Genomic DNA, 72,089 nt, shown 5'->3' with positions numbered 1-72,089 from the left:
TCTGCTCTTGAAAACGTGTTAAGTAGACTTTGCTCAACAGGGGGCAGGCATCCTTTCTTCAGCTCCTGACTGGAGCCAGTGAGGGTGGCAAAGGGCACACTGGTTTTGGCAAGTAGGCAGGCGCTGGTGCTCTAGGGCTCCGGGGCAGGTGGTCTTGGTTTCCCTAAGTGATGTCCCCTCACCCAGCAGAGAGACCAGCAGGCTTTAGCCCCCATTCCTGGTCACAGGCAGACGTCTTGCAAAGCTGCCCCTTGCCATACAGCCCTTCTGGCTGCATGACAGATGACACATTTTTGGGGACTCAACATCCACTTCTTATGGTCCTTTTCCTGACACCAAATATAATTTAGGGTCTGGTTCCTTTAAGTTTTTTGTTGGGTTCTGCCTCTTTTGAAGTGGGCACTTCTCCTTTTAATTTTCCTTCATGAAAGAGGTCTGCCACAGCAAGCATGACTCATTTGCTGATTGTCCACAACACAATTCATGGGAGTGCCCAGAATTCATATTTGGGTGTCAGCCACAGAAATATGTGTATTAAAAGGTTAATCCTAGTCCCCCAGTCCTAGTCTTTATTTTCTTTTTTTTTAGCCCCTTCTCCCTTCTTGAGATGTGTCCAAGCGCCTTCCTTGTGATCTATCACTAAATACAAGAGCAGTTTTTAGGTCTCGGCTAGCGAAGGCTGCGCTTGCGCAGTCTCGCTCGCGAGATTTAATGACTTTGAGAAGTGGGGCTTGAACCCGCCCCTCTACTCCCCTCTTCTCCATTGGCTGGCCTCTTAAATGCTGGTCAGCCATTGGAGAAGAACTTTGTCTCTCCAAACAAGCCCTGTCTCTTTCTTTCTCTTTTTTGAAGCCTGCCACTTTTACACTGGTGGTGGATGTTTTTTTTTTTTTTTACAGGGACGTTTTCGTGTTTATTCGTGTCTCCGCTACCGAAGGCTGCGCTTGTTTAAATGATACAGCAGCATACCATAGAAACGCCCTATCATTTAAAACCCGTTGAAGTTCAGAAGTCAGTGATATCTTTAATCATCCATCTGTACTCTTTTTAAATAAAACGTATTTTATTCGAAAATACAGGTTTCAAAGAGCTTCATGTACATTCGCTCTTGGTGAACATAATGCATCCCGATATGAAATGGCAGTGCCGCCATCTTGCCTGTTGTCGTCGTTGCTGCCGCTGCTGCATTTGCTGCTGGTGTGCGCGCGCCTCACTGTCCGGAACTTGGCGTAGGACTGATCCCAAGGTCTGCTGGGCCCGCACTCTTCGATCAAACTGGGAGGACCATGCCAGGATCATGGAGGAGAAGGAGGCGGGGCAGTGCTAGGGCGCGTCACTCGAGCAACTGCAAAGCCCGGGGCAGTGTGGAGCCTCAACAGTGACATACACCACAATACCCCTATCCCCGTGCTGATTTCGTAGCGGCCCCAACTCAAAGAGCAACATGGAGGCCGTCAAAGTATTCAACAACGAGGTGAGCATCCGAGGAGCATTACTGTCCGCACAGATTTATATTCCTGCACAGGGACTGGGAGCTAGTATACAGTGGACTGGGCCTGTTGCCTGGAGTATGAATGAGAGCTCTTGGTATCTCGTAGAGCCCTCTTTTCGACCCCTGCCTCGTCTTGCACGGGCGGTTTTCACAATAGCGATCCGATCCGCACATCTGCGATGCAGACCGCATTATATTCCCCCGATCGGGTCCAACTTCCCCCGTAGCAGCCCCCCCTAAAAAAACATGCATATGGATTTAAACGCTACTCAAACCGCAGCGTGCTCTTCCACTTCTTGGGTGCCTGACCTTGCAGATGGGGTGCTCATTGTTAGATTTGTGACTGTGCTGCGCCAAATTCACAGTTTAATCAGTGTTCATACAGCGGTATGTAAGAGTGCACCACACGTTGTGACCCATCTATGGACAGTGTCTTTGGGTTATAGGTCTTACTGAAAGCCATTTTATATTTCCCTGCCCCCTTTTCACTGACTCAATCAGTACAACAACAAAGTTACACCCTGTGGTATTGACTATTCTACAACCTCCCCCCCACCCCGCTATGGCGCTGGCTCATTCTTTGCTTAGCCACGACGTTGAATCTCGTGTGAGGACTTATAGATAGATACGTGTCAGGCAAACTGTCATGTCTTAAGGGCCCAAACGAAAACAATATTTTTGGCTGCAGGACTTTTTTCAAGCAGATTCGTTTTGTCATTATTGGCCTATCTATATACATTATGTCTTTATAGATGATTTCTGTTCAAATGTAGAAAGTTTTGCTTCACTTTCCGTTCATGTCAAACGTTTAAGGTGAAGTGTCCTTGGTGCAAAAGGATTTTCAGTCGTTAACATAACTATTTATCAGTGTGTCCATCAGACATTTGTTTTGTTGATGTGCAGCTAGCACTTTTTGGTAGAGTGCCAGAGGCACGTGCCGGGATTAAATACTCCTATGAGCTTGATCTACATATGCCGAGTGTGGCTCTGTGTGTGTGTGAGAGGGTGTGTGTGTGTGTGTGTGTGGGAGAGTGTGTGTGTGTGTGTGTGGGAGAGTGTGTGTGTGTGTGGGAGAGTGTGTGTGTGTGTGGGAGAGTGTGTGGGTGTGTGGGAGAGTGTGAGTGTGTGTGTGTGGGAGAGTGTGTGTGACTTTTTTTGTAGGTGGCTCTATGCGTGGGTGGCTCTGTCTGTGTGTGGGTAACTCTGTGTGTGTGTAGGTGGCTCTGTGTAGGTGGCTCTATTTGTGTGTGGGTTGCTCTATGTGAATAGCTCTGTGTAGGTGGCTCTGTGTGGGTGGCTCTGTGTGGGTGGGTGGCTTTGTGTGTGTGGCTCTGTGTGTGGGTGCAAATGCAATAGGTATCGAATTTAAGAGAGATTAAGCTATTGACATTGTAAATAACAATGCCGTTTCTTTAAATGTTTTAAAAACAAAAACATAAACAAAAATAATGTCATGAGCAATGCCAATAGCTCTAACTTTAACAATGCCGAGACCATTGCACTGTAAATGCTTGTTTGAAATGTATAGGGAGTCTCTTTCTTTTCCTTCCAGTGTGTCCCCTCCCTGCTCTCAGGAATGCAGCAATACACAAATCTGTCAGGGAGGATTCCCCTCCTTCTCATCTCTTATCAGGCAGGTCTGGCCTTTCCAAAATGGAACCCAGGATCCTCCATTAATGCACCATTGCAAGCACACTCAGTAAGTGTAGATTCATAGCACACTTTCTGTTCAGCACTAATACCTCTATGCATTGTACCCTCACATTTACACAAGTATTCAGCACACACTCATTCTGCACACGCTGTTCAGCACTGACACTTTTCTATCTTTAATCTGAATGTGTCTTTTTAAAAAGCACGCACTGCCAGCACACACACTCACTATGTGCATGCTACACAACTCTTCACCCTTCATGTACTGTACTTCACACAAGAACACGTACACCCAGAACATGCTGTCCCTATGCAAGCTCTTGAATGGCACAGTAAGGGAAAATTACCCAAAGAAGCTGGCTACAATTCAGTTAATAGTAGTATGTTTCTTGCTACATTGTCTTTTTTATATTTCAGCCTTGACTCAAGGACGGAACCCTCTGTTCAACATGCAGCATAAACCTGTCATTTCATGTTTCCCCGGTTCCCCTAAAAAGAGAGCCACGAACATGCACAATTATTATTTGTGGCAAAATAAGACCTGGCAATTTCATACACTTCGGACTGTAAAGCAAGTTGAGCTGGGTCTCAAGTCTGCTGTCTCATCTTCTGACAGCACATTGGCACCTCCAGCCTTCACTCCATTCAAAAGTGCATCTCTTTCAAAAGCCACCCTCAGATCGAAAGAATGAGAAGAAATTTGCCTTTGCATCCAAGCCATTAAAGACTCCTTTGTAAATGGGAACGCTACTTTTAAAGGCTTGTTTGCTAATGCAGTTGTGAAGAAGATTCTTGGAAACGAAGGCATAACATCACAGTTCAAGATCCCCCTGAGAGCTTAAGCATCTGTCATTGTAGGTATCCAACAAGGATGCTATCCTTTCAAGGCAGATACCCTTTGTGCGAGCGTAATGAAAAAGAAAGCCAAAGGGCCTTCTGTGATTCCATGAAAGTATTTTTGTTTGGTAAAATAAAAAGTTGTCCCTTGAATAGATCTGGCGTTCACTTATCACACACAGTTTTTTATTTTATTTTACATTTCAGTACATTACTCTTGTATGATTTGAAAAGATCTATTCCTGTTCAGGGCACAATTACATGCTGTGTTCCAGATCGAGCCACTTTTTGAGCAAAGGTCATATCAATGGTTGCTCCTGGAAGTGCTCCCTGCCCTCCATTTACACACCACTACAATTCCTGCTGCTCCCTTAAAGTTAGAATGATAATGCTGCTCTAAAAGGCATTCCAGGTGTCAGATGGAAATGCATACTGGCAAAATACCATTTTGTACCAGTCGCAATACTGAATATCGGCCCCCAGAATCTCGTAGTACAAGAATATCAAGGGCCGAATATTGAGGGTCAGAAAGAATATCAAAAGATAAGTGCATATAGGAAAGCATATATTTACTGTTACCACATCCACATCAAGGTCACTTATAGTCATATATATATATATATATATATATATATATATATTCACTTAAAAAACCATAGGTTTCACACATGTTATAGTTAGCTGGACATTTCACTCGTAAAAAACCAATGGAATTCCCCCGTTATAGTTAGTGCAGGCAACTATAACTCATGCAACCGCAATCCTCTGCTGATGACGTCAGATATTACATCACTGTATTTAGACACTTATTTACCCATGTCTTCTTCCATTAATCTTTAGCTATACATATATTACAAATATTTATTTTTCATAAAGACACATATGTCATCAGTGATGTAATATCTGACGTCATCAGCAGAGGATTGCGGTCGCGTGAGTTATAGTTGCCTGCACTAACTATAACGGGGGAATTTCATTGGTTTTTTACGAGTGAAATGTCCAGCTAACTATAACATGTGTGAAACCTATGGTTTTTTAAGTGAATTTGCAAGGTTTTTTAAATGCTAATTCGTAACTATAACGTGTGTGAAACCTATGGTTTTTTCAGTGAATTTGTACGGTTTTTTAAATGCTAAGTTATGTATTTATTAATTATTTTTTTTCAGGTTTGCTAAGTTATGTATAGATTACATTTTTTTTTCTCAGGTTTTTCACCGTGCGCGCACCGTGCACGCGCTGTGGGCGCACGGTGCGCTACGCGCACCGAGCACCCACGGTTCGCAGTGCGTGCCGTGCGCGCACGGTGCGCGCTCATCGCGATTTAAAAAAAAAAATAATAATTGTTTTTTTCTCCCTTGGGGGTCCTTCTGTGACCCCCTGACAAAGGCTAGGGGGTCAGGAACTGTCCACTCTGCCCCCTTTTCACGTTCTCCACCTTTTTTTTTCACCCCCTCAGACTGCGAGAGACAAAATGGCTGCCGACACTTCCTGGTTTCGACCGATTCGAATGTTTACCGACATCTAGCAACCAATCAGAATTGCGCTCGCGCACGGCAGGGTGCGCGCACAGTGCGCGCACGGTGCACGCGTATAGATATTGATATGCTTTTAAATGCTATTTTCTCAGGAAATACTGAACAGATTTACACCAGACGTGCAAAAGGCACTTCCTTGACCTTATGGCTACCTCTCTGGCAAATTTCACGTAATTCTGTTCAGCCGTTCGGGCTGTAGCTGCGACTAAAGGTCCTATGGAAAAATGCATGGGGAAAACGCGTTTTGGGACACCCCCTTTTTCTCGGCCACCGCTTGAGGAATCACCCCGAGACTTTCAGGGTAGGAGCTGAACGGAGCGCCCCATTTGTTTTGAAAATTTCGCGAGGATTCGTCAACCGGCTCCAAAGTTATTCAAAATAGAATTTTGAGATTTCCTATGGAAACTAGGTTGTAACTATAACTATCTACTGGCGACCGCCAGTAGATAATATATATATATATATATATATATATTTATCAGAAAGACTACTTCCAACAGCCTTGAGGATCCTTCAACTGCCAAAGGAAAGAGTACACGAGCCTGGATTTAGTGCTGGTTTCTTTATTTGCCCAGAGCGACGGCCATAACGTTTCGGCTCCGTGGAGCCTTGATCACATGACAGCAAATAGTTCGTGAGGTAACAAATTTAAAGTAAAAAGGTAGGTCACATGGGGGGAATCACTAAACGTTTGCAGTCATAGACATAGACAAGAATGAAACACCGTTGGAAAAAAGAGAAGAAGTATCCAATCGCTAATTTACAAGTGATTATATCTCAACAAGTAAAATAATAAATAGCTATACAAGCAAGTAATGCTTTAAAATATCGGCTTGAATGCTTTAAAATTCGGAAAGGATAAGAGCAGTTGTCTTTTGTAAGACCTGGAAATAAGGATAACCCGTTGCTCATGATTACCAAAATACCAATCAGATGAATCACAAAAATACTAGTCAGACCATAATGCCATAAAACTGTATAATACATATAAATAAATATATAAATATATATTAAAATATATATTAAAAACATTTTTGGCATAAAAACATTACTGAATATGGTTAATTCAAGTTGTCCCATGAACCCCTCTTAATAAAAAAGTGAATAGTGTAGAAAAAGAAATATATGTAAATGAATAAACCAATGAAATAACTATATAAACAAGCGAAATAAGCATGTTATCTGACGTGCCTGATTTCTTATGTTAAGGGATACTGCATAACCACGGTAATTGGAAAAAAATTATATATGCAGCTCTCATCCAGATGTTACACAGGGATTGGGGTAATTAAAAGGGTGAATACCACTTAGGTGGAATCGGTGGCATAGAAGGTAAATTCATGGATACCGTGGACTCCCAGTTGAGAGAGCCAAACTAATTCATATAGAGTTCATACAGCTCGATGGGACCGGAGAGGGTTTCAATATTGTACCAGTGTGATTGAACTAACATGGTCAAACGGACAGCATAAGGGCAACAGTAGGTGCAGATTTGGATCTCAGGCTGGGGAACATTACATTCTATAATGGCAACCGGATGTGTAAATCTCATAAATTTTACATAGGATAAAGTGCATAATGTCAACAATAAATAGTAAAATACTAAATAAATAACCTAAAAAACATATTAAATAGGATTATGACAAATGACTAAAAATCCGTAAAAAATGGCTAAGAACACATCAGATAAAAAAGGTTTCCCATTAAAAACAGTAAAAAAGGTGTAAAATCAACCCAAGCATGTATGCATATCCTCCGTCATGTTTAGACCTGTGGGGACCTTGGTGTTCAGTTGTAGAATATATCTTGTTTCCAATTTGCGGAGGTTAGACTCTCGATCCCCACCCCTTCTACTGGGTTCAATACAATCAATAACATAATAGCTTAAGCCCCTATTGTCACTATTATGTGTTTCCCTGAAATGTCGTGCCACGGGGTAGGTATTGTCTTGATTGGTAATTGCACGCAAGTGTTGTAAAATGCGTTTGTGTACCGCTAGCTTCGTGCTGCCTATGTATTTCAGGTTGCATGGACAAGTGAGGACATATACAGCGAATTCAGTCTTGCAGGTCATCAATTTATTGATCCTGAGCTGTCTCATGCTAAAAGGATCAATGTAGGTTTTGGTATTGACTCCATGCGAACAGGCTTTGCAGGTTTTGCATTTGTAAAAACCACTGCTGAGCTGTAGCCAGGACGTTTTGTCAACTGTTTCAGGATTAGTGTTGACCAATGCTTGTCTCATGGTGGGGGCTCGGCTGTGTGTAATAGAAGCCTGACGCGGTAGTAAGGAGCCTAATACAGGGTCACTACGTACTATGGGCCAGTTTTTGTTAATGATTTTACGCAGATCAGTCTGTTGTTTGCTGTAGCCCATGATGATCCTAAAATTGTGACATGAATTCTTATTGACCTCCTCAGGATTGGAGGGCACCAATGTGTTGCTAGATACTCCGCTGATGGGTCTTAGCAGATCTTCACGATTCAGAGCATTGGATCGGACTATGGCACTTTCAATGGTACTCGCCGAGTAACCCCTCGCCCTGAACCTAAGTTTACTGAGCTCTTGAGCTATCTGGAGATCCTTTTCATTGCTACAGATTCTCCTCAGCTGTACCATCTCCCCATAAGGTATACTATTTATGAGGTGGGGTGGATGTGCGCTTGTGGCATGAAGGGTTGTATTGCCTGCTGTTGGTTTACGGTGTAGCCTAGTTTCTAGTTTGCCCGCATGGGTGTATACCTCGGTGTCTAGAAAAGTGACCTGTGTTTGGCTACATGTGGCAGTGAAATGAAGGTTGAGGTTGTTCACATTTATACTCTCAACAAACCCAAGTGCCTCCTCCAGTGTCCCTTTCCAAATAACAAAAAGGTCATCAATAAATCTTAGCCATAAGACAACATTATCTGCGAGGCACTGTGCATAGTCATCGCGAAGGGTAGTTTCCTCCCAGTACCCCATGTGGAGGCAGGCGTAGCTAGGGGAAAAACTAGCCCCCATTGCTACGCCCCTCAATTGTCGATACAGCAAGCCGTTAAACATAAAATTGTTGTTAAGGAGGCAGAGTTCTAGCATCTCAGTTAACATAGCATTGTGGCTCTCAAATTGAGTGGGTTTATGTGAGAGAAAATACTTAGTGGCCTGTATGCCATCATCATGGCTAATGCTGGTATAAAGAGATGTTACGTCTAAAGCCAACATCCAATAGCCATCCCTCCATTGGACTCCATTGATCTTCTGCAAAAAATCCCCAGTGTCCTGTACGTATGAATCCAATGATCTAACAAAGTAGATCATATATATATATATATATATTTATATATATATATATATATATATATATACATACGTACATATGGGCCTGATTCACAAAAGTAATCTGAGACAAAATCCTAACTTTGAGACTTTTTGTATTCACAAATGGCATTTAGGAATAGTAAAGGTAGGAATCCTGACTTTCACTACTCATAAAAAGTTAGGATTCCTAACTTTACTACTCCTAAATGCCCTTTGTGAATACCGAAAGTCCTAAAATTACAATTTTGTCTCATATTACTTTGGTGAATCGGACCCAATGTACCTATCAGTGGAGTAAGATACAGAAAATCTAGACTTACTTACCTGTCAATTATTTGCGATATTTTGTCCTCAGCATTGTGTCCCATCAATATTCTGATGTCAATATTCAGGGTACACACCTTTGTACCGACTGGGAAGAATGTGCTTGGGCCAATGTCATGTAAAATGAAATGTTATTTTTTTATCATACTGGGGATTGACCTTGTTCTGAGCACTCAGTCTCTTGCATAGTAAATATAGGCAACTAAAGCACAGGACATAAAAGATATGCCCGGAAACAAATATTCAGGTTGTGTGGGAAATCATGGATTGGAACTCATATGGCTTCCTATGTCCTGTATACTGCCATTTAAAAGTGTAAATAACTTAGGTCCTGCTTGAAACTCAGGCAGCTCTCTCTGCCCTATATAGTGGCTTTCAAAAGTGTTAATAGTGAGGTCCTGCTTGACAGACAAGCTTAACTTGCCTGTGCCTTCCTTTTTTCTTCTTTTTTTAAATTTGTGTTCACTTATACCTCAAGGACAGCTGGGTGTTTGCTTCAAAAACAGGCTGGCACTTCCATAAATCAATCTATCTATCTATCTATCTATCTATCTATCTATCTATCTATCTATCTATCTATCTATCTATCTATCTATCTATCTATCTATCTATCTATCTATCTATCTATCTATCTATCTATCTATCTATCTATCTATCTATCCCCATCCCCTGGGGCCAAATGTAATGAAGGGGGCCTGTGGCCTCCATCCATAAGCCAATTGAGGCCCTGGGGACCCCATTCACTAGAACCCGGCCTACGACTTTTGTTACAAAGTAGCGGGGGCCGTGCGGCCCCCTTCCTGAGCCTCATTTGGGCATGGGACCCCATCCCCCATGGTCAAAGTGCATACAAAATGGGAGGGGTGGCGACACGGTCCCTCTCCCTCAGTCAGAAATGAGGAGCCCACCCCGAGACACAGTAGTTTCCCTGCTCACATCAGTGCAGGCAGGAAAACAAATGTTTGCTCCAGCCTGATGGGGCCTTTTTAAATCTCTCACTGAGTGGGTGCAAATATACCTTCCCTGCCTGCAGGACAGTGGACAGGGAAGGCATGTTTACTCTCACCTGGTATGAGATTTAAATCTGCTTCCACCAGGTGGGAGCCGACTTCAATTTCCCCTGATACACTCCTGCAGGTAGGGAAACAGATTACTCCCACCTGAAGGAAGCATGCAAAAATAGCGGCTCCCACAGAGTGAAAGCAATGCAGTCTCCCACAGTATGTGGGGAACCAGCTGGGGCCACGGGCCATCTGTCTCCACCGCATCCCCCAACTTGCTTTGATTAGGACAGTCCCCAAAGGACTCAATAGGCTTGTGTAGAGGGCCACCTTGTCCCTCCAATATATCACGGCATTCGGCCCCAGGGGGTGGGGTCCCCGGGCATCATTTGGGCTTGGAGATGGGGCCACATGCCCCCTCCCCTAACAGAAAATGTTATTGGAGTCAGGGTACAAGGTCCGAGGGAGGCCACGTGTCCCCTCCCCTTTAATTCAAATATAGCTCTGGGGAATGGGGACCCAGGTGCCCGTTTGGGCTTGGGGAGAGGGGCAGGTGACCACTTCTCCAATCTAAAAGTTATTGGCCCTGGGTAATGGGGTCCTCTCTGTCTATTTAAGACTCGAGGAGGGGGGCCATGCACCCCCTTCCCTAAAATTGATATATGGCCCTGGAAAATGGGGATCCCGGGGCCCATTTGGGCTTGGAGTCCATTTCCCTAATAGAAAAGTTATTGACCCCGGAGAATGGGTTCTCCGTGTTCATTTAAGGCTAGGGACAATCCACCCCATCTGTATAATTAAAATATGGCCCTGAGGGATGGGGTCCCCAGGGCCTCTTAAGGCTCGAGCAGGGGCCGCTCCCCCCTCTCCTATGATAAAAAATGGCTCCGGGGATGGATCCACTGGGCCAATTTGGGCTTGAGGAGAGGGTCCACATGCCCCCTTCCCTAATGTTATTGTATTTGGCCCGGGGAGATGGAGTCACGTGGGACTCTTTAGGCGCCGGAGGGGGCACCAAGTGCCCCCTCCCCATTTAATGTATTTTTTACCCCTCCGGGATTGAGGTCCCCACAGTCAATAGGGGCTTGGGAGGGGGGCTGTGTGCACCCCTCCCTTTTTTAAACACAAAGGGCCATAAGGACATTATAATTGACATTGTCAGTGACAGTGTAACATTTTGAACAAAAAAAAAACACAGAAATTCACCAGGTTATAGTTAGCAGAGCAAATTATAACTTGCGACCCTTCCATACACTGCTTATGACCTCACATATTATATCACTCATGACATTCTATGACATCACTGATGACATTGCAAATTACATCATTGATGACATCACTGATGACATCATCCAAACTATGTTTGTACACAGTGCTCATAAAGGACTAAGGCATTATTGGTTTGCAATTAAGTAGCAAATACCTCAGAATAATATGAAGCATCATTAATACCTTTACAAATACAAGCCCTTTTGATGAAGCAAGCTTTATTATGTGCAACATTAACGCTATACCACATACTTCATGGGTAGCCGAGCTCATGTTGCCAATCAACCACACATAGATGGCTAACCCCTACTGTACATGGTGTTCAATCTGTATATAACTGTTCAGAGAAACTCAGCTTCTTCCGGACACTTAAACCCTGTTAAATAAATAATGCCCTACTATGGACACCCTTTAGAATCTACCAAAGCCATCATAGTTAACGAAACTCGTGTGAGATATCAAGCAGATATGAGTAAATAACTGGGTACTTTAAACAGTGTTTCATGCTATGCCGAGACGTTGCCCTGTACAACACTGTTTGCAGAGAGCCAAACTCTAATGGGAAATACACCTCAGATTATTAAAAAGTATCTAAGAACAGTGTTACTGTATGTGAAGCCTTTCCATAGAGAGACTACTCACTGTAAACCCCAAAGTGTGAAGGTGCTAAGGGTCATACTACCCACGGCCTTCATAGTTTGCTGAAAACTTTATAAATAAATCACTGCCAGTAGGTAATCAAGCACATCTTCATGGGTAAGTACCCGGAGCACACAGTTGTCTGTCGTGTGTAGAAATTGTCATGCTAAGACAATATCCTCAAAATACTCAAGTCTGCTTACGATTCTTACTATCTACTACATAGAATATTTACCCTGTTGAAAAACTTTTTTGCAAAACTAAAAATCTTCTGTCCAATATACTGAACACAATTCATCAAATGTCACCTGCACACAGCATTAGTCCTTTACACAAACATTCAGAACATGTTCAATATCTCTATACACGTACGATGCATGAAGATCACAAGCATTCTGTAAACACGTACTCCCATTACCAGGAAAGAGGCTGTACAAAATAAGGTAGAGTAGTAGGATGATACTTACCTATTGGTATGTAAAATAGAAAATGAACGAACACCCTCATTGAATGAGGTTGTCAGTGATGTTATCAATGATACCATTTGGGATGTCATCAGTGATGTCATAAATGATGTCATAGAACTTGTCATGAGTGATGCAATTTGTGAGGTGTATATATATATATATATATAGCAACCAGTCTCTCTCCTTTGCAAGCAAGAGTGTGACACCACTCTGGTGGAACAATAGAACAGCTTTATTGCTGTAAATGCGCTGGCATAAAAAGGGTCACTGAAACGCTCGGCATACGTGTTTCAGCCTTCAAATGACTTCTTCAGTGCCCGTTTCAGATGTATCCATTACAGGGGTTCCTTTGCTGTGATGTTTTGAAGCTGTGACCACTCCCAGTCATGTGATTACTCCCCTCCTCTGCCTCTCAGGTGTGAAGCTCCTTGCGCTGTGCCTGCCCCACCGCTGCATGCTGGGCGTTGGAGTCCACCTTAGGCGCCCTTACAGTGAAGGGATCTTCACAACACCAAGTGATGCCTCCAAACGATGTTTGGCCGGCGCTCCCACGCCGCTGCAGTCTCTATAGATATATATATATCCAAAACAGAGTATTCCACCTGGGGCCAGCCAAACTCGCGGCGGGTGTAGCCGGGAAGCGGTGGTGGAAACCGCTTATGAAACAGCAAAAACAAGGAGTTCATGATACTCTCAAGTTCCAGTGCACTCACGTGGTATGTGTTGACTATAAAACATCCGCAGACGGGTTTCTGGCTCTTGCCGTCATCATTGTGGAAAAGCCGTCAATAAAACGACACAGTCATTTAAATGGTTCTGCCATATGGTTGGTGGATACTTGGCCAATGAAGGGCCGGCAATGGGGCAACACCGTATTTATTATTTATTGCCTAATGCAATGTCTATGGCGCTCCCATCGCTAAAAATGTTAAATGACAGCCGTAATAACTGTGCCTGTACATCCCCTCGCCTGCCGCTGGATTAAAAACGAGAACACTGTGAGTGTCCCACATATAGTGAAGCACTCTAGGTTTGTATAAGCCACAACCTGAATAGGTCAACAGAGTCCATAAGCGGCGGTTCAGCAGCCCAAAATGAATCCATAACACAGTATTCCCAAGGTCCGGTGCACTCACGGGGTATATGTCGGCTATAAAACATCCGCAGACACGTTTCTGTCATCAGTGCGGAAAATCCGTCAATAAAACGACACAGTCATTTAAACGGTTCTGCCATATGGTTTGTGGATCCTTGGCCTATATATATATCAAAATATTACATATATGTGTGTAATGTTTTGAACTATATATTTACATACACTTACCTTAAGTATACCTACCTTGCTTGGTAAAGGCCTGTTTGGTAAAGGATTATGTATGGAAAAACATATTTGGTAAAGGCATTGTATAGTGAAGACATTGTGTGGTCGAGGATGCGTTGTAAAGGCATTGTTTGGTAATGCCTGTGTTGTAAAGGCTGTTTCTGACCCACCTCATTTGCCAGTTCACTAACAATGACTATGGCTAAAAGGATTTGCACTTAATGTAACACACTGGTAGTTGAGCATCTGAGGACTTTCAATCATTGCTAGTGCCACAATGGTTGTCGAGGAGGTGCGTGAAGGGCTGATAAATAGCAAAGGGGGAAAGGCTCCCGGCCCGGATGACGTTCTGATTGATCTATATAAGGATGAAATGGATCTCTGGGCACCAATCCTTGCAAGAATTTTTAATGTTGCTGCTATAGGAAATTTTCCAATATCTTGGGCCGAATCCTTAATTGTTCCACTTTACAAAAAGGGTTCACGCTCTGAAGCATGCAACTATCGCCCTATTTCATTACTTGATTCCTCAATAAAAGCGTTGAGTAGGGTGCTTTTAAAAAGATTGGAAATATGGGCAGAAGAATCCAATATATTGACCCCAGTTCAATATGGTTTTAGGAAGGGCATTGGGACTATAGAACAATGTGTTAATCTGGAACTACTTATTAATAAATACACAGTGGTAAAAGGGGGAAATCTGTTTTTATGTTTCGCTGATTTGAGTAGCGCGTTCGACCTAGTGGACCATTCGCTCCTTTGGTCAGTATTACTCGAACTAGGGGCCCCAAAGGAGATTGTGTTTTTTCTAGCAAGGATATATGAGAAACTTTCATGCAGTGTACGTTATGGACCCATGGGAGAGCGAACCCCTTTTTTCACAGTGCGAAGAGGTATCAGACAGGGGGGTGTATTGGCACCCCTTTTATTTTCCCTTTTTATAAACCAAATCGCCGAGGTTTTAAATAAAACCCCTGCTGATGCCCCTAAAATAGATAATACTGTTGTGTCTGTATTGTTATATGCGGACGATGCCGTCTTAATTTCACGCACCCCTCTGGGTTTACAGCGTTTAATTGATGTTTTTACTGATTTTATTAATGACAGGAAATTGTTGATCAATAAATTAAAGACATTTACCATGATATGTGGGAAAAAATCAAAATCATCACGGTCCTTTTTTCTAGAAGGCTCGAAGATTCAAGCAGTTGAGACCTTCTGTTATTTAGGCATCAGTTTTGATGTTAATGGTAAATGGACTAATGAGCAAGGAAATATTGGCCACAAAATGACTAGAAACTCTAATGGTATCTTCCGTTTTGCTTCAAAAATAGGGGACCACAGAATAAAAGATATGGTAACCATATATAACGCAAGATGTGTTTCTTCGGCCCTATATGGAGCTGGTTTATGGGGCCATTCTTCTATGGCCCAATTGCAAATAAACGAAAATATTTTCCTTAAACGTCTGTTATGTGTCCCAGTTGCAGCCTCATCTGATTTAATACACCAAGAAACTGGCCTTAACTATTTATCAGATTTGGCTGCCTTACGCCCTTTACTATTATGGCGTTCAATTTGGAACAAAAAGGAAACTGAGTTTACACAGTCTGTAATTAAGGACTGTCTTAAGCTGGACCCTCATTCCCATATTCAGTGGCTGAATTACATTCTTCTGGTATCTTCTGGTATAATACCTTATTCGGAATCAAGATCTCCAAAGATTCAGACAATGTAATATTACTTTCTAAGAAGGAAATTAAAGACACATTCCTTCTTTACAAGACAGTAGAAAGGAACAAGTTGATTCAGACCCAAAAGACCTCTGTATTTTATAGGCAGCTTAATCTTAAAAAAGGATTTCAGTCATATTTGGTGGAAGTGACCAGGAAATCGCACCGATTTGTTCTCATACGTTTAAGGTTGGGCATTGCACACCATCTCGTATCCTTCCCTGTGATTGGGGTAGGTTCTAGCGCAGAATGCCCGTGTGACAATATTTCCAAACTAAGTTGTTGCCATTTTTTGTTATTCTGTAAATTTTATACATTTTTGAGGAAATTTTATTTGAAACCGATCCTTTTAAAATATAACATCCGTTTAACTGCAGATGCCATGAATCTACTCTGTTCTCTTCAGAGCTTGGACATTTGCTTCCACGTAGCACTATACATTCTGAAATGCAGAGCTGCTAGGAAATCTATAATTATTTGATTAATGTCAACTGTGCCTTGCCATGATGTTATAGTTATGCATAAGTCACTTTATGATAGTAATCTATTTTACATATATGCTTAAGTCACTTTATTAATATGAGATGATCCCATCTTGCTATGCACAAGTCACTTTATGACAGCAATCTATTTCGCACATATACTTAGCACAAGATGTTGCCATTTATTGTGGAGGAAACTAATGTTTTATGGATGCGAAATTGCACTTTATATAGCTTATAACTGTATATGTATTAGTAATTTTATTATTGCGAGGTAGATGCATATGTCACTTTATCGTGTCAAGGGTCTCCTTCACTTATATGGTGATAACTATTGACAAAATCCGTTTTAATGACTCAATATTACAATGTCTAGGCCTACTTACAACTTATGCATAAGCACCTTGTTATTGTGAGGTGGAATCATTAATCATGAATTACTAATTTCGTTGGAATTAATGCTTCTCGAGCATTTCTACTTATGCCATAATGATATATAATTGATTTTATCTATTTTTAAACATGTATATATATGGATGTATTTTTGATCTATGTCTCACCGTTCAGTGCAAATGTTAGGGCCGGTATAGGAATAATTATCTGTCCTTGGATTTGTTGGATTATGCGTCATGATATTTTTATTGTATATTACTTTGTTCAGTTTATATATTTGTATTTATACAAACCGAATTAAAGCTTATTTGACTTGACTTGGTTATTTCTCCTGGACCATCAGCATGACTCAGATTTGCTGCTGCTTTGTTTATATGTGACCTTGTGTAACTACTACCAGTTAAATACAGCTGGGTACATTCTTGTGAACCTTATCAATCTTAAGATCTGAGTTGTTGGTATTGGTAATACATTATTCCAACAGTGTCACACAGGGTTAACAGTGCAACCTTTTTACATGGTATTTTGATTGTTACTATTATTTTGGTATTAAGGTGTGGGTCAATATTATTAGCATACTAAAAAATGAGAGCGAAAATAATGAGGTTCCAGTTACTTAGCCAAATCTGCTTACTTCAGTAGTCAGATCCAATATTCCTACTTGATCGACTGAATTAAAGCACGAATCGCGTCATTAATAATACACCACTCCTCCTCACAGGAGTACCATTTTGCCCTATAATATAGTCCATTTAGTCAGTAAACCATGTGTTGGTAGAGCGGATAGAGTCAATGGTGAAGGCATGTCTAGTGTATGGATAAGGTTTCTTTGACTTCAAGGGAGGAGAGTATGGCTGACTGGGGAAGAACAGAAGATAAGTGCAAAGCTGCATTAGGGTGACAAATCAATCCTGAGGGCAGTATAAAAGACATCTAAACTACTTCTTTTGCATATGATGATTATTATTGGATCATTAATCCCACTTTTGGTACAATCTTCTGTTTCCACCTGAGCAGGAGTACACATGAAGTTAAAATGGCACTCTTTACATAAGTTTACTCCTACTATTCATAGCAGGTAAATTGTGTGGAAACTCCCTGAGGTAAAATGCACACAGTCCTAGTTCATGCACCATGTAAACATTGAGTTCATGCACAATTTCAGCATAACGTGCGATTTCAGGATGTCAAACTCTGCACTCAATAGTGCACCTCGTGATAATAGTAAATAACTGGTGCATTGGTTGCATCCACAATTTGTGCATGCCCCGGGTTCAAGACCAAAGAAAAGATACTACCTGGATGCAGTCTAATAAGCTTCCTTTGCATGTAGAAAACGTGGGAGCACATATAGTAGCAGTTCAAGGGAATGATGGAAAGAAGCAAGGGGATGAGAGGAACTAGTGAGGTGTGTTGTCCGTGTAAACATGGTACAGACAGCCCCAATGATAACCTATGAGAAAGACAGTATTTCAATAGTGAAAAACAGAATACACAGTATTTCACTATCAGGACATGTCTCACACACACCAATACATGTCCTACCTTTCACATACACTGCCCATGGGAGTACCTTGGGCCTTACCAAGAAAGGGTATTCCTGCTGTTCCTCAATATACAAAAAAGAGGAAGAAGAAGAGTCAAAGTAAAGGCTGGATCCAACTAAATACGGTGTGTGTTTAGAGTTGGTAATCCATTTGTTGGATAATAATGCCCTCACACACCCTTTCAGGTGTCATGCTTCATCATATGGGCTGCTCCTCATCGGGCCGGCGGTGCAATGCCTAACGGGCTCCCTTAATAAGGGGCACTTTATCGGAGATCTTCAATCCAACTGCCGTATGGTGAAGTGCGGGTGTGGGGGCCTGGGTGGTGTAGATGTGAATAAGTGATATAAAACAGGGTTGAAAGTGCCAGCTGGGAATCAATTTTATTCTGGGGGCCTCCTTCCCTGATTAAAAATGTGAAGGTGTAGCACTCAACAGAGTATAATGTCTCATGTAAGAGTGGCCTATGTTATTATTTAATCGTCAACATGTTTCTCGCATGGAGTTGTTACACTCGCAATTCTTCAGGACCTAAAAAACAACTATCTACAAACGGAGAGAATGTTATGCTATTAATATTCTCAGTTGAAGTGGTATAAAGCAGGTCAGTGTCTCCTAATTAAGATACCTGTTAATGTCTGGTACTACCTGTAAAAGGAAAAGTAGGTGATACCAGTTAAAAAGGAACACAATAGACATGACAATTCAAAAACAGCCATAGAAGTGACTCTTTAATCGTTCATTACATAAATTGGTGGTGGCTTCTAATGCTTTAGAACGCATCAGGACACTTTTATTGGTGGTGAATCCCCACAGTGAACTAAAGTGACTATTCACCTGTGTGGAATTCGTTAAAAAGCAGCAAGAAATGATCTAGGATGACTCACCCTATTTAGTATAGGTCCAGACCACAACAGTACCCGGTGGGTGTAACAGTAGCAACAATTCCTCATAAAGTAGGACTGTACAAGGGACCAAATAATGGAATGGGTAAACCATAGAGGAGACATGATTGTAATAACAAGAAGCATCAAACATGTTTAGCATTAACAAACAGCAAAAACAAACAGCAGGTCAATCGCTGTAGACATAAGTCTCATGTGAAAATACGGTGTTGAGCTTGTCAATATAGCCAATGTAAATTCGATGCAGTTGACAAAAAGAAACAAATGTACACCAACGTACACTGGTCAAGTGTACAATGATAATGAACAGCGATCAGCTAGTTATCATACTAGAGTGACGCCGTGAAGAGTCAAAAAGGCGTTAAACAATGGTAGACTGCAAACGAGGGGAGGGTGATAGTAATTCCCTCGTGTGGACACAGGGAACAAAGCAGTGACGGTAAAAACGTGTGGGCCATGGCATTTGAGTGTCCCAAAATTCAAAGACAAAGTAAGATGTGGGACTGGAAGGCTGTAAGATCACAGGCCAGCAAGAATTAGCAAATGTTCGGTAGCAGTGACCTCTAGGTCGGTAAAGCAGAGCAAAATGATAAAGAGAGCTCGCGCTCTTATCAGCGTATATATTACTATGTGGCGAACTAGCCTACATGTCAGCGAGTAAGGGGGAATTCAAAGCTAGCTTAAACGTGAGATCGTGTATAGTAAAGCCAACTAATGCAGAGGAGGGCTGCTCAGCGAATTGTTGCGGGTGCTAGTAGTCCTCTCTCTATGTAGTGTACTCGCAGAGTTTAAAAGTTAAAAGGCTAGTCAGGCGCTATTAAGAAAATGCTCCGGGAAGAGCGCTGAATTACTCACGTTTTCCCGTGGCTCATGTCATGCAAATAGACCTACCCTCACCACCGAGTCCGGAAGGTGGCTTGCTCAACAGCGAGGGAGGACTTATGCTAAAAGGGTTGTCATGTGACCTAGGGTGGTATCAGTACACACACCTGCGTACGTTGTAGATCTAAATGGCAGACATCATGGATTGGGAAAGAAGGTTGTCCGTTAGGAAAGTGGTATCTGTTTCTATGGCGGCCATTTTAGAAAGGGACAGATGCGTGACTGTTGTGGTCTTGTGAAACACTCAGAACCCTGTAGGGATAGCGAGCTCAGTATACGGTCACTCATATATAATAGTGCTTATAATATTAATGAGCGTACCAAAGGGGGGGGCAATGTGATTACTGAAAATAGGATGTAAATTAGAGTGTGGGATAACCCTGAACAATATGCTAGTACCTTGGGCCTACCATAGGGGTGCCTTACATGTAAGGAAAGGGAAGGGTTGGGCTTGTCAAGTGGGTTCACTTGCCAGGCCAACATGGCAGTGTACAACTGCGCATGCAGACACTACAGTGGCAGGCCTCAGATACATTAAAGGGCTACTCGTGTGGGTGGCACAACCAGTGCAGCAAGCCCACTAGTAGCATTCGATTTACAGGCCCTGGGCACACACTGTGCACTTTGCTAGGGACTTACCAGTAAAAATCCATATTTGTACAGCGCGAACTACTCACCCTTACGGGTCTCAAGGCGCTGGGGGCCATCGTGGAAATTAAGTGAGCTATTGCCCAAAGTCACACGGTGCTGAGCTAAGCTGCCGCCAGGGATCAAACCGTGAACCCTGTGCTCCGAAGTCAGCTGCCTTGGCCGCTGCACCACACCTCTGCAACTATATGTCAATCATGGATAACCAATAATTGTCATAATTTATACAGAGACCATATGCACTTTACCACTGATCAGCAGTGGTAAAGTGCTCAGAATCCTATAGCCAACAAAAACAGGGTCAGAAAAATAGGAGGCAAAAGGCAAAATGTTTGCAGATGTCCCTGCAAATAGGGCCAATTCCAACAATGTGCCAGTTCTATACATTCCTGGTAAGCATTAGGATTTAGCCTAGATGAACATTTAATTATGTCGGTGAAATCTGCATAATTTTGCAATTTCATATTATGCTAAATTTACAAAATGGTTTGACATTCCACATTATGCCTAAAATGTCTCACAAAGATACATTTTCTTCTCAAACCAATCTTCTGCTGGCATCATGTAAAACTTTTTTGCATTCTTGGAAAAGTCACTTGAGATACCCGCAAGCCACATTTTGCTCTAAAAGAGTAATTTCATAAAATTTTTATGAAATTTCACAAAATGTCAGAGCAAACAAGTGTGTGCTACCCTAATAATATTAGGGGAGTGCCTTTTAACAGCTAACACTATTCTTTATACTATTAGCAAGCAGGTTTAAGAGCAAAATATTTTATACATCCAGGAGCACAGTCTTTCTGAGTGAATCATAGATTATTTTGAGGTATGTGATTGCTAACAGATGTAACGCTGTAGTAAATGCCGTCATTTGATATCAAGCACACCAGAAAACTATAAGATTTATAACATTTCTGTAATCCACTGTGAATGCCTGAAACCAAACTTGCCACTCAATGAACTACCCAGAACCTCAGATTTCCTGCTGTGAACCTCCAAATTACTCACCTTGGGCCTCATTGACAAGGCCATTGAGTCGCCAGTGCTTCACCTTTTTGACGCACTGGCTGCGTAGTGTGCCTGCCCATATTTACAAGGCCACCTAAAGTCCCCCTGCATGATTTTTCAGGGCCTTGTGAATATGGCTCCCTCTCACTCATTACTCTGCGTGAAAGGGGAGTTCCATGGGTGTTGCTGTGGGTTTTCTCACGAACATCCATGGAACCAGACACATTCCCAGATTTTCAAAGATTTGTAAAGCTGGGAATGCAAGGAGAAACACTTTTATTTCTCCTCGTTTTTACCTCTTTCTGAGCAAGCTGCATTCTGCAGCACGCAAAGAAAGAGGAAAATGCCATCAATTATTGTTTTTGTGCAGGAATGTGTCCCCTCCTGCACAAAAACAATCATTCCCGCAACATGACTCAGGTGTACCTGTGCTGGTGCATGTCAAAGCACAGGGATGCATTGTATTGTTGTTCATATGACGCATTTGTGAGCTTTTATAATGACACAGCTCGGGGCAGCAAAATGGCTTGCAGCCACGCGCTACATCATTTTTTGTAAATGAGCCCCCAATATTTTTGGAAAGAAAGTTGCCTGAAAAGACTGCTCCTGTATGTAATCATTTGTTCTTCACTTCAAAAGAGCAAAGACCCTGCACTTTCAATTATTTCACACAGTGGTAGATTTTTGATAGGAACATACTTTGCAGCTGATACTTCTAAAATGTTTGATTTTTTTTTATTTCGAAAAAAACGTGTATTGCATCCATTAAATAAATGTATTCTTCCACGAAATATTCAAACGTTAAAATAGCTTATTTCTTGACTTACACTTTTAGATCTTCACTTACTTCTGTAGATGCCTAATACAGCATAATTGATACAATTTTATTGTCTCAGGCAGTCCATTCTAATGCTCCTGTGACAGAAAATACTGGTCAGTTTGACAAGTTAATACGACTTCAGTGGTCATTTGAACTCCACTAAGCTGCTGGGCGATAAAATTGACTGTCACCTTATTTCACCTGCAGTCAAATGCCGATGAGCATTTAGTGTCTGTGTGTGGCAGGGGCCAGGAATAAAACAAGACAATCCCATTGGAACTACTCTATGTCAGGAGAAATTGCAAGTTTGAAGCCTATTTGATAGGACTCTGCCTCTTCTTATCAAAAGTTCTGTATAGCTTGATGGTAATTCATTGCAATTTAAATCGACTTCGGTCAGTTCAATAATTTTTGGTCCCATCTGCCGCCATTCTGAAAGCTATAAAACGTTATATTTTTGAGGCATAAAAATGATGCAGGACCCATTTCAAATTTAGAATATGTATTTTCCGTTTTGCTTTATTTATTAAAAAATGTAAACAAGAATCTCTCAACTTTCTGTTGCGTGTTTAAGGTAGAAGTGTATGTGCGTTTTTGACAATATCTATTGTGCCTTATCCCATATGGAATTTATAAAAAGCTTTACAAGCCGGCAGTGATGCCATCTGTAACAATAGGTGAACAACATAGTCTGTTCTCCTGCCGGTGTCAGGTCGATTGGATTAATAACTCGTTAGGTCTGGTGTTAACAACATCGTTTAATTTTACTAGAATTATAAATAGGTAACGTACCTATGCATAGGGGCATTCAGCCCTCCCTCTTCATCCATTGGTCTGTTGTTTTATCATTCAGATGATTTTTCTTCTGCCAACAACAGCATACCGCATTCGGCAGTTCATCTGCCCACATCAGCCTCTGTTAAAGTTTTACAAAAACCCATGACAAAATAAATCAAGCATTGTCAAAGCCAAAAGGCTGGCAACCAACGCCATACCTGATGGTTTCGCCAATGCTTGCTTTTTTATACTCGCATTTTCACAGTGTAGCATTTTTGTAAAATTGCACAGTAAAGGTAATGAGTAACTTAGGAAGAAAATGCAGAACTTAAGGCTTGGATTGTCACACGATCCATAAGAAGATGTCTTTACCAATGAAGGTATAAAGCGTTACCGTCAGGACATGAACAAGTTCGTTAAATTAAACTGAGACCGAGTGTAGCGTTTTATGGTTCATTCTTAGCGACAGGCACCTGATGTGGCCCTTTCATTAAACCAAGCATAGTGTATAAGAAGACTCTCCAAAATGTTGTAAAGACATTTTGTTGAAATAAATGCTTCTATTGGCACAATACTATGACATTTTGATGTCTTCTTCCGGCTGGTCACAAGAATTTCCCAGTAAAGTCAAATGCCATTCTGCCTTCCTTGTTATTAAAGAAACAGCTGGAATGATTATTTTGTGCAGGAGTAACCGAACGCGAATCTCCTTTCGTCTGTGCCTGTTTCTTTTATCGATTCTGTGTGTTATTCAGATGAAATTGTTTTGTATTCAGTTTGTATGTTTTGCTTTTATATATCCATGTGGTTGGATCTGAGTGTCTCATTTGGATGGATCTGTGTTTTGCTTCTACAGAGCTTCTGTTAATCAAAGGTCTTTAAAATAGTAACTGATTGTTTTGGGTGAGTTGGATTTACTTAGTAAATTAAAGGTTCTGTTGTGCGTCTGAATGCCAGATCCAGGGACTTGCATAGTAACCCCATCATTAAAGAGCACGTAAGTTATACAAAAGATCTATGCAAAGAAAAAAACTACTTCGTCTATGAACAGACCCCACGAAGTACAGCATCCAGCAAAATCCTCTCTTTTGAGTGTGTTTGGAGGTCTAGGCCCAGGTGTGAAGGCCTTTGTCATTTTTGTACTTTTTACTTGTTTATGTTTAATTCTATCTGCCTTTCAAAATAAACGCAGCAAATTGATACATAATAAGAGTTTCGAGTGCGCCGCAAATGGGAGACGGACCTGGATCGTCCTATAGCTGACAAGGAGTGGAGCAGAGCGCTGCAGGGCCCCACACGGATTCCCAGGAAAATGAGGTTCCGTCAAATTCAATATTTTATTCTACACAGAGCGTATCTCACACCTGAATCTATAAATAAGTATTTCCATCGCGTAGACGCGAGTTGCCCACGCTGCAGGGCGCTGGACGCTGGGCTGGTTCACATGTTGTGGTGTTGGATGTGTACTGGCGGATGGTGCACGACGCACTGAGTGCCTGCACGGGTGGGCTGGGGCCGCCAGAGTCGTCGGTCTGCCTACTACACCTGTTTCGCAGAACCCCTTCCACGAAGGTTGCCTCTCGATTTTTCGACCTCGGCTTGGTGGTGGCGAAGCGGTTGATTACCAAACGTTGGAAGGCGGCGGAACCCCCCCAAGCACGAGCATGGCGGAGTTCAATGCTGGTATGGGCGGGAGCTGAGGGCACGGCCCTCTTGAGGGAGGAAACGATGGGCCTCAGGCAAACACCAATAGCACACCAGTGGAATACATTCTTGCAGACCCTGATACAACTAGATGGGGACACCCTAAGACCCTGTGCTGTGACACGCACGCTGGGGATCCACTTACTGAGGAGGGGGGGCAGAGGGCGAGGTGGGAGTCGGGCATGACCAGGATCATGCGGGCCTGGGCTGATTGGGGGAGGAGCCGGGGAGCGGAGCGATGCTATCAATAGAGTTGTCTGCGCGAGGGGTTTAGGGGTTGATAGAGGGGGGTCAGGTCGGGGGACGGAACGTGGGGATGGTGTCACGAATGCCGAAATTGCTGCTATTGTTATGTTGAAGCTCTTGCTGTTCTGCCCTCTTTTCTTACTGTTAAAGGGAACTGTTTAGAGGTATACAACAGAGAAATACGGGTGGTTTATGGGTGGCTCCTTCCGGGGAAGCTCCCCAACGGCGTGAGAGCAAGCGGGGACTATTGTGATAATGGTATTGGCTGGGAGACCCGTAATGTTCGCTTTCCCCAATAAGTGAGTGTAGCACTTGATCCTGCTGGTTACCAAACTCATGTCTACAGATGTATCTCTGGTATCATTTCAATTATTAACCATCAAGTTGCTCAAATGTACAATGTCCTGTGATTATATCCACAAAATGCCAATAAACAGATTTCATAATAATAATAATAAGAGTTTCGAGTTTTGACTTAAAATTCAATGTAAGCGTATGCGATTTTTATCTTATTATGAAAGAGGGCCATCTTGTTGTAAGTTTGATCTGCAAACAAAGAAAGTTCCAAAGGGGTAAATCTAACTAAGTGTACACCAGAGGTGATGAGTGTGTTTTAAAAATAAATGCAGCACAGGGAAGCCTAATACTGGCCTCTGTGTCTTTAACAAAATCAGGATTTTCCTTCATTAGCAAATTGGAAAATGTGCGTTTTAACCCAATACAGCCAATAATGATTCACCTGCATTGACACAGAAAGCAATCCAAAAATCCTATGCTTAGTTTACTCAACCTCCAGTACCCCATGGCCCTCTCACATTTACCCTTTGTCAATTCTCTTACCCAGTAACACCACCCACCGTTCTAAAGTCCAAATAACACAAAATTACATATTTTTCATTTTAGCACTATTCTTGTGGCAAAAGCACATCAACATTTCAACCGTAAGATAATTTAACATGACACAATATGTTGATATGTACTTTTTAAACTTATACTTTACCTTCCTGAAGTGCCGTTAATCCCAAGATTACTGAAAGAGCAAGCAATCTGACTCCAGTGCAACTTGTGAACTTTGAAAGTTATATTTCCCAAATAGGCAGCCTGAATTGCACCAATCAAAGAAAGCAAGCAAGCGTGACTTTGCTCAACACATACAAAGAGTGAGTCACTCATTCATGCACCTATGCACTACGTAATACCCCCCCACCGAACCATGCAGACACTCAGACTGATACTCAAAAAAACAACTAATAACCTATATAGACACCCATGTAGCTACTCACCAACCCATGCAGCCACTTATACACAAAGTGAGAGACTGATACAGATATTTACATATTTAAACATTACTCACTAAGCCATGTATTCACTATGTTACACTTAATCAGTCAGTTACACAATCAATTTTTCAAAAACAAATCATCCATTTAGACACTTATATACCCATTTATTCTTCCATCGACCTTGAGATATACATATATAAAAAATATTTAATTTTCAGAAAAACACACATTCACTGGATGATGTCATCAGTGATGTCATCAGTGATGTCATTTGAGATGTCATCAGTGATGTCATGAGTGATGTCACTGACCATGTCATGAGTGATGTAATATGTGACGTTATCAGCAGTGGATTGCGGTCGCGCAAGTTATAGTTAGCTGAACTAATTATTACGGGGGAATTTCAATGGTTTTTTACGAGTGAAATGTCCAGCTAACTATAACATGTGTGAAACCTATGTTTTTTTCAGTGAATTTGCAAGGTTTTTTAAATGCTAATTCCTAACTATAACGTGTGTGAAACCTATGGTTTTTTAAGTGAATTTGCAAGGTTTTTTAAATGCTAATTTCTAACTATAACGTGTGTGAAACCTATGTTTTTCTTAGTGAATTTATAAGGTTTTTTAAATGCTAATTTATGTATGTATTATTATATTTTTTATATATTTATTTTACAATAAACTACCTATGTATATAGTTATAGATTGACTGTATCCTGTAATATGGAATGGCTCAGCTCTTTTTTTATGAATTTGGATAAAGTTGAACAGCGCAAGGCATTTATAGAGGAGACGGTGTACATTTCACAGATGAAGGCAACAGAGTCTTCCTCTTAAACTTTAGACTCTGCATCGGTACTTACTTGTAGGTACCACAAAAAAACACTTCATAAACACAACGGCTCTTTTTAGAGCCCCCTAATATCTAAACACTTAAATTTGATTTTTAATTCTATTTTTTTTAATGATTTTTTTCTGCCGTGCGCGTACGGTAAGCTTACCGTACGCGCACCCCGCGATTTAAAAAAAATATATATAAAATGTATTTTTCATACTTTTGGGTCCTTCTTGGACCCCCTGACAAAAGCTAGGGGGTCTGCAACTCTCTTCGTTGCCCCCTTTCCACGTTCTCCACCTTTGTTTATGATTGTGAGACACACAAAATGGCGGCCGACACTTCCTGATTTCGACCGATTCGAATGTTTACAGTCATGTAACCACCAATCAGAATTAGGCTCGCGCACGGCAGCGTGCGCGTACGGTAAGCTTACCGTACGCGCTTGGAGCGCGCCTATAGATATATATATTGATTTAAATGCTATTTTCTCAGGAAATACTGAACAGATTTACACCAGACCTGCAAAACGCACATCCCTGACCTGAGGACTACCTCTCTGCCAAATTTGAAGTAATTCTGTTCAGCCGTTCGGGCTGTAGCTTGGACTAAAGGTCCTATGGAAAAATGCATGGGGAAAACGCGTTTTGGGACCCCCCCTTTTTCTCAGCCCCCGTTTGACGAATCCCCCCGAGATTTCCAGGGAAGGAGCGGGGCGGAGCGCCCCACCCATTTTGAAAATTTCGTGAGGATTCGTCAATCGGCGCCAAAGTTATTCAAAATAGAATGTTGCAGATTTCCTATGGAAACACGATCCTAACTATAACTATCTACTGGCGACCGCCAGTAGATAATATATATATATATATATATATATATATATATATATATATATATATATATATATATATATATTCACTGTCAAAACCATAGGTTTCAGGGGCGTTATAGTTAGCTAGACATTTCACTCGTACAAAACCATTGACATTCCCCCGTTATAGTTAGTTCAGCGAACTATAACTCGCGCGCCCACAATGCACTGCTGATGATGTCACATATTACATCACTCATGACATGGTCAGTGACATCACTCATAACATCACTGATGACATCTCAAATGACATCACTGATGACATCAACCTTGTGATAGAGTGGCAGACAATGGATTCCTATGGAAGGAAATACAAGTTACTGGTAAGTACGGTTAGAATTACTTTTCAGGGTCAGTGCTGGGCTAAAAGATGCAGCACTGGGTTCTCTCCTGATAACAGGTGAGTAATCAGAATGCGTTGTTCGGATGATTGTAGAATAATATTTTAAAGTTCCAAAACTCCACACTTAGAAGAATTTCCAAGTGAAACCAGTCAATGTTAGCCTATGGAAGGAAATAGAAGAATTTCCATGTGAAACAAATCAATGTTAGCCTATGGAAGGAAAGTCAAGTTACTGGTAAGTACAGTTAGAATTACTTTTCAGGATCAGTACTGGTCTCAAAGATGCAGCACTGAGGTCTCACCTGATAACAGGTGAGTAAATTGGAATTCGTAGTTCGGCTGATTTTACTTCGGTCCAGTATATATAGAGCCACTTTTCTATACCATCCCCTCCCTTCACCACTGTGCAAACACGCCCTGTGGCGCGTTTTAAGTTGGGGAAATTATTCCCCGTCAATCCTGAGGGTCCCTAGAGTCCAACTAGCCCACTAGGTACATCCAGGCGCGTTTGCAGAGGGGGAACAAATTCCCCCTGAATCCTGGGGGTCGCTGGGGGTCAACTATCCTGCCTGGAACCTCCAGTATGCGCCAGGGGGCTGTGTTGCCGAGAGGTGGTCTGAGGCCACGCCCCTTTTTACACCTCTCTACAACGCAGCTCTGTGGCGCTTACTGGAGGTAGCTGGTGGGCTAGTTGCACCCCAAGGACCCTCAGTATTCAAGGGGAGTTAATCCCCCAACTTAAAACATGTGACAGGGCGTGTTTGCACAGTGGTGAAGAAAGGGGGCGGGGCCTGAGTTCTAATGTGTGCAAACACATCCTGTGGCACGGTTTAAGTTGGGGAATTAATTCCTTGTCAATCCTGAGGGTCCCTGGGGGCCAACTAGCCCACCAGGTACATCCAGTAAGCGCCACAGAGCTGCATTGCAGAGAGGTGTAAAAAGGGGCATGGCCTCTGAACACCTGTCTGCAACGCAGCTCCCTGGCGCATACTGGAGATACATGTTGGGCTATTTGGCCCTCAGGGACCCTCAGTATTGAAAGAGAATTAATTCCCCAACTTAAAACGTGCCACAGGGTGTGTTTGCACAGTGGTGAAGGAAGGTTGTGGCCTGAGGTGACATGTCTGCAAACACGCCCTGTTCAAGTTAGAGAATTAATTCTTCCTCAATCCTGTGGATCCCTGGGGGCCAACTAGCCCACCAGGTACCTCCAGTATGCGCCAGGGGTCTGTGTTGCAGAGAGGTGTTCACAGGCCACGCCCCATTTTACAACACTTTGTAACGCAGCTCCGTGCCGCTTACTGGAGGTACCTGGTGGGCTAGTTGGCCCCCAGGGACCCTCAGGAGTGACAAGGAATTAATTCCCCAACTTAAATCGCGCCACAGGATGTGTTTGCACACATTAGAACTCAGGACCCGCCCCCTTTCTTCACCACTGTGCAAACACGCCCTGTCGCACGTTTAAAGTTGGGGGATTAACTCCCCTTGAATACTGAGGGTCCCTGGGGTGCAACTAGCCCACCAGCTACCTCCAGTAAGCGCCACAGAGCTGCATTGTAGAGAGGTGTAAAAAGGGGCATGGCCTCAGACCACCTCTCTGCAACACAGACCCCTGGCGCATACTGGAGGTTTCTGGCAGGCTAGTTGACCCCCAGCGACCCCCATTATTCAGGGGGAATTCGTTCCCCCTCTGCAAACGCGCCAGGGGGCGTGTTGGCAGAGTGCTACAAGAAGGGGGCGTGGCCTCCGGCACGATGCCGGTCTTTTTCTTTTTTTTGTTTAAGAAGAGGGGCTGTGTGGCCCCCTTCTTTTGATAATATTTTGGCCTTGGGGACCCCATCCCCTAGGGCATTCCCCCTAATTTCTTTTTTTTAATTAAAAATTCGGAAAAGGGGCCGGCCTTTTTTTTTTTTATTCTCATTTTGGGGAGGGGAGTGTGGGGGCCCCCTACCGGGCCACTTGTTGCCCTGGGGACACCATCCCCTGGGGCTGGCCCTCTCCGTTTGGGACCGTGGGGGGGTCCCCAATCCCCACATGGTCCCACCGGCTCCCCGCCTCCTGCGGGAGCCGGCATTGCTTTTCCACACGGGGAGCTGCTAAGATGCAGCTCCCCCTGTGGAAGAGCAATTTGCCTTACTATTTGGAAGAGAGAGCATGTTTCCTGCTCTCTCTTCCAAATAGCAAAGCAGTTTGCTATGACAGGGCGGGAGTCGCGAGGCTCCCGCCCTGCCATAGCAAACTACAGTGTCCCGGTGGTGGGCACCCCGGGACACTGCAGGAGCCGGCCCTGGGGGGTGACAGTCCCCAGGGCCACAACAAGGCTCCAGGAGGGGGGCCGCGCGGCCTCCCTCCCATCTTTTACAAAGCCCCGGGGGGTGGTGGTCCCCAGGGCTGGGGGGTCCGTCACAGACCCCCCAATTTGAATCTTTAGTGCACCGGGGAGGTGGCGGTCCCTGGGGCATGTGGGGGGGCTTGAGCCCCACCACACAGTGTTATTTATTTGAAAACAGCCCCGGGCGCTGGCGGTCCCCGGGGCTGCGGGGGGGCTGTGTGGCCCCCCGCAATGTTAATAAAGTCAAGCCCCGGGGGGTGGCAGTCCCTGGGGCTCGGGGGGCCTTAGAGGCCCCCCCAACATTAAACTATTAAGCCCCTGGGGGTGGCAGTCCCCAGGGCTGCGGGGGGCCGTGTGCCCCCCGCAATTATTCATAATTTGCGCCGGGTGTGGCGGTCCCCGGGGCAGTGTGGGGGGGATTGGGCCCCCACACTTTATTTTTATCATGGCCCTGGGATTTGGCCCCCCTGGGGCTAATTAGCATTGAAGCGCGTGAGCCCGTGCTTTTTTTTTTTTTGATCGGCAGGATCCGCACACCCAGCGTGGATTTTGCCGATTTAAAAAGATATTAAATTTGGGGAGGCCATGGGGGTCCTTGTGGGGCCGGCGCCAAAGTTATTCTAAATAGAATGTTGCGGATTTCCTATGGATAATAGGTCCTAACTATAACTACCTACTGGCGATATATATACATATATATATATATATATATATATATATATATAGATAGATAGTTAGATAGTTAGATAGATAGATAGATAGATAGATAGATAGATAGATAGATAGATAGATAGATAGATAGATAGATAGATAGATAGATAGATAGATAGATAGATAGATAGATAGATAGATAGATAGATAGATAGATAGATAGATAGATAGATTGATAGATCATTTTATAACTTTTACCAACATTTCCTCCACATTAAAAAAAAAAAATGTTAGTGGGAGTTAGCATTTACTTTTTAATTTTTAGTTAGATTTAAATCAATCCTGTGAGAAAGTGGATTGTTAATTGGGGTGGATGGTCGTCTACCATAAGGAAGTAGGTCATTGGCAGGTCCAGTTGAAAGTTTACGCAATTTAGACCTGAGCCCAACTCCTGATTGGGCTCAGTGCCGATCCCTGGCTCCCAAGGTTTGTGCTTGGTTCAAGGAACAGGTGTCACAATTACCATTTTTGGTTTATTATGGCATATCAGTAGGGCTGGCTGTAAGTTGTGCAATTTGGTGTATCATAATAACACGGAATTACCCAAAGATTCTACAAGAGCACAAAATTACGCAAATACAAGGATGTATTTTGCACTAAGAAATGTGGCTAAATGCAATAGAAAGAACATAAATAGGAAGCACTGGCAGCCGCTCGCATTGCCAATCCTTGCGATAGGATTACCACAAAATGTACTCCTGGCAGTTAGCACTAGTTTTGATCGATTGGATTAATTCAAATACCCAGCTGTGCGGCTTGAGTTGGCACCCGAATGTGGGTCCATGGTGTTCAGTTATAGTTACAGCGCTGATGGGCGGAGCGCGAATCAAGCAGACACGCCAACAATGATAAACTTCAGTAAAAAAACTGGGAATATAGGGTGTGCATCTCACTATTGTTGACTTTTCACTGCATGAATTTTTGTCGTCCTACCAGTGAGTTTGCACCCAAGGATGTAAATGTTTAGTGGAAACATTATGTTATGTTATGTTATGGATTTCTTATAGAGCGCACAACTCACCCTGGGGCATCTAGGCACTAACTGGGAGCGAAGAGGAGAGAAATACCAGCACCGCGTAGAAATTTAAAACAGGTACGTTTTTAATTGCTTCCTGAAGATAGTCAGTGACGGAATTTTACGAACCGCTATCGGAAGCTTGTTCCAATAGCTCGGAGCTAGGTATGAGAAAGCTCTACCTCCCGTGCGAGTGAGACGAATTCTGGGAACTTGAAGGAGGTCTAAAGTGCTGGATCTAAGATTCCTGTGTGGAGAGTATTTGACTAGTTTCTTTTGAAGGTAAAGAGGACCTCCCAGGGCATTATAGGTCAGGCAGCAGATCTTAAAAACTGGTCTGTTTCTGATATTTAGCCAGTGTAACTCCCTCAACAGGGGTGTTGAAGCAGAGCCTGGAGGACGATTCAGAACAAGCCGTGCTGCCGTGTTCTGGATAACCTGGAGTTTAGCCAGATGGATTTGACTCACTTCAGCCAGCAACGCATTCCCATAGTCCAGACTGCTAACAACCATCGCCTGGACTAATGTTCTGCACTGAGATATGGGGAGGTAAGGAAAAATGTTCCTAAGCATCCTCAGTCCATAATAGCAGGAGCTGGTTGTTGCTGCTATCTGGACTTTCATGGATAGAGCCTGATCTAATTGGACCCCCAGATTCTTTACAGACTGTTTGGGAATGGGGGGGTGACCGAGTTGGCTAGGCCACCAATCGTCCGACCAGCTGTTTTTGGCTTTACCTAAAAGCATAACCTCTGTTTTTCCAGGATTGAGCTGGAGGCAATTATTTGACATCCAGTCAAAGATGGCAAGCATTCCAGCAGCAAAACGGAGTTTGTCGAGTTCTGGGTTAGGTCCGATGGTAAACATTAGCTGGGTGTCATCCGCATATGATATAATTTCAAAACCCAGATACTCGACTATCTTTGCCAAAGGAGCCATATATAGGTTGAAAAGAGAGGGGCTCAGGCAAGAACCTTGCAGAACTCCCCTATCTAGCAGCATTTTTCGAGAGACATACGGTCCCAGCAGAACAGTTTGAGTTCTTCCCAATAAGTACTGTTCTAGCCATTTCAAGGCAGACCCTGTTATGCCACAGTCCTGGAGTCTCTCCAACAGCTTCGAGTGGGAGATAGTATCGAAAGCTGCGGAGAGATCAAGGAGGATCAGAATAACTGACCCTCCTTTATCGACAGTTAGTCTGAGGGAGTCTGTTACGGCCAACACCGCAGTTTCTGTGCTGAAGCCAGGACGGAAACCAGACTGTGAAGGATCCAAAATGTGGTTTTCCACTAAATACAGACTTAACTGTCTGTTGATGCAGCTTTCCAGGATTTTACCTAGCAGAGGTAGCAGGGAGATGGGACGGTAGTTTGCCAGGATCAGGGGGTCTGCCGATACCTTTTTCAATATGGGACGCACAACCGCTTCTTTCCAGGCGGTCGGGATTGTGCCTGAGGTAATAGAGTTATTGAATATGTCTCGGATTACAGGGGCACAGCTCAGGGCCAGAGCTGCCATAGTTTTGGGAGGACAAGCATCCCATGGCGATCCAGCTTTAGCCCCCGAAAGAGCTTTAACAACCTCCTCGACTGTAACTAAAGTAAAGCAATTTAGGGAACATATTTCCATATTGTTTTGATTTTGGAGTGATTGAGAAGAAGCCATCGGGGAATTAATAGAGGTGGGGAAATTGGCATAAATATTTAATAGTTTTTCCCGAAAATAGGAGGCCAGAGAATCGCATAGTTCCTGAGATTCTTGGGGCGACTGTCTACAGGCTTTTGGGGAGCCAAAATCCCGGACAATACTAAATAGTGTTTTTTGGGAATTGCTTGCATTGTCAATTTGACTAATAATGTATTTCTGTCTAGCTGCTTTTAAATTCAGCTGGTATTTAGACAGTGCCTTCTTATACAGTGTTCTGTTTTCCTCTGACTTGTCGGTACGCCATCTCCTTTCCAGGCGCCGACAGATAGCCCTTTCTATCTTCAATTCGCCTGAGAACCAGGGTGTCGAAACTCTCTGGGAAGCAGATTTCATTAATTTTTTAGGAATAATTACGTCGAAAACTCCTTCCAACGCAGTATTAAAAGTCTCCAATTGTTCGCTGATATCTATAGTATGGTCTAATTGAAACCGAGAGAAAATCTCACTAAATGCCATAGGAGAAAGATTGTCCCACCTCCTACGTAGAATTTGGGGTTGTTTGATAGGCCGTGTTACACTAGATTCGACCAGGCGGGTTATGTGGATCGTAATCATATAATGGTAGGTCCATGGGAGGGGGTCCGGAAGGTCACACTGAATCCGGTCAGAGTTGGAGAATACTAGGTCCAATAAATGCCCCGCACTATGGGTAGGACTTATTATTCGTTGAGTGAGGCCTAAAAGTTTAAGGGAAGCAAGTGATTTAATTACTTCAGGGTCCTCAACTTTTTCCCCGTGAAAGTTGAAATCTCCCAGGAAAAGGAAGGTTTTTGCTGATAGTACATGTAGTGCCAGATGTTCTACTAGCATGTCTACAAAATTTCCTTTTGCACCCGGTGGGCGATATACTATCTCTCCATACCAGGTATCAGACGGGGAAGCCACAATTTTAAAAATACCTAGTTCTAATTGATCATTGCATACTGAGGAAACCCATTTTGCCTCAAGCTCATTTTTGAATGCAATGGCAATGCCTCCTCCTTTTTTATATCCCCGATCAAGATGAATACATTTATAATTCTCTGGAATCGCCAGCGTAATCATCGCCTGGTTTGAGGGGCTTAGCCAGGTTTCAGTAAAGAAACACAAGGTGGGATCATGAGAAGTCATCATGTCCCATATTTCAAAGGGGTGTTTTGCTAAAGATCTAGCATTGCATAGAATATTTCTATGGGACGTGGTTCCCAGGATTCCTGTATCCTCCGGGAGGACGGTGGGTTCCTCAACTATACTCATTTGATATTTACATTTGTGGCAAGATACTGGGCCCTCCAGCATGGAGAGATTGGACTGGAAGCAGTTATTAAAGGGACATTTGTGTGCTTGAGCATGCTTGTTTATTTGGCAAAGAACCTCTGCCGAGTAGCTAACTACGGGGGCATAGGTCCTGGGAGAGGCAGCACTACTGGCCCCTGGTCGCGTAAGGGTGCGGACGGGTGCAGACGGGCTTGCCTTTCGCGCGCATTCGTCGCGCCGTCGGCGCGCCCGCTGCGCGCTCCCGCTGCGCGCGTCCTCGTCTGCATCCTCTGTTATAGAGAGAGGGAATCAGGCACTAGTGCGCCACCCCAAAATCCCTCCAAGAGGACCGCCCGCTGCCGATACACAACACAAACAAGAGCGAGCCCTGACGTGCTTCACTTTGCCCCCAAATGCGACAGCCTGCAACGGCAACAAATAGGTAGGTGTCACTTTCCGAGGTTATTTTGTTTTAAAAATAAAAACGATAGAGAAAAACACACAATTTAAAAGAGTACAAGCAAAATTACTTTCTCAGCGCGCAGGTAGCTGATCTCCCGGCTTCCGCTTCAGGAGAGCACAAACCCAGTGTGGCGCGCCCGCGTCTACAACCTCTGTTATAGAGAGAGGGAATCAGAACACTAGTGTGCCACCCCAAAATCCCTCCAAGATGTCCGCCCGCTGCTGATACACAACCCAAACAAGAGCGAGCCCTGACGTGCTTCACTTTGCCCCCAAATGCGACAGCCTGCAACGGCAACAAATAGGTAGGTGTCACTTTCCGAGGTTATTTTGTTTTAAAAATAAAAACGATAGAGAAAAACACACAATTTAAAAGAGTAAAAGCAAAATTACTTTCTCAGCGCGCAGGTAGCTGATCTCCCGGCTTCCGCCTCAGGAGAGCACAAACCCAGTGAGAATAATTGGTATAATGTGCATATAAACGCAAAGATAAAGAACGCAGGAGTGTGGCTTCCGGTCACAAATGACGATGAGAAACGTGAAGAGATCATTTATAGAAATGAAAAATAGGACTTTTTTTCTAATGAACACTTGTTTTTTAACGAACACCTGTCGTTTTGAACACATTGCAGTAATTAGTAAATTGTATATATTTTTAGGGGTGATAATTCTTAAGGTCACAAAACATTGACAATCTATTATGCAAATACCCAACATAACCTTCAAATGTTCCGAAGGATGCATTCTGGGTAATGTAGTATAGCTTGGTGAATCAAGTGATAGAGGGAGCGTCCAGAAGATGAAAAACCTGTGGTTTAATGCAGAGATTACACGTGACTAATCACCTGGTTGAAGTTGGGGAGGGGCGATAAAGCAGCCATATTTGATCGCAATATTTGAGCCCGTCATGAAGGTGAAAGAGATCCGTGCTGCGGCACCTTTTGAAATGTTAACGTACCGATAGGAATTGGGCATGTTTGTTTTGGAAGAGTCGGCATGTTACAAACTACAGTGGCTGAATTACAGACGTAATGCAATATGAGTCATAGTGAGTAGATTTAGTTCCGAGTAGTTCGTGGACTTGAATAAACATCTTGAATAATTATGGGAGTTATGACAGTTATGCTTTGCAGGTTGCAGTTTAAATGAAACGGATAATGCCGTGGGTTTTTGAAGAAGGGATTGCTATTGATGTCATTTTAAATGCAGACAAAACCCCCCAATAAGAGCCACAGATAACATTTTTAATAAAACAGATTGAGGTAGTTCATTATTTCATGAGAGATGTAATTAGATGTATAAGAATCATAATATTGGTCTTGTATATGAAGTCCTTAAAGAATCTTTTGTATTATAGATTCCCCTGATGAAGGGAAATCCCGAAATGCATTGGGCAGTTCTCAATAAAGATGTGACGTGTGAAAGCTATAATCACTCCTGTGTTTATGTGATCATCTCTGCTGTGGATTATGAATGGATAAAATGAATTGAAGAAAGAGAAAACTGGTGAAGAAATATTGAGTAAAAAGATTGGATTAAATCAATAATTTCAATAATCGCTATATTATCATTAACTCCACATCAAAGAGTAATGCAGAATTACCAAAATTATTCCAAGAACTCCAGCATAATTGAAATTCCGCCCAGGCCTACACGCCAGCAGAGGACTGTGTTGAATAAAGAACAAAATTCTATTAGCACCTTTACTAGTGGAAGACTGATTCCAACTCAGACCCTTGACTAGTCCAGGTGAATTGATGGAAAATTAATTGTTAGGTTTGTAGATTATAACTGTTGCTAAAACTGGTAGAAACTGAATAGAATCATTGAGAACAGCACTTATAAACGAAAATCAATTTATTTGAAATGAAGTTAATTAATACATATTTTTCTCTAGTATCACCATGCTTTGATTGCATGGATGCCCTCTATGAAAGATAAATGTGTTCATCATGCAGTCGATGACCTCGTGAATGACTTATGGTTTACCTTAGAATATCTCATTTTCCTTTAAGGGCGGGTAGGTCTGGCGAGGAACAATCCTTTAGCCTTGATTCAACTTAAGTAGGAAGACGTGCAGTGTTATACTAAGCAAGAAACAATTGTAATTGCAAAACAGCTTATTGTCCCATAATTTAAAATAGAGGTTTCCTTAAATTCATCAAATGCTGATATTAGTATTTACATCTAATTATAAGCCGGTACAGTACAGCGGCAAATAAATATTCTCTGCTTGCTGGTCTGATTAGTTTGGAATGTCCTCAAGGCCTTTAATTAAGTAAAATTGCATATTTTGGCTATATTGAATGTGTGAGGGAGCAAATGTACATCACATAATGCACGGAGATGAACCAAACTACTTCTCTCATTTTAATTCTCATGGAAACTATGGAACTAATTCCCATGGTAAACTTACATTGCCATGGGTCACAGTCTTATACAACCCTAAAGCCTTATAACGGACCATTACTATGCAGAGACACTAATCAGCATCGAACTGGGACAGAAAATAGACTTGGCTTCAAAATAAAAGTGACCCCCGCTAGTGAATTAGATAGCTAAAAAAGTGATCCACATTTGCAGTTTTGAACTTTAAAAACAATGTATACGCGTTCTGCAAGATATGGGACACTGTATGCATTTGGGCTTGCTGCAGACAATGTTTGTGGTAATATCAGGGAATCCAACAGTAAAAAACTGCTCAACTAGACCATAAAACAGGCCCACAAAAAGCCAAACACCCAGCTCACACACAGATCTTTCAGGCAAACCCTTCTGGCACTGCCAGATTACCCTATTTGCCTGTCTGACGCTGGTATTAATGCAGCCATCCCAACTCTGTCACAACGACGCTGCATCAGTACTGTGTGCTTTTGTGGCTAGGACGAGCAAGGGGGATTGTACACTATGACAGACAGAGCTGAGTTCAGAACTAAAAGGAGTCCTTGAAAATATGGGGCATATCATCAAGCGCCAGCGATAATTATCGCTAGCCGCCTTTAACGTGCACATTCCTAGCGCCGTCTATCGCTGGATTCTATCGCCCCGTTAGCGCACTATTACCAACGTGCATCGCCGAGGCGATAGAAATCCCAGCAATAGCGGCAGAAAGCGGCAATATCGCAGGAATTCCAGCGTTAAAAAACCGCGTTAGGGGAAACATTGTAGATATGGAGATGTGGACTTAGTTGAACAATCCACCTCCAATGATATATATGCCTAAGTAGGAAAAATAGCAGGCGTAAGAAACCGGCGATATACCCGGTTAGTGCTACTTTTTATGTCGCTAGACGGATTAGCGATTTCATTGTTAATAGCCGTGTTAGCGATTATTTTAGCTGGATTCTAGATGGGAACGCCTACCTCGCATCTCATTAGCGATGCGAGGCAAGGCGCAAAGGATATGAGCGTTAAGGCATGGATTCACGCGCTAGCGTGTCCATGCTGATAGGGCGTTAAAATTATCGCCGGGGCTTGTTGATATGTCCCTATGTTCTTGCCAGTCCCCTACTATACCGAGCGAATCTAGCGAGTGAGTTTGATAGTCTCGAGGAGGATTTGGGAGGTAGTATATAATATACATGAGTACAAAAGAATTGTGTGCACTTCCTCAGAGCTGTTTGCCAGGATGCATATCTAAGCATCCTCTGTTCATTCACTCAAAATCGCTCCCGTGGTCCTCAGCCTGATGTTGTTTCCCTGTGTCCCTTACAGACAATGCATCTCTGGTGGAAGATCCGATGAATAGGGCGTGGCTTTGCACTGGTTTGCAGCCTGAACATCGACCCCACTATATCGAAGGGACGCAATATTGAGGAACAAATATAAACAATAATATTGATAGGTATACTAGCAACTAATACATACCATCCTCTGCTGTTTATTACTTCCACTGTTTGCTTTTACAGAGAATATTACACTATTGGCATCCTTTTATAGTGAATATATTAATCTCATTAGACCCATTAATGAAGGGGGGAAGGAGATCTGGCACTGTATTATATCAAGTGTGAATGAGGCACAATGGGCCTGTGCACCTGCTTTTTTCACCACCAAGCCATTTTGGTATTACAGAATGGGGCCTCAGACACAGCCTATACTGTAATACAGATTGCCTCTGCGTATGCATACTGCTGTGCAATCCAAATGGGACAGTACCTCAATTGCATAGGGGCTTGGGAGGGGCCGGAAAGGAGGGAGGGAGTACCAGGTTGAAATGGTAAATGCCATTTACAGAGCAAATTTCCACCATTAAACCGTTCAGGTGTAAATGTTTCTCAGTAATGGTATTCCATTAAATCATTTTCCTCGGGAATCACATACAACCCAAGACTTCAAAGCGGTGTTATTTGACACTTCGGCCTTCTGAACAAAACTTTGGGCCTCTGCACTTATTCTTTTACCAGCTAAGCACTGGCAGTTACCAACAGTAAAAATGAACCCAACTTGAAATTTGACTAAATACCAAAAAATGGCCATAAAATTATTAGTCGATGATAATGCATTTTTTTTTATCAAACCCTTAGACATAGGGGCAATATAGCGATAATTTACAAAGAAATATATACATGAAAAAATCAATTATACAAAACATACAATGTTTTGAGATTAGTAACTAAAACACATATAACTTTATTGGAAATAAGTATTGTGATGTGCTATGGGGATCTAAAGAAAAGACATTTTGGAGCATGAAGAATGTGGTTTTTTGAAGCTAGAGACATCAAAATTGGCACTTTCTACTTGTTACCCAAAACTCATAAGCATGTTGATGGTGTTGTATCGTGCTCTATATAGGAGCTGCTCTCTACCTAAACTTGGCAACTACCCAGGGTTCTCTGCTTCCTTTTCGCATAATTTATGCAGCACTCTAATTCTGAAAGGGTATTAGTTTGGCTTATACTGGGTGTTCCACTAAGTCTGGACAAAGCTAAACCTCTCTGAAGAGCTCTAATGATAGTGAAACCTGTGTCAGGGGTTGCTATTATTCATTCCAGGTTGGCTTGGATGGTATTTTAGTAATCAAGGCTGTATTAATGTGTCTGGCAATGCAAAAGGATTTTGTCATTTTACAGCTAGGCCTGGATGTCACTGTGCAAATCCAATGTTTAAAGGCTTTGTTATAGAGATGGCAAACAACTTTGTCCCTTTCTAGTTCAGTGTGGATGGTGCTGTGCTAATTTACTCAACATTTTTGTAACGAGCCCTCCTTTTACCTCCAGTACGGCCCATACAGTAGGATTGCTGAAAGGACTTTGGATGCCACACTACCTTTCTCCACAACTCTGTAAACGTGCCTCCTGGCACACTACTGTTTGGGGGATGAAGTGTACTTTACTCCTGATAGTCATTGGGGGCCAACTACCCATCCTGTTGCTTTCAGTAAGTCCGACGCATTTGGATTGCTTAGAGGTTCTTGGAGGTCACTCTCATTTTCTCCACCACTCTACAAAATCACCTCCTGGTGCACTACTGGTTGGTAGGAGAAGTCCACTTTAGTTCTGAGGCCCCCAGCAGCGCACCAGGGGGCACATTTGCAGAGTGGTGGAGAAAGGGGCATGGCCTCCAAAGACCTCTCAGCAATCCCACTGTGTGGGACTATTGGAGGTAACAGCAGGTCTTGATGGCCAACAAGCACCCTCAGTAGCCAAAGAGGCTTTAACCCCCAACCAGTAGCGTGCCAGGAGGCGCATTTGAAGAGTGGTGGAGAAAGGGAGCGGGGCATACAGTGCATTGCTGGGCATTTGTTTTCTTGAAATATCATTAAATATCTATTTACAAAAATACATTTGGATGATAAAAAGATTAAAATAATTCAATCATTGGTATATGCATAATGCATTAATTCATAAAAATGTATAAATACTTTTTGTAAATACATAAAAATTGTTGCAATGTGCTAATTCATAGGCATTCTCCATATAAAATTCTATAGATTAATGTACAAGTCATTATGTTATGATCGTAAAGTAAAATCACATTGGGTAAAACATTGGGTAAAGACATCATTAGGTGAACCATTTGGCATTAGAATTCAGTATTCTCAGCTTGTTGACCTAATCAATGCGTACTGAGAATTCCTACACTAGTACTTGTGTGTGTGTGTGTGTGTGTGCGTGTCTGTGTGTGTGTGTGTATGTATATATATATATTTATATATATTACCTACTGGCGGTCGCCAGTAGGTAGTTATAGTTAGGACCCTGTTTCCATAGGAAATCCACAACATTCTATTTGGAATAACTTTGGCGCCGGTCGACGAATCCTCGCGAAATTTTCAAAACTAATGGGGCGCTACGCTCCGCTCCTACCCTGAAAGTCTCGGGGGAATTCGTCAAGCGGGGGCTGAGAAAAAAGGGGGGTCCCAAAACGCGTTTTCCCCATGCATTTTTCAATAGGACCTTTAGACACAGCTACAGCCCGAACGGCTGAACAGAATTACTTGTAATTTGGCAGAGAGGTAGTCCTCAGGTCAAGGAAGTGCCTTTTGTAGGTCTGGTGTAAATCTGTTCAGTAGTTCCTGAGAAAATAGCATTTAAATCAATATATATATCTGTAAGCGCGCTCCGAGCGCGCACCGTAAGCTTACCGTACGCGTACGGTGCCGTGCGCGAGCGCGATTCTGATTGGCTGTTAGATCTTAGTAAACATACGAATCGGTCGAAACCAGGAAGTGTCGGCCGCCATTTTCTCTCTCGCACTCGGAGGGGGAGGAAAAACAAAGTTGGATATCATAAAAAGGGGGCAGGCTAGACAGCTCCTTACCACCTACCCTTGGTTATGGTGTGCCAGAAGGCCAACCAAGGCCCAAAAAAAAATCTTTTTTTTTTTTTTAAAAACGCCGATTACGCTTACCGTACGCGTACGATAAAAAATTTTTTTAAAAACATAACAAAATCCAAAGTTTCCCCGCCCCCGTGAGCAAAAGGTGCCCGCGATTTAATAAACATTTAATATAAAACATTTCAGAACGAAGCGCATAATATGTCCTCCGTGTGCGGATGGTGCGCGAAGGGCATCGTGCGTACATTGCCCATCCAGCCTAACGTGCGGCACGGCACTAACTGCGTTAAGTGGGCGCGCGGTGCGCGCAGCGCACCGCGTGCTCACTGTGCGCGCACGGTGCACGAAGCGCACCGTGCGCGCACGGAACGAACTGCGTGAAGTGGGCGCGCACGGCACGAACGGCGTAAAGTAACTTAGCATTTAAAAAAACGTACAAATTCACTGAAAAAACTATAGGTTTCACACACGTTATAGTTAGGAATTAGCATTTAAAAAACCTTGCAAATTCACTGAAAAAACCATAGGTTTCACACAAGTTATAGTTAGCTGTACATTTCACTCGTAAAAAACCAATGAAATTCCACGTTATAGTTAGTGCAGGCAACTATAACTCACGCGACCGCAATCCTCTGCTAATGACATATGTGTCTTTATGAAAAAAAAATATTTGTAATATATGTATAGCTAAAATTTAATGGAAGAAGACATGGGCAAATAAGTGTCTAAATACAGTATTAGCATCAGCAGAGGATTGCGGTCGCGTGAGTTATAGTTGCCTGCACTAACTATAACGTGGAATTTCATTGTTTTTTTACGAGTGAAATGTACAGCTAACTATAACTTGTGTGAAACCTATGGTTTTTTCAGTGAATATATATATATATATATATACACAATCCTGGTTCACCATAGCTACGGCAAAAATTAGGTACAGACCACGACATGTTGGTTTTGAAGAATTTGCAGTGCTTTATTGCAGAAACAAAAAGTCAGCATCCATTATTAAATGGCAAGTGCCAAGCATGATGCGTTTCACATGGTCTTGATCACATGATGAGCTGGTGCAATTACAATCATTAAATAGAGACCACATCCTTGGATGACCATATTCAACCACACCCCTGAGCAATAGACCTAGATAAAAGATTTGACAAAGATGTAATATCAATCACTTGCCTACAATAAATACAATGTTTTATCTTAATTGAATTAAAGTGTAACACTGTGAAACCAGGTTAAAAAGCACACAAATGAATACAAATGTATTAAAATTCAACCAAGTGGTAAATTGTGCCACATCCTGAAATCAAACAACAGTTATGCCTGACATTAATACTCTTTTTATAATGCCTCAGAATTGTCAACTACTCATGTATCACTATTGCACGCTCCCAAATAGTGCTAAAAAGTATATGTAATAAAGTGCAAGTGCAAATTGTGCAAATCACAAGAATGTAAAAAAATAGTAAATTACATTTAAAAATGCTGCGAAGCCTAAGGTGCGCCCAAATAAAGTGCAAGTGCACGATAAACATATCGTGCAAATGGAAAGATATTCTAAACCACAAAAACAGTAAATTAGGTAAATGGTATTAAATACCAGGTTGAAAACCAGGTTAAAAACCAGGTGAAAACCAGGTCAAAAAACAGTCACAAGTGTTCAGGGCCCATAGGTAGCCAGACTATAGAAAATTATGTGTGTGTGTGTGTGTGTATATATATATATTAACTGAAAAAAAACATAGGTTTCAGAGACGTTATAGTTAGAAATTAGCATTTAAAAAACCTTAGAAATTCACAGAAAAAAACATAGGTTTCAGGGGTGTTATAGTTAGCTGCCCATTTCACTCGTACAAAACCTTAGAAATTCCTCCGTTATAGTTAGTTCTGCTAACTATAACTCATGCGCCCGCAATGCACTGCTGATGATGTCACATATTGCATCATTCATGACATGGTCAGTGACATCACTGATAACACTGGTAAATCCGGAAGAAATGCAGATTCTTATCACATGGGGTAAGAATATATCAGAGGGGAGACATGATAAACGATCATGCATAGTAGCTATGAGCCGAAAGATCCGCAAAGAAATAGAACGAATACACGAGGAAAGATTAGCAGTAGACGAACCAGAACAAATCGAGGACGAGGAAGAATTAGAACTGCCCACAGGACAGTTAGAAACTATGACCTATGTAGGTAGAGGAAGATCTTGCAATGATACTAGATGCTTTACTGATCCGATATGTCCAATACGTCCAGATAATAACAGAAAATTCCAAACTCCTATAATAAATATAAGGTCCCCCGAACATTCATTCCAAGCCGCTGACAAATTACTCCGAGAACGAAGGGGTTATCATATACTCGATTCTATGGACGAACAAGAATTAGCCAGGTCAGCAGTTCACTGGGTTGATAGTCCTGGAAAATATGGTGATGATACACTAGTACATACGTTTTTGAACCTCGCCCCAGATGAACAGCGTTTAGCTGGTATCTATATGATTCAACAACTCCTTATATTATATAAAAGCCAACACTCCGATCCCGGTCCCTTACCTGATATATTGACTGAATTACTCACGAATAAATGGAGAGGTTCCGGTACTAAGTTAATTAGAAAAATACTAGAATCCAGAAAACAGTACATCCTTTTTGTATGTCCCGAACATGTCTCACTGCCCATCAAGGAAAGAACGACGCATTACATGGATAGACAGAATCCCTTACGCGAAGTGCATCCGATAAAGGGTGATGACAATGAGTTTAAACGCGTGTTTGTATACACACCCATATCTAAAATAGAACTATTAGAAATGAAGAAAGTGGTACCCAGTCATGACAAAGACCCAGCGGGTTTCCACCGTGAAATTAAAGATATGTTACTCATGGGAGAATATACCTACCCCGACATTATGACAATATTGAAGGTATTAATGCCTGCGGGCATTTACGAAAAACTCAAGGAAAAGGATTGGGAGGTGGGAGACCAGAAAATAGATTGGACAGCATTAGAAAACGAAGAAAAAGCTCGAGGTCCAGGTTCAGGGCTCGGGGACAAGATCAAAGCACTACCAGGTCTACTAGTACAGGTACTGCCACGTTTATTAACTACGAAAAAGGAAGACTGGGGTGCAATCTCAGCCTGTAAACAAAAATCAGATGAAGACACTAGTGATTTCTATTCCCGATTTGAGAAATGTTTTGGTATAAATAGTGGAATAAAAGCAAGTAGCGAGTCGTATCCACATCTGTTTGTGACAAAGTTAGTTGAAAATGCCTTGCCCCAAGTTAAGAATAGAGTATTGAAGTTCGAGAGTACCTGGCAAGGTAACACTCCGTCACAAATGTTACAAATGCTACAGTACCATCACAATAGAATTAGAGAAGAACAAGAACATGAACATAGACGCATGAAAGACACGAAAATGAAAATGTTAGTTTCCCAGACAGTGCCAGTTGACGGTCATAAGAAGGGTATAACACAGTCCAGTGTTTCAACAGGTCCTGTTAAAGGGACGTGCAACTATTGTAAACAGCCAGGTCATTATGTACACGATTGTCCCGTTTTAAAACATAATATCGCCATAGGTAACACAAAAGAAAGACCACGGCCACTTAGACAGGATCAGAATGAACAAGGAACTCCGCAGCATGCACAGTCCATGCCAGCTCCACAACAGTCTATGCCAGCTCCACCACCGCAACCTATTGCTGCCACACAAACAACGACCCGACAGATGTATCAGACCGCACAGTATGACTACCCTGATTATCAACGATACTCATGAAACAGCCTAGAGAGGGAAGTTGGCTTACCCCTTATTGAGGTCCCTGTAGATCAAGAAGGAGCTTATGTACACAGTGAACTGTTAGGTCAAGATAGAAAATTCTTACTCGATACAGGGGCAAGCCGAACAACAATAAAATGTAGTGAAGTTCCAGGGGCACCCCTCTCAGGCTCACAGAATATTTCCCTTGGTTTTTCAGGAAAACCTAACATTAACGAAGTAACACAGCCTCTTCCACTTACGATTGGTCCCTTGACATGAACTACAGATTTATTACTTACTAAATCATGTCCAGAAAACTTGTTAGGCATAAAAACTTTGAAAGCTCTAGGAGCTATTATATGTTGTTCTCCAGAAGGAGTAAGATTATTTTTACGTGATTTCAAAGGGCACTACGTGTCCCGAGACATGGATCACCGACTACAGACTTTACCGACACATTTATGGGCACAAGGCCCTACAGATGTTGGTTGCATGAACATTACACCATATCGAGTCACACTAAAGGCAGGAGTGGTACTTCCACGAATGCGACAATACAAGTTACCCCCAGATGCTGTAGTGGCTTTACTACAAATCATTGACGAGCTTATTACCCAAGGAGTGGTTGTGGAAACTGACTCCAATGTATGTAATTCACCGATAATTCCGATTCTTAAACGAACCGATCCAACAGCCCCGCCAGTATATCGATTGGTTATTGATCTGCGCGAATTAAATAAATGCATAGTACCACAATACCCCGTAGTCCCAGACATTTCTTCATTACTGACAGCCATTGATTCCGAAGCAACATTCTTTACTGTAATTGATCTCAAGAATGCCTTTTTCAACGTCCCAATAGATCCGGAAAGCCAATACTTGTTCGGATTTAGTTTAAATGGACGAAGCTTTAAATTCACACGCGCACCTCAAGGATTTACAGAAAGCCCCAGCATTTATAGCCAAGCACTGAAACGAGAACTCAACAGTATCCACATGCCAGTCAACACTGCCCTGCTTCAATATGTCGATGATCTGCTGATCACCGCTAGGAGCGAACCTGAATGTGAGAAAGCCTCACTGACGGTATTACAATTTTTGGCCGAAAAGGGGCACAAGGTGTCCCCTTCTAAGCTGCAATTCTGTGTCCAGCGAGTTGTTTACCTTGGTCACTCGCTGTCCAAGGAGGGAAGGCAGCTTACACCAGATCGCATCCAGCTAATTGCAAATATGCCGATACCCAAGACACAAAAGGAGGTGCGGGCTTTCATAGGCCTCACTTCATATTGTAGGCAGTGGATCCCTCAGTATGCATTTCTAGCAAAACCCCTCATTCAATTGACAACACAGGAGGCAGCCACATCGACTGTTCTCCCTTGGACTCAGGAACATACACAAGCTTTTGAAAGCCTAAAGAAAGCCTTATGCCAAGCACCTGTTTTAGCAACACCATGTTACAATAAACAGTTTACACTCTTCGTTACAGAACGCGAAGGTACTGCCTTGTCAGTACTCACACAGGAACAAGCAGGATCACACAAACCATGTGCTTATTTTTCTAGTATATTAGATCCCGTAGCTCAGGCTTTGCCTGCGTGCCTGAAATCAGTGGCAGCAACAGCTTTAGCAATCAGACAAAGCGATGCCATAGTATTAGGACATCCATTAACAGTACAAGTACCACATGCAGTAGAGGTTCTCTTGAACCGCACACAAACACAACACTTGACTATAGCACGACTTACTGGTTACGAATTAACATTGTTTCAGCCACATATAGAAATCAGATGTTGTAGTACATTGAATCCTGCCACACTGTTACCTATAAATGGAACAGACCCACTTGCACATGATTGTATTGAAGTTATCACTATCACGACGAAACCCAGACAAGATTTGACAGACGTCCCATTGTCAGACCCAGACCTGACGTTGTATGTAGATGGTTCATGTATGAGGACAGGTACAGGAGAGCTAGTGGCCGCTTATGCATTCACAACAGACACTGAAATCATTGAAACAAATTGCATAAATACCTTGTCCGCTCAAGCAGCAGAGCTCATCGCTCTGACACAAGCCTGTATTCAAGCCACAAATAAAAAAGTCAACATATACACTGATTCACGTTATGCATTCGGAGTTGTACATGACTTCGGCGTGCTGTGGCGAGAGAGAGGTTATTTAACTTCTCACGGTGCCCACATTCAGCACGGACCCCTTATTCATGCCTTATTAGATGCAATACATCTACCCACTGCAATATCAATTATGAAATGTAAAGCTCATACGAAAGTTACTGATACCATTTCTCAAGGCAATGATCTAGCTGACAGAACAGCTAAACAGACTGCTCAAACTCAAACATCCGACATGACAAAGACAATAGTCCCGACACCGACACATTGCATGACGGTTAAGGATCCCGCTCTTGACGTAATCGACATACAGACACATGCTACACCAGACGAAATAAAGAAATGGACTGAATTAGGAGGGATCCAAACGGATCAAGGATGGATGACGAAGGAAAAATCTGTGTGGTTCCTTCCTGATTCAATGGTCCAAGTCGTTATTAACACTGTACATAGTCCAGCACATCTAGGAGAAAAAGCTATGCTAGACAGCATTCAACACATTTGGTTCAACAAACATTTACGAGCAGCAGCTAAACAAAAAGTTCGTACCTGTATGATCTGTTGTCAGTTTAACCCAGGTAAAAGCATTCCCGTAGAACAGGGTGGATTTCAGCCTCCTGATCACCCTTTTGAAGTCCTCCAGATGGATTATATCCAGATGGAACGATGTCGAGGATTCAAATATGTTCTCGTAGTTGTCTGTGCTCTTTCCCGTTGGACAGAGGCATACCCGGTTTCAGATTACACTGCCCCGACTACTGCCAAACAGTTAGTTCGAGAATTCTTCCCACGGTACGGTTTACCACGTGTTGTCTACTCAGATAACGGCCAGCCGTTCGCATCCGAATTAATGAAACACGTTTCACTTTTGTTAGGCTATCAGTGGAAATTTCACTGTGTCCGACACCCCGAGGCAGCAGGTCTCGTGGAAAGACATAACCAGACCCTGAAAATCAGATTGTCCAAAATATGCAGAGAGAAAGGTGTCGACTGGGTAGTAGCCTTACCCGTTGCACTTTTTTACATGAGAATGGTAGCACACTCTCGAACCGGGCTATCCCCTTATGAAGTGATCTTCGGTAGACCACCAAATATGTGGGGGACGCCTATACCACGCAAAATAACTGATATTGACTGTAATATGCTGACAGATTACTTGGCTTCCTTGATGTCTGCACTACAATCTTGTCGTTCACAGGTAGCTGCAGCCTTTCCCGACAACACCGAGGTGAAACCCCATGACGTAATTCCAGGGGATTTAGTTCTAGTGAGGAACTTTGATCGGAAGTCTCAGCTGGATCCTAGGTGGAAGTCGCCTCAACTCGTATTGCTAACGACGAGGACAGCCGTAAAGATCGAAGGACGAAAAGGCTGGATACATTCAAGTCATATCAAGAAATTTCATGGACTACCGTCAGACGTAAACGACACACCTTGCGTGTCTTCCCCGAGTGACTCTAAACTTCCTTTGGTTGAATTGAATAGCCATGAACAATACAAACTAAAACTCAGGTCTAACGAGTCAGGCAATTTGATTGTTTAAGTCCTCTCCAAGGTGAAGCGCTCGAATTTGTCTCTGACATGTACCCCTTAGACCTGTATAGAGAAAGAAACAGAAGGATAAAGTTGAAACGACATGCGTACTGTAAATCACTGCGTAGTCATTGCACAGTGACGTTATTAATTTTGTTTTTCTTAAGTCTTTTAATAATTACTGCAAGTATATTGTTGCACATATATTATCCTATTTTTAGACATGTTTACAATATTACTGCTGAACATTCTTTTAGTGAATTACCTCCGCATGAATTGTCCTATAGATTTGCGCTGCGCAATAACACTTTTATTAGTATGTTACATCATTCCCATCAGGTTAGCAATGCTACAAATTGTTGGATATGTGGCCGACTCCCTCCCTATCAGAACTATAAAGGAATTCTACCTCTCTTTCCATACCCGTTCACACACAACGGCTCCTGTGGAGCATGGTTTAGTTTAATTAATTCCCTAGATTCGAATTCTGCAGTTTACCAGGATAACTGGGTATGGGGAAATCTGAACTTAGTTTTACTCAAAGTCTGCCACCCCAACAAGGAGGGACTTCCCAAAAGAACAGGAACTGATCTAGAAAATGAAGTGTATGGATTAGGTAATTTTACGCTCAATCTCATGATCTTGAATGTCGAATCCGAAGCTACTCCAATTTTGCCCGCCATGTCAGTATTTCTAGTTAAAGGTGAATTATGTGTAAGAAAGAATGGTTCCATACATATGGGCCATAGTAGATGCACCATTGTAATAGAATTTAGTGATCAAGGCAAGTCTACATTTAGAGCTTCCCGCCATTCCTACTTCATATGTGGTCAGACGGCATACATACGTTTGCCACTAGATTGGGATGGTACCTGCTACATCGGATTCCTTTTGCCACCTGTTTTCCTAGCTCCTCCTGATTATCACAGAAATACTCATTTAGTACACAATAGAGAAAGGAGAGATCTCCCAATAGTCGATTATACTGAGACCGCATGGGAAAAATACACAGATTTCAATAAAGGTCTCTTTCCCTATATAGGTACAGTTACCAATAGTAAGCTGATACGTAGATTAACCAGAACCCTTGAAGCAGTAGTGAATGAAACTATTTCCGCCTTAGGCAATTTAACAGAAGAGCAGTCTGCTATGCGGATTGTTGTGCTTCAAAATCGTCTTGTCCTTGACGTCATCCTGGCCGATAGGGGTGGAGCTTGTAGGGTCATCGGATCAAGTTGTTGCATTTTCATACCAGAAAATTCGCCATCTGTATATAAAGCCATAACTCGCCTTCATAAGATTGTAAGCCAGATACACCAGAATTCAGGCACCTGGACTTGGTCCGGTTGGTTTTGGAGTGTATTATCTACCTTTGGATGGAAGGTTCTATCCTTCCTAGGTATTGGCTTCCTCATATTATTCAGTTGCTGTCTATGCCTACAATGTGGACCAGCGATCTGTGGCCTGTGTGCCACATCATGTATTCCACCACCAAGATTTCATTCATCACGGAAGAAGAAAGAAGAACAAATGATGCTATATGAACAGATCGATGGATTAATGAAGATTGATATCTCTTGACGGGCAAGTAGGGGACAAGGAGGGAATGTGGAAATATGGATTTTTCTGGTCAGTTATGTCCCCTATCTTGGACCCCAACGGTTTCATGTATAAATCACAAGTACATGTATGTTCCCTCCAGTTCCAGTTATGGAGACGCAAACACATGTGCGTCCACCGCCAACATGTCCTCTTTCAGATCCGCCATGAATGGGCTGGATATTCCATTCCTAAGTATGAAAGGCCACCGGCTTTATATGGTTCACTTATGCCATTTTACAGTCCAGGCAAGTAGGCCCTGATTCTGCCATCAAGCTTTTCCTGCCTTCTGCCTCTGAAAGCTTCAGTCTGAGCTCGCATCTGTATCCATGAACTTTGTCCTACTCTCTGCGCGGCTAACGGTGCCTGACATCAGCCTGTTGCCTGCCAAAAAAAAACTGTATTTCACCTTCGAAATTATCTGCTCCGCTCCCTACCCAATGCATTCCTGTCTAGTAGTTTAAGTAAACATTCTTCCAGCTACCGAGCAAAAGGCCCGGCTTCTCTGTCTTTATGTAAGTAATTCATAGCCCTGTTACTATGAAAGATTTCGGCCCTCGCATCTAGTGTAGACACTTAGACGCTTGTACACGCATTAACAGTCAGTATAGTCAGTATAGAATAAGATTCTACTCTAAGAGACCTCTCTTTTGGATAACATAGTTCTCTAAACATAGGATGTTAGATATGATTTGGGATTAGGTTGACTTGACCCTCCAGACTTCTGTCGCCACATGTAGAGCTAAATGTCAAGTCCCCTTCACCCCCTAGTTGCACGCCAATCACACGTCATGCTGCTGCGCGCGCATTTCTGCCAAGTATTTCCGCTGACATTGCGAAATTCTTTCATGGAACCACCCTATTATGACATCATACCTGATGACGTTCTTTAGTTACGCCCAGTTACACCCACTCTAGCTACGCATGTATGTTTTATCTCTACTATCAATTGTTACGCCTCCTGCATTTGCTTCACTGTAATGCCTATTGTATAAAAATGATTACTTGTCAATAAAGTAACGGTCTTCACTTCCTGAACCTTCGTGGTGATGGAATATGGAGCTCATCGATTTAAATTGATTATGGAATAAAGCCCGTTCCGAACCTCTAATACCACGGATTCTGCCTCTTATTTTACTGAGCTATTGTTATAGATTTTCCGCATCAAATTAAGTTCCGGTAATTAAATTATTTACCACAACTCTCTACTACTCACTCTACTACTCACTCTACTACTCACTCTCTACTACTCTACTACTCTCTCTACTTCTCACTCTCTACTACACTCTCTACTACTCACTCTCTACTACTCACTCTCTACTACTCACTCTCTACTACACACTCTCTACTACTTGCTCTCTGCTACTCGCTCTCTACTACTCTCTAGTTCTCACTCTAATACTCACTCTCTACTACTCTCTACTACTCACTCTCTATTACTCACGCTCTACTACTCTACTACTCTCTACTACTCTCTCTCTACTAATCACTCTCTACTACTCACTCTCTACTACTCTCTACTACTAACTCTCTACAACTCTCTCCACCACTCTCTACTACTCACTCTCTACTACTCTCTACTACTCACTCTCTACTACTCTCTCTCTACTACTCTCTACTACTCACTCTGCTACTCACTCTCTACTACTCTCTACTACTCACTCTCTACTACTCACTCTCTACTACTCTCTACTGCTCACTCTCTACTACTCTCTACTACTTTCTACTACTCACTCTGCTACTCACTCTCTACTACTCTCTACTACTCACTCTTTAATACTCACTCTCTACTACTCACTCTCTACTACTCTCTACTACTCACTCTCTGATACTTTCTCTACTACTCTCTACTACTCTCTACTACTCACTCTCTACTCTCTATTACTCGCTCTCTACCTCTCTACCTATCTCTCTACTACTCTCTACCTCTCTACCTCTACCTCTCTACCTCTACACCTCTACCTATACACCTCTACCTCTCTACCTCTCTGTACATGCACACATATGCACATATATATATATGTATATATATATGCATATGCATTTACATATGTATGTGTATATATATATAATATACATATATAAATATATAATCTGCATATCTATATAAATATAAATTCATGCAAACATATACATATACATATATGCATATATATGCATGGTATGTATATGAAATTTTGAAAAACACTAATAAAAGCAAAGCTAAAAAGCCACCTAATTATAAACAGAATTGCTTTAACTTAAACGAGGGCCAGACCTATTGCGTTTTCAATGCTTGTTTACTTTGGTTCCATCAAGAAGGCATTCAGATGTGACACATTTGCCATAAATTCTGAATGGTAGCACTCTAGTTCCTCATTAGATCACTGTAGCAAAGCTACTGCTCACCATGGAAGTCTGCTGCTGGTATTCAAAGTGCATGTTTCAGTCTGCATGTCAGAACTTTTTAATGAAATAGAAGAGAATTTGAGAAGTCAAAATGTGCCCTAAGTTTTCTTTCTGCAGCACTAATCATAATTTATATGGCAAAATGAACCCCCTCATTTTGTTCCTTTGCAAATTAAATGTTTTAAATGTTACCACTTTATTCCAATCAAGATGGCTTCAGGTGTGCCATACCTTTGTCATAAGTAAGACTGTTAGCGCTCTAGTTGTTCTTTAAAACACTCTGGGATTTCTGTCATTGGGCTATACTTGGGCTACATCTCGGTGATATTTGTGCTACATTTGGGCTCTTTTGTCTCTGGTGGCCATCTTGGGAACCTTGTTATGAAGATTCCTAATTTCCTCATTTACTGCAGTCTCCTCAGTAGGCATACTGTCAGTTTTTTACTTTGATTCAATGAAGAAGGCATTCAGATGTGTCACACATTTGCCATAAATTCAGAATGTTAGCACTCTAGTCGCTCATTAGATCACTGTAGTAAAGCTACTGCTCACCAGGGAAGTCTGCTGCTGGTATTGAAAGTGCATGTTTCAGTCTGCATGTCAGAATTCTTTAATGAAATAGAAGAGGATTTGAGAAGTAACTCAAAATGTGCCCTAATTTTTATTTCTGCAGCACTAATCATACATTCTATGGCAAGATGAACCCTCTCATTTTGTTCCTTTTTAAATTAAATGTTGTTAGAACTGGGATTTCTGGTTGGCTAAGGCTTGCGCCAAAGTCAGGCAGAAACCACCACTCTAGTCAGGGCAAGGAAGTTACACGCCAAAGATAACCCCTGCTCACCCCCTTGGTAGCTTGGCACGAGCAGTCAGGCTTATCTCTGAGGCAAGGTGTAAAGCGTTTGCGCGCGCCCCAGCAACAACACCCAAAGCCCCCCACAAAGGAAACTCCACACAAGGTATTCTATAAAAATAGCCTTTGGATTATAGTAAAACACATTAGATAAAAACACACACTTTACAATGTGCCAACAGGCACGGGCAGAATTTACAAGGGATTATATGTACAGGGGACAGGGCCACATGGACCACTGTCAAGAATTAGCACTTTTTAGAATATAAAATTACTGTAGCACAAAATACACATATAACACAACCAGTAACCACTGGTAACATGTAAGCATCACCTACGCAACCCTAACCACCTTAGGAAAAGCGCGCAGGGAACCAGAACCTCACTAGCACCACCTGTACTAGGAGAAAACAAACAACCACCTAAGTATCACAATACCTGTAGGGGTAAACGCACATTACACATGATGCCTAAAACATTCAGAGGTGTAGGACATGGCACATGACGCATAAACCCATTCAGAGGTGCCGGGCAGGTAAACACATGATGAATAAAACATTCAGAGGTGTAAGGAAGGAAAACACATGATGCATAAAAACACATTCAGAGGTGTAAAGCAAGGCACATGACGCATCGAAATACATTCAGAGGTGCAGGTAAGGGAAACACATGATGCATAAAAATACATTCAGAGGTGCAGGTTGGAACACCAGCGCAAAAACTCCACCTGAGCCACCACCTGTGGCAGTCCCTGGGCCAACTGGCCTGGTAGGGGCTAGGACGCTCTGTGTCAGTCAAGCTGCGCCAGCTGCGCAGACTAAAACAAAAATGGTCCCTCACCTAAACGTGGCAGCTGCCCACTAAGTGCTGGGCAGCTGTAGAACTGAGCGTGGGCACCCCTGTGCCCTCCAACGCAAATCTCTCGCTCTCGTGGAGCCCCTCTGGGCTCTTAAAACAATTGAAGTGCCCCCTAGAGCCTCGCAGGCTCTAAATAATATTGTGCTCCTTCGTTGGAGCGGCTCGCGCTCTAGAACTGCAGGGTTCCCCACGTTGGAGCCACACAGGGCTCAAGCAACAATGCCCCACACGTTGGAGCGTCTAGCGCTCTGGAACACGTTGGGGCGACCCACTGCCTTCCGGGGCCGCCCTGGTATGCAGCCACAGGTGTCCCTTCGTTGGAGTCCCTCTCGGGGGACTCAGCACAATAAAAGGCCACCTGAGCCCCGCAGGCTTCAATCACTACGGCGCCCCTCCACTCACCGGCAGTACTTGTCTCGCGTCCTTCTCTGCTCCGGCGGACGGGAGGCCTTCGAGACTTCTTTTTGCACCGCGGAGGGGCAGGCACCGACAACGTGCCTCGCGCCCCCTCCGCACAAGCTCTGGCTGCACTCTTCTTTTGGGCCAAGCGCCCCGGGGCGCAGGGTAGGCTCCTGCCTGCTCCGGGGCCTCCAGAACAGCGCGAGTCTTGGGAAGGAGGCGGGGTAGGCTCCCGCCCTCCTACTTCCTGTCCTGGGTGTCCCGGTCAGCGCTGCCTGACTTCCGGCACGATCCGGGCTGCAGCGGTGATCGTCTTGGGGATAAGAGGGGTGGGCTCCCTCGGTAATCGCAATCTTCGGCGGGGTGGGCACCCGCCGCAGCAATATTAGAAATAAGCGGGGTGGGCACCCGCCAGGACACCACAATGCGGGGTGGGCACCCGCTATCAGGATAAAAGCGCTCACAGCGCTACACAGCAAAACAGCGCTCCCAGCGCTCTAGAGCCCATAAAAGCGCTCCCAGGCGCTGCAGGTCCAGAAGGTCCAGCAGAGAGTCCTTAAAGAGCAGGGGGGCAAAGGCTGGGCCCAGAGCCAGCTCACAGGGCTCTCCAGCAGGGAGGCAGTCCCCAGTGGCGGTCTCTCCTGGCGCCCAGCAGCAGCAGGCCCCCCTCAAGTGGATCCTGGAAGAGAGAACACACCATGTAAGGGGACACAGCCCCTTTTTATACAGTAAAAAGTCTTTGTCTGAAGCTGCAGGGAAGGGGCGAACCAGTTACATCTGGTTCCTGAGCACTTTGTTTTGCTCAGCCCCTCTCCCTATTCACTGGCAGGGCTAGGGTCATTAGACGCACCACAGGGGCCGGCGCCAGCATTGTGTGGGGAAAGCCCTGTCCTATTTAGGACCCAGGTGTACTCCTCCCCAGCCATCAGGATGCTAACCTCCCATTCACCACTGGGTGACTCCTCCTGACCCTGGGGAAACCCTAGCCCGTCACATGACCTCCACCAGCCAATCGCCAGACAAGCCACACATTTCATACTGCACTCTGAAGTGCCCACTTCTAGAAGTGGCACTTCCACACTAGGTACATGCACGCCGCACACATCATCGCGCATCATTCAACCACACGAGTCCGCACATACCAAACTCGGGCCTGCAGACCCCACGCATCAGGAACTACCAGGACACATACATTCCCCCATGCATTCCTATGGGAGGGCAGGCCAACCTCACAACACGCATGCACTTTACCCTGGGACACAGTGGTAAAGTGCGCAGAAGTCCAAAAATCACTAAACCAAGTCACCAACAAAAAGCAAAAAGTTTCGGGGTGAACCTGCCAGAAGGGCCGGGTCCAACACAACCCCCTTCCAGCCAAAACGCAGGGTAGACCAATCACCACCGTGAAGGTCTTCCCTGCTTTGGGCGACAAAACACGGACACAGGCCCGCAACGGCAGGGACACTCTCCGGTTTTACGCCACTCTAAACCCATGGAATTCCTTCTAAAAGAACTCGGCGGACCAACTGGGCTACCCCACTGGTACTCCTCAGCTCTCCGCGGCCAGGACCAGGCCCTAGGCCATCCAGGCGCCATTGGTCCTTGCCTAACCACAGAGTGGGGGGTAGTAACCCCTGGCACATAGCAGTCATTCTCCACTCTACCCCTCATCAGGGCAGTTCTAAACATCCACTGATCTTCCAGCCCAGGGTCTGAACCCTCAAGCTGACCAACAGTTACGGGCGAGGCTCTCCTCCCCCTACTTCTCCTTCTAGGGTTCCGTCCTCTCCTCCTCTGAGAGGCACCCTCAGAAATCAAGTTTTCCACCAGCTCAGGACCTCTCCCTGAGAACTGGTCTACCAACCTAGGGTTTAACCCCTCAGGTTGCACCGGGGTCAGAGGTGGGCTCTCCCACCCTCTGCACCCCCTTCCAGAGTCCTGCTCCCTACCAACTGGGGCGGTACCTGTGGAAGAAGAACCGGTCAGGACACTGATTACAGTCGTCCTACCCTGCAGGTCAGGCTGACCCTGAACCTGGCCTCCCAACCGCTGGTCTAGAACCTTCGGTGGAATACTTGCCTGGCACTCCAGTCTCTCCGGAGGCGTGGGTTCAAATCCCACCGCTGCCACCAATGTTAGAACTGGGATTTCTGGTTGGCTAAGGCTTGCGCCAAAGTCAGGCAGAAACCACCACTCTAGTCAGGGCAAGGAAGTTACACGCCAAAGATAACCCCTGCTCACCCCCTTGGTAGCTTGGCACGAGCAGTCAGGCTTATCTCTGAGGCAAGGTGTAAAGCGTTTGCGCGCGCACCCAGCAACAACACCCAAAGCCCCCCACAAAGGAAACTCCACACAAGGTATTCTATAAAAATAGCCTTTGGATTATAGTAAAACACATTAGATAAAAACACACACTTTACAATGTGCCAACAGGCACGGGCAGAATTTACAAGGGATTATATGTACAGGGGACAGGGCCACATGGACCACTGTCAAGAATTAGCACTTTTTAGAATATAAAATTACTGTAGCACAAAATACACATATAACACAACCAGTAACCACTGGTAACATGTAAGCATCACCTACGCAACCCTAACCACCTTAGGAAAAGCGCGCAGGGAACCAGAACCTCACTAGCACCACCTGTACTAGGAGAAAACAAACAACCACCTAAGTATCACAATACCTGTAGGGGTAAACGCACATTACACATGATGCCTAAAACATTCAGAGGTGTAGGACATGGCACATGACGCATAAACCCATTCAGAGGTGCCGGGCAGGTAAACACATGATGAATAAAACATTCAGAGGTGTAAGGAAGGAAAACACATGATGCATAAAAACACATTCAGAGGTGTAAAGCAAGGCACATGACGCATCGAAATACATTCAGAGGTGCAGGTAAGGGAAACACATGATGCATAAAAATACATTCAGAGGTGCAGGTTGGAACACCAGCGCAAAAACTCCACCTGAGCCACCACCTGTGGCAGTCCCTGGGCCAACTGGCCTGGTAGGGGCTAGGACGCTCTGTGTCAGTCAAGCTGCGCCAGCTGCGCAGACTAAAACAAAAATGGTCCCTCACCTAAACGTGGCAGCTGCCCACTAAGTGCTGGGCAGCTGTAGAACTGAGCGTGGGCACCCCTGTGCCCTCCAACGCAAATCTCTCGCTCTCGTGGAGCCCCTCTGGGCTCTTAAAACAATTGAAGTGCCCCCTAGAGCCTCGCGGGCTCTAAATAATATTGTGCTCCTTCGTTGGAGCGGCTCGCGCTCTAGAACTGCAGGGTTCCCCACGTTGGAGCCACACAGGGCTCAAGCAACAATGCCCCACACGTTGGAGCGTCTAGCGCTCTGGAACACGTTGGGGCGACCCACTGCCTTCCGGGGCCGCCCTGGTATGCAGCCACGGGTGTCCCTTCGTTGGAGTCCCTCTCGGGGGACTCAGCACAATAAAAGGCCACCTGAGTCCCGCAGGCTTCAATCACTACGGCGCCCCTCCACTCACCGGCAGTACTTGTCTCGCGTCCTTCTCTGCTCCGGCGGACGGGAGGCCTTCGAGACTTCTTTTTGCACCGCGGAGGGGCAGGCACCGACAACGTGCCTCGCGCCCCCTCCGCACAAGCTCTGGCTGCACTCTTCTTTTGGGCCAAGCGCCCCGGGGCGCAGGGTAGGCTCCTGCCTGCTCCAGGGCCTCCAGAACAGCGCGAGTCTTGGGAAGGAGGCGGGGTAGGCTCCCGCCCTCCTACTTCCTGTCCTGGGTGTCCCGGTCAGCGCTGCCTGACTTCCGGCACGATCCGGGCTGCAGCGGTGATCGTCTCGGGGATAAGAGGGGTGGGCTCCCTCGGTAATCGCAATCTTCGGCGGGGTGGGCACCCGCCGCAGCAATATTAGAAATAAGCGGGGTGGGCACCCGCCAGGACACCACAATGCGGGGTGGGCACCCGCTATCAGGATAAAAGCGCTCACAGCTCTACACAGCAAAACAGCGCTCCCAGCGCTCTAGAGCCCATAAAAGCGCTCCCAGGCGCTGCAGGTCCAGAAGGTCCAGCAGAGAGTACTTAAAGAGCAGGGGGGCAAAGGCTGGGCCCAGAGCCAGCTCACAGGGCCCTCCAGCAGGGAGGCAGTCCCCAGTGGCGGTCTCTCCTGGCGCCCAGCAGCAGCAGGCCCCCCTCGAAGTGGATCCTGGAAGAGAGAACACACCATGTAAGGGGACACAGCCCCTTTTTATACAGTAAAAAGTCTTTGTCTGAAGCTGCAGGGAAGGGGCGAACCAGTTACATCTGGTTCCTGAGCACTTTGTTTTGCTCAGCCCCTCTCCCTATTCACTGGCAGGGCTAGGGTCATTAGACGCACCACAGGGGCCGGCGCCAGCATTGTGTGGGGAAAGCCCTGTCCTATTCAGGACCCAGGTGTACTCCTCCCCAGCCATCAGGATGCTAACCTCCCATTCACCACTGGGTGACTCCTCCTGACCCTAGGGAAACCCTAGCCCGTCACATGACCTCCACCAGCCAATCGCCAGACAAGCCACACATTTCATACTGCACACTGAAGTGCCCACTTCTAGAAGTGGCACTTCCACACTAGGTACATGCACGCCGCACACATCATCGCGCATCATTCAACCACACGAGTCCGCACATACCAAACTCGGGCCTGCAGACCCCACGCATCAGGAACTACCAGGACACATACATTCCCCCATGCATTCCTATGGGAGGGCAGGCCAACCTCACAACACGCATGCACTTTACCCTGGGACACAGTGGTAAAGTGCGCAGAAGTCCAAAAATCACTAAACCAAGTCACCAACAAAAAGCAAAAAGTTTCGGGGTGAACCTGCCAGAAGGGCCGGGTCCAACAAATGTTTTAAATGTTACCAGTTTATTCCAATCAAGATGGCTTCAGGTGTGCCATAACCTTTGTCATAAGTAAGACTGTTAGCGCTCTAGTTGTTCTTTGGAACACTCTGGGAAGCTGCAGTAGAACACAAAGGAATCAACTGACAGTCTCTGCCCTTGTTGGATGTGCATGTTTTACTGAGAATGTCAGACTTCATTCTCACATGACTGAGAAAGATAATGTGAATTTACAGAAAATATGATCTCAGTTTAGCTTATAAATCACCTTCCAAACCTCTGTGGGAAAAGCATGTGAAAATAGTTTTCTCTCAAACATGATTCATGATATCCCAGCAGACGGCTTTTTCACATGGTAAAATCACCTTAGAACATACCACAATTCCTAAAATGAGTATGGTACCATCAACAAATGATTTATAATGTAACTAAAGTCTTAAAACCTTCTATTAACTGCAATGCTTTTTAATGAGGTGCTATCATGTATATTGGTCCCAAGATGGCTGCCAACACTTCTTGGATGAAGTGCTGACAACCAATCAGATCTCACAATGAGATGTGTGGTTAGGCTCCGCCCAGATATATATATGATTTTACTTTTGATTTTCACAGGAACTACTGAACGGATTTACACCATATATGCAAAAGGCACATGCCTGACCTGAGGACTACCTCTTTGCCAAATTTCAAGTAGTTCTGTTCAGCCGTTCGGGCTGTACCTTCGACTAAAGGTCCTACGGGAAAATGCATGGGGAAAACGCGTTTTGGGACCCCCCTTTTTTCTCAGCCCCCGCTTGACGAATCACCCCGAGACTTTCAGGGTAGGAGCTGAGCGGAGCGCCCCATTAGTTTTGAAAATTTCACGAACATAAGTCAACCGGCGCCAAAGTTATTCAAAATAGAATTAACATATTTCCTATGGGAGCTCGGTCCTAACTATAACTATCTACTGGCGACCGCCAGTAGATAATATATATATCTATATATCTATATATCTATATATCTATATATCTATATATATATCCTACTGGCGGTCGCCAGTAGGTAGTTATAGTTAGGACCTATTATCCATAGGAAATCCGCAACATTCTATTTGGAATAACTTTGGCGGTGGTTGACGAATCTTTGCGAAATTTTCAAAACTGGTGGGGTGCTCCGGTCTGCTCCTATCCTGACAGTCTCGGCGTGATTCGTCAAGCGGGGGCTGAGAAAAAAGGGGGGTCCCAAAACGTGTTTTCCCATGCAATTTTCCATAGGAACCTTTAATCGCAGCAACAGCCCGAACTGCTGAACGGAATTACACCAAATTTGGCAAAGAGGTAGCCCTTAGTTCACACTCGTGCCTTTTGGTTAAATGGTGTAAATCCGTTCAGTAGTTCCTGAGAAAATCAAAAGTAAAATCACATATATCTGGGCGGAGCCTAACCACACATCTCATCGAGAGATCTGATTGGCTGTCAGTACTTCACCCAAGAAGTGTTGGCAGCCATCTTGGAACCAATATACATGATAGCACCTCACTAAAACGCATTGCAGTTAATAGAAGGTTTTAAGACTTTAGTTAAATTATAAACCATTTGTTGATAGTACCATACTCATTTTAGGAATTGTGGTGTGTTCTAAGGTGATTTTACCATGTGAAAAAGCCTTCTGCTGGGATATCATGAATCATGTTTGAGAGAAAACTATTTTCTCATGCTTTTCCCACAGAGGTTTGGAAGGTGATCTATAAGCTAAACTGAGAGCATATTTCTTTAAATTCACATTATCTTTCTCAGTCATGTGAGAATGAAGTCTGACATTCTCAGTAAAACATGTACATCCAACAAGGGCAGAGACTTTCAGTTGATTCCTTTGTGTTCTACTGCAGCTTCCCAGAGTGTTCTAAAGAACAACTAGAGTGCTAACAGTCCTACTTATGACAAACGTATTTCACACCTGAAGCCATCTTGATTGGAATAAAGTGGTAACTCTTAAAACATTTAATTTAAAAAGGAACAACATGAGGGGGTTCATTTTGCCATAGAAAGTATGATTAGAGCAGCAGAAAGAAAAACTAGGGCACATTTTGAGTGACTTCTCAAGTCCTCTTCTATTTCATTAAAAAATTCTGACATGCAGACTGAAACATGCACTTTCAATACCAGCAGCAGACTTCCCTGGTGAGCAGTAGCTTTACTACAGTGATCTAATGAGCAACTAGAGTGCTAACATTCTGAATTTATGGCAAATGTGTGACACATCTGAATGCCTTCTTGATGGAATCAAAGTAAAAAACAAAGTATTTCCTACTGAGGAGACAAAAGAACCCAAATGCAGCACAAATATCACACAGATGTAGCCCACATGTAGCCCAATGACAGAAGTGTGCAAAACGGTCCCCAACGTTGCATATAGGCCCCGGGGGATGGGGTCCCTGGGGAGAATAGAAATTAGTGACAGGTTAAAAAAATTAATGTAGGGGCAAATTAGGAGTAGCGCACCCAGTGCGGCACTCAGCGCGGCCCCCTGGTTTGCACGCTCTGGGTGTGCGACTCCTGACGCGTCGAACACATATATGACGTAACGCGCAAGCGCGCGAGTGTCGCGTAAAGTAATGCGTATGTGTCGAGTATGCGCCTGGAGTCGCGTACAGGGAGCAAAGCAGTCGCGCAGGAAAATACGCGCCCATCGCACATCCTACGCGGATCCTACACAACAATCCTAAAATGGTGGCTAGGTTCCGTACAGAGATCGAGAAAGGTACGCTTTGGGTGCGCGATTCGCAAAAAAAATTTGAAAAAAAACAATAAAGAAAATAATATAAATATATTAAAAAAAATATGAAACAAAAAAAAATTCGTCTCAATATTTACAAAAACTTTTTTTCCATTTATATTTAAAATATATAATGTAATTTAAAAAATAAAATACGTAAAAATAAATAGTTAAAAAATGTAGAAAATCAGTATCAAAACAATAAATATAACTATTATTACATTTAAAAATTGTCATTTAAGAAATCTTTGAAATTCACTGAAAAAATCATAGGTTTCAGACATGTTATATTTCGCAATTAGCATTTAAAAAACCTTTGAAATTCACTGAAAAAATCATAGGTTTCAGACATGTTTTATTTCGCAATTAGCATTTAAAAAACCTTTGAAATTCACTGAAAAAACCATAGGTTTCAGACATGTTATAGTTAGGAATTAGCATTTAAAAAACCTTAGAAATTCACTGATAAAACCATAGGTTTCAGGGGTGTTATAGTTAGCTGGACATTTCACTCGTACAAAACCATTGAAATTTCTCCGTTATAGTTAGTTCTACTAACTATAACTCATGCGCCCGTAATCCACTGCTCATGATGTCACATATTAAATCATTCATGACATGGTCAGTGGCATCACTGATGACATCACTGATGACATCTCAAATGACATCACTGATGACATCATTGATGACATCATCTAGTAGATGTAATATGTAATGTCATCAGCAGTGGATTGCGGGCGCACGAGTTATAGTTAGTAGTACTAACAATAAGGGAGGAATTTCAATGGTTTTGTACGAGTGAAATGTCCAGCTTACTATAACACCCCTGAAAGCTATGGTTTTTTCAGTGAACTGCTAAGGTTTTTTAAATGCTAATTCCTAACTATAACATGTCTGAAACAGTTTGCATACATCTGTAAAAACATTTATAAGCAAAGGAAGTCGTATTTGTGCAACCGGACATTTTAACATACACAATCATTTTAAATCTAATTCTTACAGGTGCATAACAGGTATAACCAGTTCAGGCAGCCCCGTAAACTGCGTGTATGGCAATCAGTGTTACTGTTTGTTGTCTTATAGATGTAATATCGTTGCTCAGTCCTCTCTAGTGCACTTAACCCCTTGGGTGCTCATGACGAGCTGGACTCATGGCACACAGTGGGCGTGTGCTCATGACGAGTCCAGCTCGTCATGACACCCAGCACCCTTTTCTACAGACCCCTTGTCCCATATCCTCTTTCTCGACCTCCCTCCAGACATATCTGGAGTCATGTCTAGACACCGAATCTTTCACCATACTAGGCGATTTTAACTTCCATTTGGAAGACAACAATAATCTTGAAACTACCAGTTTATTAAACATACTAGCTAGCTTTGAACTAAATCAAATTGTTTGTGAGCCTACACATGTAGCAGGGCATACACTAGATGGTATCTGCACCAATAACTCTCTTATAGAGGTTAAGAAAGTGTGCCCATTACCCTGGTCTGACCACTCTGCGGTGCATTTTACCATCACGCTAGCGACATTAAATGGTGGGCGGAGGATTAGACCTTCAGATGTCAAACATCGTGCTTGGAAGTCAGTCAGCTAAAATTATTTTATGTCAGCACTAAGCGAAAGGCCTGCAATTCCTACTGACTCTAATCAAGCTGCGACAGTTTTCCACAACTGGCTAAATAGAGCAGCGAACATTGGTGCACCAGAAATGATGATGCGCTCTCGACAAAAAAAGGCCTCCTCCCCCTGGTACTCTGCAGATCTCAAATTAGCTAAAATTAAGTGCAGGCAAAAATAACGTATCTGGAGATCTCAATATAATACTGCACAAAGAAAAGTCTACTGTGCTGCCCTTGAAGAATATAAGGTCGCAATCACACAGGCTAAAACTGCCTACTTTACCACCAAATTCCAGGAGGCTACAAACTCTCCAAAAGAATTGTTTCAAACGGTCTCTGCATTACTGAAGTGTCCGCAGGACACAATATTCATACCAGGCCAAAAGTTTATAGACAAACTGGCAGACTTTTTTCAAAGCAAGGTCCAGTATGTTTATAATGACCTCCTAAAATCGGTTAAGGATATAGCGAGTAATGTTTCAGCTTAGCTTGATGACAAGGTTTTGCACTGCGGCTTATCGCAATTCCCATTAATGGCAGAGGAGAAAGTGGCGGACCTGTTGTTAAAAATCAAATCTGGCTCTCCCCTAGACCCCTGCCCGCCGTATATACTATATCTGGCTCCAGAGGAGGTAAGTATCTCGCTATCCCCTATATTAAATCAATCTTTGATTTCAGGAGTTTTTACAATGACCTGGAAAAAAGCCTCTTTTAAAAACAAGGTGGATCCCCTAGATGAGAAAAACGACCGTCCCATCTCCTGCTTTCCTCTGCCTGCCAAAGTTCTTGAGAAGGCTATGAACTCAGAATTAACATCCTATCTAGAGACTTATAACATTCTTGACACCACACAACATGGCTTCAGAGCAATACACTCTACGGAGACAGCTTTGATCATGGCAGCAGAGGAAATACGTAAGGTGATGGATGATGGAGGAAGGGCTGTACTGGTCCTGCTTGATTAAATAGCAGCCTTTGATACAGCAAACCACGCGGTATTAATACAAAGGCTACAGGATGTAGGTATCAGTGGTATAGCTCTTGCCCTCCTCTCCTCCTTTCTTTCCTCTAGGGAACAAGTAATTTTTTGGAATAGATATTGGTCTGAGTAGCCCCTCTGGCCAGACTAATAAAAAGTTACGGCTTCACGCTGGTGTCATATGCTGATGACACACAGTCAGTGCATGCCACTGCAGCTGAATTTAGCAAATGCACTTCTGACCTGATGACCTGGATGAACTCTAACTTTTTAAAGCTGAACACAGATAAAACCGAGGTGATAGAGTTTGGTCAGAAAATCTCGATCTGGAACCATCTTTGGTGGCCAATTGCAGCCGGTACCAGTCCCGCTCCTGTCCACAAAGCCAGGAACCTCGGTTTTATGTTTGATAAAGACCTCACCTGGGCCCCTCAGATTAACCAAGTTGCATCAGCTTGTTTTTTTATGTTAAAAGGCCTGAGGAAGATTCTTCCATTCATTCCTTTTTCCTTGAGGAAAACAGTGGTAATAGCCACGATTCTGTCCAGGATTGACTATTGGAACGCTCTATATTTGGAAGCAGGTGCCGCTCAATTTGCCAAACTTCAGTCAATCCAGAACGCGGCAGCTAGAGTCTTGCTGAAATTACCCAAACATCACTCTCCATCGAACAGTATAAAACAACTTCACTGGCTCCCAGTCCGACGACGTGTTGACTTTAAGACGCTATGCCTGGTGCAAAAAGTCTTGTTTGGTGGTGGGGCCAAGGATGTGCAATCCATGTTTTCCCAATACGTACCCGCACGGTCTTTAAGGTCGACCATCGTTGGCTTGGTACAACTCCCAAAGATAAAGAGAGTAAGGTGTGGAGGAAAACGCTTCTCCTTCTTGGCATCCAAACTATGGAATTCACTGCCCACACACCTAAGACTTTTACCAAATAGATCTGTTTTCAGGAAGGAAATTAAAACATGGCTCTTATCCCAACTCTAAACATGCTGGCCATTATGCTTACTCACATTACTAAGCGCCAAGACGCCTCGGCAGTAGTGCGCTCTATAAATACTTTCAGTCATAAATTCCTTCAGTCAGTCAACAGTTCCCCAAACTGTATACTCCATTTCAGGGGATTAGGGTGACTGGTGGGGGCATGTAGTAAGGTGTTCCCTGCTGAATTCTACTGAAGTTCTGCTCATAGTACTGGTGAGCGTGATGTTAGAGTTGGTATTATTGAGTTTATTAATGAATTCAGTAACTTCCACTTCACTGCCCCGCCACACCATGAAAATGTCATCGATGTAGCGGAGCCAGAGTTCCACATTCTCTCCCTCCGGAAAGATAGATGTGTCACCTAGGGTCAGGTTCTCGAACGAAGGGGCAAAACAAGTCCCCATCGTGGTACCGGTCACCTGCTTGTACAGTGTACCGTCGAACAAGAAGATATAGTTGGTAAGGCAGAACTCCATCATACCATGGTGGTATGTGCCGTGAATTTGATGTGTCTGGTCTGTAAATAGCATTTGAACGCCTCTACACCATGCTCATGTTTGATTATGGTGTAGAGTGAGTTGACATCTAGTGTAACAAGTAAGAGACCTTCCTCCCACTATATGCCATCTACTTTGCCCAGGAAATCCTTGGAGTCCTTAACATGGAACGGGAGTGCTGACATAGTCTCTTAGAAAGAAATCAACGTAATTGGAGATATTTTCGGTTACACTTCCCTTGGAAGAAACTATTGATCTCCCCGGGGGATTTGTCTGGTCTTTGTGCACCTTTGGTAAAAGGTACAGTACTGGTAGAATGGGATAATCCCGTTTAAGATAGCAGTACTCTTCCCACTCTAAGATCCCTACATCTTTCCAGTTCTTTAATTTCTCCCAGACACTTTCAACACTATTGGAATGTGTCTCCCTGTTGACTTCTATGTAGTACCTCTGATCTTTCAACTGACGTAATGCTTCTGCAATATATTTCTCCCTATTCAGGATCACAACATTCCCACCCTTGTCCGCAGGGCGGATCACAATATGGTTATCCTCCGATAGAGAGAGCAGGGCTTCTTTTTGGGATAGAGAGAGGGTGTGTCTTTGCTGAGTTTTGAACCATTTTCTATGTCTGAATTTCACCAGGTGTGTGTTGACTACATTGTGAAATGTATCAATGTTATCATGCCCCAATTGTGGATAAAATATGGAGCGTGGTTTGAATTGTGTCATAGCAGTTTAGTTGTGTGTTATATCTAACTCCTCTAGTAAATAGTCCACTGCATTAATGGGCATAGTATTCTCTCCCTCTACATTGTATTCAAGCTGGTGCAACATAGCCAGAGTATCCACATCACTTATATACAATTCCAGGGTATGTTCGCCAATCCCGCCCCCCCACCCCCCCACCACCACCGGTGGTCTTGGGATCTACTAGGCTTCAGTAAATGCAATGTTTTCAATTTAAGTTTATGAAGAAACTTGAAAACTTCAATGCGGGTTTCTGCAAAATTGAAGGGAAGTGGGGGACAAAATGACATGCTCAGGCAGAGTGTTCTTTTTTCAGTGTCATTGATGTTTCTTTTGGACAAGTTGATAATAGTTCTGTTCACCTTGGACATGTCCATCATTACGCTGTTGTGGAGCTTTTCGCCTGATGTCCCATGTGCCCCCTCTTCTTCCAACTCAATTGGATTTGTTTTCGTCTTTCCTTGTTTCGCCTCTTCTTCTTTCGCAACCTCTTTGTGCTTTTGGTTTCATCACTGATGGTCCTCTCGGAGTTTTGCGGCCCCTCCGAAGGTTCCTGTATTCATCGAAAAAAGTGGCAGGACGACTGTCCATTCCTTTTTCCACTGACATGATACTTGATGTAGCAGAATTATCCGTTTCATTGCCACTCATAGATGTATCTTCTGTAGCAGAGCTCTCTGAGATTCTCATGGCCGGACTTGTGCCTGGCATTTGATTTTTATAGATGTGATCGTGCTTTCTGCTGAAAGTAAGTATACGGCCGTGCTCATAGTCCTCGCAATCTCTAGGGAGCTTCCACTGCTTGCGCTCCTTGATGTCTGCTTCATGTTTTTTAATCCTGTCCTTGATTTCATCCATTGCTTTATTGTATGCTGTAGAGTTCATGTTTATGGTCAGTTCTTCTGTGTATTTTTTGATCTCCTCCAATAATTTTTCCCTATCTGACCAAGCGTACTTCACTAGAGTTTCAAGCATCCATTTTGAACTTAGGGCTGAGTTCTGTGCCCACTCTTCAAGCATTTTGGGATTGGGATTTTCATAGGACGGAATGGTGTATATCCGCAGGCCTCTTGGGACCATATACTTGTCTATGTAGTCTTGCAAGGATATGGCCTCCCACCATTTTGATACTTCTAATTTATATAATTTCTCCAATTTTCTACGTCTATCTTCATTGGTTGTATTCCTGCTTGTTGTTGCGGTTGCCTTGACGTTCACGCCAGGTGCTCTGGCGAATAGTGATTGGGCTGCTGCCCTTCTCTCGCTTTCTTCCTCCATAATGGCTAAATTGTGCTATCATAAGAGTCTATATTGCTTTCCTGACTTGTACGTGTCCTGCTATATCGTTGAATCCCCCGAGTGATCTCAGATTCCCTCTGCTGCTGTGATTACAGTTCGAGTGTTGCCCTTTCTAAGCGGTGTTTCACTATGGTAAGGGATAAGAGGGTCCCCACCCCCAAAGACGTGAACAGAGCACCCGATCCAACTAACAAAAATCGGGGCTGGCACACAGTCTATCCGTGCGTCAACCCTCTTCTCTGCCAGCCTCACCCTCACTCCTCACCTCTGGGACATGTTTTTCTCATATCGCTGTCAATCCTAGATACTGGAAATCCTCCTGGTTACAGCGGCTGGTCCATATGAAGGTCTCCCGTAACATCCAATTCCAAGTTGCTCTTGTCGAGATCACGGACCCCTGGAGGGTGGTGCATGCACCGGGAGAGCACCCGGTTAACTAAATCTCAAATCTGTTTCGCTACGCGACAATAATTCACTCTCAAGATTCAACGAAAATGATAGTTTCAGGAAGTTTATTGTGCTTATTGCACGCGTTTTGGCAGTTACGCCTTGCTCACACGATGGAAGTGAAAACATAGGCACCACTATGTACACAAAGACCACCACGTGATATATTGCAATAGAAAAAGGACTTTATGAAACAGAACATCACCCGGAGTCGGGATATATTGCGGCCATTTTGGAACTGATTTCGATATAATGATAGACAGTATATTCCTTGCACTCCCCGCATAGCATTTACAGTTTGCATACATCTGTAAAAACATTTATAAGCAAATAAAGTCGTATTTGTGCAACCGGACATTTTAACATACACAATAATTTTAAATCTAATTTTTGCTGGTGCATAACCAAGTACAACCAGTTCAGGCAGCCCCGTAAACTGCGTGTATGGCAATCAGTGTTACTATTTGTTGTCTTATGGATGTAATATCCTTCCTCAGTCCTCGCTAGTGCACTTAAGTAGTTTGTCTCTAAGCTATGTTTAGGTAGGTTATGTGAAATATGCAAAAACCATTAAGTGTATTAAAATTGTGTTACACCATCCCTATACCTCCAAGTATATTAAAGCTGTACTGCCATGACCCAGAGTAAATTCTGCATGCACATTCATGGAAATATGATAATAGTTATAACACGCACCAGTGCGTAATACTAAAGTCCCTGTCGTTGGCGAGAGAGGAGAAAACTGCCGTATATATATATATCTACATATAGATATATATAGATTGATATATACAAATATATACATATATATATTTCCCCCCCCAAAAAATATATATAAGGCATGCTTGTACAGTAAGTGTCGCAAACAGGTGAACCACAATGGGTCAACAAGAACATTACCCAGTTCCTGACATGTAGCTCCATATTTGTGAAATATGCAATGGTTTTCATGTAACCTTTGGTACATAGGAAGCACGACATGTATGACTAAGAAGAGAATCTTGGAGCATACTCGGGCTATTACCAACTATGATCCCAAATACCCCGTGGCCCGTCATTTCAGGGAGAGACATTTCTCAAATACCAGGGATTTAAGTTACATTATCCTTGAACAGATAAACAAAAACCCAAGAGGTGGGAACAGGGTCCTCAAACAACGACAGAGAGAGTCTAAGCTTATTATTGATTTTCAAACTAAAATGCCGGGAGGGCTAAATCAGGAAGAGGAGTTGTCCGTTCATCTTAAGGAGTAATCACCTTTTTGAGATAGCAACTTTTCCCCTAGATATATTTTATGTATATATTGTCTAAATATATATATATATATATCTTGTTTTGGGTATTTCAGTGTTGTTTCTCTAGATTTGTTATGCAATCCTGCTTCTAGCTCTGTATCTATCGTTCATGAATCCCAAGATGTTATAAACACATTTAGGAGTGAAGATGTTAATGTGTTTGAAAGGATCAGGGGATCCTGGTTTTAATTTTATGATAATATGTACTTCTTTTCTCCCCTCTTTTCTCTTCTTATTTTTGCAGATGGAAAGGAAGGGTTCCTATCACCAGCACTTACTGCACACAGGCTTCCTCCCCTTTCTCTTTATTTTCTGCTTTTCAATAGCACTTCTAAGATATTGTTAAGGACAGCATGACACTGCACAGACGTTTGTGTTACTACGAGCGCAGTGGACTTGGGTGATATCCTTTTTTTTTTAACATTGTGGTTAAAGATACATGGCACCGCTTGGCTATTGCTTACATCCCCCCTGGTGTTAGT

The sequence above is a fragment of the Triturus cristatus genome, chromosome 3_1 (genome assembly GCF_964204655.1).
Source record: "Triturus cristatus chromosome 3_1, aTriCri1.1, whole genome shotgun sequence".
Taxonomy (NCBI): Eukaryota; Metazoa; Chordata; class Amphibia; order Caudata; family Salamandridae; genus Triturus; species Triturus cristatus.
The sequence above is the reverse complement of the archived record's forward strand: the minus strand, read 5'-3'. Positions refer to the sequence as shown.